The following is a 72,089-nucleotide window of genomic DNA, read 5'->3' on the forward strand; positions in this document are numbered from 1 at the left end:
CAGGGAACCCCATTAGGAGGAGCTTCCCACTATGTGGGAATGCTGATGATGGTGGTGGGGGTGGGGCACTGAAGATCCAAGACCAAACATGATGGAGAGGGGGATTAGGGGGGGGGGGGGGGGGAGGGGGGCACTGAAGCCCCAATACCGGCAATGGTGGGAGGGGAGGCCTTTACTTTCACTTTGAGATTGGAGCACCCTTTCTTCAGATTCAGACAAAGTGTCAGAAGATCTGGAGAAAAAACCTGGCACTTTGCCATTTTGGGGGAAAATTCCACCCCACATCTTTCCTGTAATACAGTGATCAGAAATGTATGCAAGTGTTCCATCTGCGCTGTCACTAGTGTTTAATACAGGTCCAGCATAACTCCCCTACTCTTGTGCTCTAGGCCTTGGCCAATGAAGAAAAACCTCCTATATGCCTTCTTTACCACCTTATCTTTTAGTCCTGCTACCTTTAGGGATCTGTGGACAAGTACTCCAAAGTTCCTCTGTTCCTCTAAACTTCTCAGAATCCTATCCTTTTTGTGTATTCCCTTGTTTCGCCAAGTGCATTATCTTTCACTTCTCTGCGTTAAATTTCATTTACCATTCTTCTGCCCATCTGACCAGCCCATTCATTTCTTTCTGCAGCTTACAGCTTTCTCCCTCACTATTAATCACATGGCCAATTTTCATATCATCTTAAAGTATATGATAATGACCCCATCTTTAAAACGAAGTCATTCATATTTACCCTGATCATCAACGAGCCAGTATTGAGTCCTGGGGAGCTCCACTGGAAAGAGCCTTCCTGTCAGAAAAACACCCATCAACCATAACCACAACCTTCCTGCCACTGAACCAATTTTCCTTGGATCATAGGAATATGTAATTTTATGACCGGTCTACCATGCGGGACCTTGTCAAAAGCCATGTGAAAATCCATATCAAACTCTTATTGACCATCCTTGTTACTTTCTCAAAGAATCCTAACAAGTGTGGCAGACACATCCTTCCCTTAATGGATCTATTCTGACCATTTTTGATTATTCTATACCTCTCCAAATGACAATTCATACTGTCTCTCAGATTTTGTTTCCAAAAATGTGCCCACCATTGAGGTTAGGCAGACTGACCTGTAATTGCTCGTCATATCCTTCCATTATAAACAATGATATAATGCAGGAAGTCCTCCAGTCCTCTGGCACCCGGCTTGTAGCTAGGCAATTTGGAAGAAGATGGTTAGAGCTTCTCTTATTTCTTCCCTTGCTTCCCTGAGCCTGGAATAGATTTAATCTTGGCTTGATAATTTATCCACTTTCAAGGATACTGAACACCTTAATATTTTCTCCCTTGCTATTTTTATTTCATCCAATATTTCACGCACTCTCTCTGTAAATTCAATGGGTGCGATTCAGTGGACTGAAGTTACAGTCCACTGAACGGCATGTTCAGCAGATATTTCCCGGCGGCTGCAGCACCGAGAAACATCCCGCTATCCAATGGCATTTGCCGGTTTACTTGGCCTCGGGAGGTTTCTCCCTACCGAGGCCGCACTTGAAGGGTTATCCAGCTGGCACGTTTCACAGGGTGCCATTTTGTCTAGCAGGCCCGATTTCCCCCCCCCCCCAAACCCCCTTTTAGGCTCCACTGTTTTTTTGACCCCCCACTCACCCCTCCAACCATGGAGAGGCTCCTGGGAACTCCCCCACCCCCCCAATACTTGCCAATGACCTTCGGGCCCAACCCCTGGCAATGCCAAGGTACCCAGGTGCCAGGGAGAGTGCCGGGGGGCCATCCTGCCCTGTCCCCGACCACCCAGAGGTCTTGAATAGCTTCAGAGATCTCCCGCCAGGTGACATTATGCCTGATCCATGTTTGTGTGGACCAGTACTAAACGGCGCCCAGGTGAAGCCTCCCAAGGGTGGCCAGTGATTCCAGACGCTGGCGGGATCTGGCGCGCGGGTATTTAAATGAGCTGTTAGGTCCCACTGGGCAGAATGAGTTGGGTGACTCACAAACGGGCCGGCACCCAGCACAAGTCTGATTTGGGGCTCGCACGCGATTCACTCATTACGCCTGGATCTGCGCTGGGTACAATGGGGGTCACTGAATCGCACCTAATGTCTGCTCCGTTCCTCCTTTTTGCAGAAACAGATGCAAAGTGTTTATTTCGAACCATGCCCATGCCTTCCACCTCCACACACAAATTATATTTTTGCTCTCTAATTGCCCCAACTCTTTTCTTGACTATCTTCTTCCTCCTTATGCATTTGTAAAACATATTTGGATTTTCGTTAACTGCGCTTGCAAATATTTTTCATGCCCTCTCATTGCAATCCTAGTTTTCTTTTCAACTTCCCCCTTGCACTTTCTCTGGCAAACATTATCAGACAAATATCGGTGCTGAACCAAAGATGCAGATATTAGGAGGGGTGATTAAAAGTTTGGTCAAAAGAAGTGACTTTTAAAGAGAGTTTTAAAGGATGAGGGGAGGATGGAAAAGAAAGTTGTTTACGAGGGTGATTACAGAGAGTAGGAGTTCAGGGTAATTTTTCAGTGATTGGAACTGGGTAGTGGTATCCCACAGGGTTCAGTTCTGGGCTCACCTTTACTCGGACATAGGCTTAGAGGGAGCAGTGTGGATGTTTTCAGATGATACTAAAATAGGAGGTATGGCTCAGAGTAAACTGCGATAACATGGGAGAATTTCAGTGTCAATAAGTTTCAGGTGAAACTTTCTGTTCAATCAAAAATGCCAGGGAAATGGTATTCTGAGCGGAAGTAGACTCAGTGCTGTGAAAGAGCAAAACAATCCAAGGATATCAGTTCACAGACTGTAAAATAGATAATTGAATTTGAAGTATTATTTAAAGAATAAAGAGCATAAAAGCCATATGCCAGATTTTGGCCCACTCACCTAACCTCTCTATATCCATCAGTAAATTTCTTATTTCCTCACTGCAACTTACTCTCCCACCCATTTTAGTGTCATCTGCACCTTCGATCCCTTGTTACGCCACCATGGCAAAGTGCACGGTAGATTCCAGCCCCACATGCCCCGGAGTCATAACACAAGTTAATTAACCAGTCAAGTCATACTAAACAACCCAGAATCTTTGGCCCTTGGTTTCCCATTAATTACAGTCACCAGGTTTGTAAGTTTAAATACAATTAATGTTTATTCATAACTAAAACAAATATGAAATATGCACTGAATACAGTTGATTAAATGCCCTTTAACACCTGGCCCCCCTTAACTACTCCACCCTCTATCTACACACACAAGACAGAAAAACACAGAGGGGATGGAAAGGGTGAAAAAATAATAATGACTAGGGTCAAAAGAATAGAGTCCATACTTCAGATGATGAATTCTTCAGTGCACTCTCTTCACTGTATGAGTCTGATTTAAAGTCTCTGCAATACAGCACATAATAATCTTCTTTGCAGCTTAGCAGCACATCGTACCCACTGCATTTCCAGGAGAGTCCTCTGGCTCCAGAACCAAAGTGAAAGTAGAAAACCAGCCTTCTGACTATGAGAAGCATGTAAGTGGGATCAGAACCAACCACCACTGGCGACTGGGCAGGCACAGCATCTGCGCAAATTCATTGGACACTAGCCAAATCAATCTGAGTCATCAATGGTGTCTCCTGCTGCTGCAATCCTCTGCTTGAATATAAAGGCAAAGGTCACCTACAAGCTGCTTTGCCTTACAGATATAGACTGCATTCAAGTCACATGTCCATTACTCATCCATGGATAAAATTGGTAAGAGTAAAAAAAAACGAATAAATTTCCCCTAACCCCATTATGAAAGCTCACAAGACCGAAGAAGGTAAATCAAAACAGTGATTTGTTTTTTGTCAAAAAGCTACAACGCAGCATACAGCACAAAGGTCTTGGCCAGGACTACTGATCCTGCAGGTCCTAATCCCATCCGGCTTTTATGAGGTGATTTCAATGAGCCCCAGCTGATGGGCCTCCGCCCATTAGCAAAAGAGTTTGTATTCCGCGAACCCCAACCAAAGATCAATTAGGTCGTCCCTGTGGGTCTTGTGAGGGTTATTATGCCCATGTGATCTTAACTTGTGTATTAACCTTTTGTGCGGCACTTTGTCAAATGCCTAGAAATCCAGATATACTACATCTGCGGGATCCCCATTATCCACTTGGTTTGTTACAACTTCGAAGAACTCTAGCATTGCTCCCCCTCCCCCTCCAACCTCCTGCCCACCTGCTGACTCCTCGGGCTTTGTAAAAACCAAGAACATAACATTTTTCTTTTGATGCAGGGAACAGGCCAATCCTGTTCCTGTGGACCTCCTTGTGGCTGAGTGGGCTGTGTATTTGCAAAAGCACAGAGCGCTTGCAGGTACTAAAGATGCTCGGGTAGGAGCAAGAGGTTTCTCCATACAGATTCCGAGTCGTTGCCTAAATAAATATGTGCAATTGGCATCCCGGGAAGCCAAAATAAAGGACCTGAGAGAAAAATTACAGAGCAATCCCATAAGATGCCGGACGTCATCCTCCCACCACTTTTATTTTGGCATTTTTTATTCCTAATCTCCACACATACTGATTCTACTTCCAAATATTCTGAACCTAGATCCTTTCTCACTACTATCCTTATGTAATTAGTTACAATGAGGGCTACTCCTCCTTTTCCATTCTGTCCGACTTTGCCTTTCCCCATCACTGTACACTTTCCCAGCCCCCTTCCCTCCATGCTCCCATACTGGCTATTTAAATCCATGCTCCCATACTGGCTATTTAAATCCATGCTCTCATATTGGCTATTTGTCCATTCCCCACTGTTTTCAGCTGCCCTAAACTCCAGAAATCCCTTTGTGGTAAACCACGGTATTGCACTGTATGGCATTGTGTTGTGTTGTACATGCCTGGGCTTGACAGGCTGGCTCCGCCTGTGGCTCCTCCCCTCGGGCGTATGTATAAAGGTGGCAAGTCTCCGCCTCTGACTCAGTTCGGGTCCAGAGGCAGGAGGCTTGCTGTTTAGTGTATTAAAGCCTCAGTTACGTTCATCACTCGTCGTGTGTTTATTGATGGCATATCAATTTGATACACTAAACTTCTAAAGATGAATTCATCACTCAAGCCTGATCACTTGGAACTGGACCCACAGGCAGCCGACGCCACAGAAACGTTTGAGCACTGGCTAAGCTACTTCGAAGCGTACCTCGCATCCTTCACCGAAGACTTCACAGACCTCCAGAAGAAGCAGATCCTCCATGCACGGGTGAGCCCAAGAGTCTTTCTCCTCATCAGGGATGCCCCTCTTGTACGCGGAGGCAATAACGCTGCTGAAGGGACAATACGTGAAATCTGTTAACGAGGTGTATGCTAGGCACCTCCTCTCCACGAGACGGCAACGCCCTGGAAAACCACTTGCAGAATCCCTGTGTGTCTTGCGTATACTCTGCTGGAACTGTGATTGCCGGGCGATATCGGCTATTCAGCACGCGGAGCTGCTGATCAGGGAGGCTTATGTCACAGGCATGAACTCAAACTATATCCGCTAGCGATTACTAGAATGGGGGGACACTAGGACTCCCAGAGACAGTACAACTCTCCAACTCGCTGGAGGTGGCCTTCCAGAACATGGGGCCTATACCTCCGACCGCGTGGCACCCTCGTGGGCCTCGTGGGCGCAGCCATCAACCGACCCGGGTGCGACGCAAGCCTGTGCCGCGCAGTGGCCCGCCAACGCCGGAGGCCCGAGGTGCTACTTTTGCGGCCAGGGTAATCACCCCAGACAATGCTGCCCGGCACGGAACGCAACTTGCAACGGGTGTGGGAGGAAGGGCCTCTTTGCAAAAAGCTGCCAGTCCCAATCTCCCCCTAAAACCTCTAGGCCTAGCAGCGCTGCCTGCTGCCTGTTGGGGCCACCCCCAGCTGCCACGCCACCTGCCATGTGCAACCCGTGGGCACCGCCACCTTCAATTTCGGCCACCACGTGCGACCCATGGGGGCCGCCATCTTGGATGCCATCGCCGATGCCACCAGTGACTCATGGGGCCGCCATCGTGGGACCACTCCACAGCCTCCCGGGAGCCCAGCTCACCCGACCGTAAGCTGGCCGCTGCTACCCCCGACCAGCCTACCAACCGCCTTCCGAAGCTCGCCTCCATCACGCTCGACCAGTCCCGGCCGCACCATCTCGCGAAGTCTATAATGACCATCTAGATCAGCGGGCACGAGACGGCCTGCATTTTCGACTCCGGGAGCACAGACCGCTTCATACACCCAGATACGATAAGGCGCTGCTCCCTCCCAATCCTACCCGCGACCCAGAAAATCTCCCTGACTTTCGGATCACATGCAGTAGAAATCCGGGGGTACTGTGTCGCGACCCTTACTGTACAAAATGTAGAGTATGCTAACTTCAAACTCTACGTCCTTCCCCATCTCTGCGCTGCCCTATTACTGGGGCTCGACTTCCAGTGCCACCTCCAGAGCCTTACTTTAAAGTTCGGCGGACCCTTACCCCCCCCTCACCGTCTGTAGAATTGCGACCCTTAAGGTCGCCCCACCCTCCCTCTTCGCAAATCTCACCCCAGACTGTAAGCCCGTCGCTACCAGAAGCAGACGCTACAGTGCCCAGGACAGGGCCTTCATCAGGTCAGAGGTCCAGCGACTCCTGCGAGAGGGGATCATTGAGGCTAGTAAAAGCCGCTGGAGAGCCCAAGTGGTGGTCGTCAAGACTGGGGAGAAGCACCGGATGGTCATCGATTACAGCCAGACTATCACAGGTACATGCAGCTCGATGCGTACCCCCTTCCCTGCATATCTGACATGGTCAACCAGATTGCGCAGTATCGGGTCTTCTCCACAGTTGACTTGAAGTCCGCGTACTACCAGCTCCTTATCCGCCCAGAGGACCGCCAATACACTGTCTTCGAGGCAGATGTCCGCGTCTGCCACTTCCTCAGGGTCCACTTCGGCGTCACCAACGGGGTCTCGGTCTTCCAAAGAGAAATGGACCGAATGGTTGACCAGTACGGGCTGCGGGCCACGTTCCCGTACTTAGACAATGTAACCATCTGCGGCCATGGCCAGCAGGACCATAACGCGAACCTCCGGCACTTCCTCCACACCGCTAAACTCCTGAACCTCACCTATAATAGAGAAAAATGCGTCTGCCGCACAACCCGCCTAGCCATCCTCGGCTACGTCGTGATGGTGTCCTAGGGCCCGACCCCATACGTCCCCTCCCGTAACTCCCCCTCCCCCACTGCCCCAAGGCCCTGAAGAGATGCCTGGGGTTCTTCTCGTACTATGCCCAGTGGGTCCCCAACTGTGCGGACCACTGATCAAATCCACCATTTTTCTCCTGACGGCTGAGGCCCGACTGGCCTTCAATTGCATCAAGGCAGATATTGCCAAAGCCGCGATGCACGCTGTGGATGAGTCCATCCCATTCTAGGTGGAGAGTGATGCGTCGGACTTTGCTCTGGCCGCTACTCAGCTAGGCGGGCAGGCCCGTGGCTTTCTTCTCCCGTACATTCCATGCCTCTGAAATTCGACACTCCTCCATCGAAAAGGAAGCCCAAGCCATCGTAGAAGCTGTGCGACATTGGAGGCATTACCTGGCGATTCACTCTCCTCACTGACCAACGGTCGGTTGCCTTCATGTTCAATAACACACAGCGGGGCAAGATTAAGAATGACAAGATTCTGAGGTGGAGGATCGAGCTCTCCACCTACAGCTATGATATCTTTTATCGACCCGGGAAGCTCTATGAGCCCCCAGATGCCCTATCCCGTGGTACATGTGCCAGCGCACAGGTAGACCGACTCTGGGCCCTCCAAAATGACCTGGGTCACCCATTTTTATCACTTCATCAAGGCTCGCAACCTGCCTTACTTCATCGAGGAGGTCAGGACCGTGACCAGGGACTGCCAGGTCTGCACAGAGTGCAAACTGCACTTCTATCGGCCAGACAGAGCACACCTGGTAAAGACCTCCCGCCCCTTTGAGCGCCTCAGCAACGACTTCAAAGGGACCCTCCCCTCCACTAACCGTAACGTGTACTTCCTCAACATCGTTGACGAGTACTCAAGATTCCCCTTCGCCATCCCATGCCCTGACATGACCTCTGCCTCCGTCATCAAGGCCCTGCACAGTCGTATCACCCTGTTCGGGTTCCCCGCCTACATCCACAGTGATCGGGGTTCCTCCTTTATGAGCGACGAGTTGCGTCAGTTCCTGCTCAGCAAGCGCATCGCCTCCAGCAGGACGACCAGCTATAACCCCCGGGGAAAAGGACAGGTGGAAAGGGAGAACGCGATGGTCTGGAAAGCCGTCCTTCTGGCCCTTTGGTCTAGAAGTCTCCCAGTCTCCCGCTGGCAGGAGGTCCTCTCCGACGCGCTCCGCTCCATCCAGTCGCTCCTGTGTACAGCCACCAATGAGACTCCTCATGAACATATGTTTGCCTTCCCTAGGAAATCCACCTACAGGGTCTCGCTCCTCCATGCAAATCCACAATATGCCTACGTGGCACACCAGGACAGGTGGCAGACACAGTCTCCCTTCAGGATTTGGCACCTGCAGGTTCCCCAGCAACCATCACCACCACTCCTGACCATACACCGTCTTCCCCCACCCCTGCCGACCTACCTCACGAACTAGCACCCGCAGGCCCACTGGCAACAATCACCACCACCTCCGCCCATACACCGCCCCCCCCTTCACCGACTCAACATTTGGGTGAAGAAGACAACATGCTCTCCCGGACGGGCAGGTCTTGACACCGGTGCCCACACCAAAGCCGGGACTGAGGCAATCACGGCGGAATGTCAAGGCCCCGACAGACTTGTCCTTTAAGACCACTTCACCCCCGCCGGACTTTTTTAAACAGGGGGTGAATATGGTAAACCACGGTATTGCATTGTATGGCATTGTGTTGTGTTGTACATGCCTGGGCTTGTCCAGGCTGGCTTCGCCTGTGGCTCCTCCCCTCGGGCTTATGTATAAAGGTGGCAAGTCTCCACCTCCGACCCAGTTCGGGTCCAGAGGCAGGAGGCTTGCTGTTTAGTGTATTAAAGTCTCAGTTACGTTCATCACTCGTCGTGTGTTTATTGATGGCATATCATCCTTCCCAGCTCATTCTGTATCTCCACCTTCAGGACTCTGAACTAAAAACTTACCTCTTTAAGAAGTCTCACACCATGTTAAAAGTCCAACAGGTTTATTTGAAATTTCTGAGCGCTGCTCCTTCATCTCCTACCTTTTGCTTCCCGTCCTAATATTTATTTCCGTGGACGGAATTCTGCCTGATTAAAAATACTCACCAAAAAAAAAGCTTTCGGGGATATTTCGCTAGATAAATGCATTTTGGGTGGGGGCTCGGGCAATACAGAAAATGCTGAGATCGAAACAGTAAAGGCTGCAAACACTTGGCAGGTCAGACTGCATCTGAGCAGAAAGATCAGTGTCCCAGTTTGTTGACCTTTCGTGAGAACAGAATTGGGTGTTAAATATTGAACTTTAATAAGTATTTCAATGAGTAACTTCAGCTATTGAAGAAAATTTGGTACTCGATGTTGGAAGCATTTAAAAAAAAAAAAAGTTTTCTTTTGTAGAGAGATGCCTACCGGAGGAGGATAATATTTTTAGCCCAAGGCAGAGCCGGTTGCCGTGGAGCTGTACCTGGGTGTCATGGCGACGGCGGGAGCGGGGGACACGGAAAGGATCCAGAGCTTGCACACCCTGCTTACCGCGCTCACTCGGCTTCAGCAGCAGGTCTGTTACCGAATTTCGCTTTGTTTGCTTGATTCGAACCCTTTGTCCTAAAATCTGAGGAGGGCCGGAACCGGAGCCGGGGCCTGCAGTAGGAAGGGCGGCCCCGGTTTTAAGTGACTCCCCCGGGCTGGTTGCGCGGCCAGAAGCTGCCGGTCTCCCGGGCCCTTTTTTGTGCAACCAGCCACCCGGTGAGCGAAGCTGCCCCAAATGCCGAGAGTTAATTTTCGGACGGTGCCAAGTGGGCCGTCAATTCACGATGGCATTTTTTTTTTTGAAGGTGTAATTTTAAAAGCAGAAAATGCTGGAAAAGGAAACTGTGTCGGTGTTTCAGGTGGACGAGCTTTCATTCGAAATGAAAAAAATGCGCTTTACGGTATAACGTCTGCAGCATGTTGTGGGTTCCTTAAATCACCCACATGAAGAACTTTCAACAAAGGTAGTTTATTCCTGAGCTCAACAAAAACCACTTGTGTTCTGCCCCTGCTCCCAAAAGTAACTCCTTTGCTTCCGCCATATGACCTCTTGTAGCTGCGTTCTCACTTGACCACTTACTAAGTCGACATCTTCCCCGTTTAGTTGGGACGCCCGGTGGCGTGAGATGGAACGGTGTGTGCAGTAGGAAACTGTACAGACCGCTCCATACAACAAACAAAATGACAATGTATAACTATTTACATTATATTGATGTGGCACGGATTATGCTGCAGCAACTGGTGCATAGTTCGTCTAATCCCCCCCCCCCCATCCCCATCTCCCCCCCCCCAATCTCCCCCCCCCATCCCCATCTCCCAACCCCCCCCCATCTCCCACCCCCCCCCCATCTCCCACCCCCCCCCCATCCCCCACCCCCCCCCCCATCCCCATCTCCCACCCCCCCCCATCCCCATCTCCCACCCCCCCCCCATCCCCATCTCCCACCCCCCCCATCCCCATCTCCCACCCCCCCCATCCCCATCTCCCACCCCCCCATCTCCCACCCCCCCCCATCTCCCACCCCCCCCCATCCCCATCTCCCACCCCCACCCCCCCCCATCCCCATCTCCCACCCCCCCACCCCCATCCCCATCTCCCACCCCCCCCATCTCCCACCCCCCCCACCCCCATTCCCATCTCCCACCCCCCCACCCCCATCCCCATCTCCCACCCCCCCACCCCCATCCCCATCTCCCACCCCCCCATCCCCATCTCCCCTCCCCCTCCCCCCCCATCCCCATCTCCCCTCCCCCCCCCCATCTCCCCTCCCCCCCCCCATCCCCATCCCCATCCCCATCTCCCCCCCCCCCATCCCCATCTCCCCCCCCCCCCCATCCCCATCTCCCCCCCCCCCCATCCCCATCTCCCCCCCCCCCCATCCCCATCTCCCCCCCATCCCCATCTCCCCCCCATCCCCATCTCCCCCCCCATCCCCATCTCCCCCCCCATCCCCCCCCCCATCTCCCCCCCCCCCATCTCCCCCCCCCCCCCCCCCCCCCATCCCCATCTCCCACCTTCAGGACTCTCCCTTAAAACTTACTCCTTTAAGAAGTCTCACACCATGTTAAAAGTTCAACCAGGTTAAAACTCCAACTCTCTACAAAAGAAAACTTATTTAAAAAAATGCTTCCAACGTCGAGTACCAAATTTTCTTCAATAACTGAAGTTACTCTTTGAAATACTTATTAAAGTTCAATATTTAACACCCAATTCTGTTCTCACGAGACGTCAACAAGCTGGAACACATCTTTCTCTGCAGATGCAGTCTGACCTGCCAAGCGTTTGCAGCCTTTACTGTTTCGATCCCAGCATTTTCTGTATTGCCCAAGCCTCCCGCTACCCACCCCCCCCCCCCCCCCCCCCCCCCCAACTTGCATTTCTCTAGCGAAATATCCCGGAAGGCTTTTTTTTGTGAGTATATTTAATCAGGCAGAATTCCGTCCACGCAAATAAATATTAGGATGGGGGCATCTCTCTTTCCCCCCCCCCCTTTCTGTTGGGAAGAAAATTGAAACTCAAATGTCCTAGTCATAGAACATAGAAAATACAGCACAGAACAGGCCCTTCGGCCCACGATGTTGTGCCGAACCTTTGTCCTAGATTAAATCATAGATTATCATTGAATTTACAGTGCAGAAGGAGGCCATTCGGCCCTTTGAGTCTGCACCGGCTCTTGGAAAGAGCACCATACCCAAACTCAACACCTCCACCCAACACCAAGGGCAATTTGGACATTAAGGGCAATTTATCATTGGCCAATTCACCTAACTCGCACATCTTTGGACTGTGGGAGGAAACCGGAGCACCCGGAGGAAACCCACGCAGACACTGGGAGGACGTGCAGACTCCGCACAGACAATGACCCAAGCCGGAATCGAACCTGGGACCATGGAGCTGTGAAGCAATTGCGCTATCCACAATGCTACCGTGCTGCCCTTAAGAACAAATAAATCTACACTATATCATTTTACCGTCATCCATGTACCTATCCAATAGCTGCTTGAAGGTCCCTAATGTTTCCGACTCAACTACTTCCACAGGCAGTGCATTCCATGCCCCCACTACTCTCTGGGTAAAGAACCTACCTCTGATATCCCTCCTATATCTTCCACCTTTCACCTTAAATTTATGTCCCCTTGTAATGGTGTGTTCCACCCGGGGAAAAAGTCTCTGACTGTCTACTCTATCTATTCCCCTGATCATCTTATAAACCTCTATCAAGTCGCCCCTCATCCTTCTCCGCTCGAATGAGAAAAGGCCTAGCACCCTCAACCTTTCCTCGTAAGACCTACTCTCCATTCCAGGCAACATCCTGGTAAATCTTCTTTGCACCTTTTCCAAAGCTTCCACATCCTTCCTAAAATGAGGCGACCAGAACTGTACACAGTACTCCAAATGTGGCCTTACCAAAGTTTTGTACAGCTGCATCATCACCTCACGGCTCTTAAATTCAATCCCTCTGTTAATGAACGCGAGCACACCATAGGCCTTCTTCACAGCTCTATCCACTTGAGTGGCAACTTTCAAAGATGTATGAACATAGACCCCCAAGATCTCTCTGCTCCTCCACATTGCCAAGAACTCTACCGTTAACCCTATATTCCGCATTCATATTTGTCCTTCCAAAATGGACAACCTCACACTTTTCAGGGTTAAACTCCATCTGCCACTTCTCAGCCCAGCTCTGCATCCTATCTATGTCTCTTTGCAGCCGACAACAGCCCTCCTTACTATCCACAACTCCACCAATCTTCGTATCGTCTGCAAATTTACTGACCCACCCTTCAACTCCCTCATCCAAGTCATTAATGAAAATCACAAACAGCAGAGGACCCAGAACTGATCCCTGCGGTACGCCACTGGTAACTGGGATCCAGGCTGAATATTTGCCATCCACCACCACTCTCTGACTTCTATCGGTTAGCCAGTTCGTTATCCAACTGGCTAAATTTCCCACTATCCCATGCCTCCTTACTTTCTGCATAAGCCTACCATGGGGAACTTTATCAAATGCCTTACTAAAATCCATGTACACTACATCCACTGCTTTACCTTCATCCACATGCTTGGTCACCTCCTCAAAGAATTCAATAAGATTTGTAAGGCAAGACCTACCCCTCACAAATCCGTGCTGACTATCCCTAATCAAGCAGTGTCTTTCCAGATGCTCAGAAATCCTATCCTTCAGTACCCTTTCCATTACTTTGCCTACCACCGAAGTAAGACTAACTGGCCTGTAATTCCCAGGGTTATCCCTAGTTCCTTTTTTGAACAGGGGCACGACATTCGCCACTCTCCAATCCCCTGGTACCACCCCTGTTGACAGTGAGGACGAAAAGATCATTGCCAACGGCTCTGCAATTTCATCTCTTGCTTCCCATAGAATCCTTGGATATATCCCGTCAGGCCCGGGGGACTTGTCTATCCTCAAGTTTTTCAAAATGCCCAACACATCTTCCTTCCTGACAAGTATTTCCTCGAGCTTACCAATCTGTTTCACACTGTCCTCTCCAACAATATCGCCCCTCTCATTTGTAAATACAGAAGAAAAATACTCATTCAAGACCTCTCCTATCTCTTCAGACCCAATACACAATCTCCCGCTACTGTCCTTGATCGGACCTACCCTCGCTCTAGTCATTCTCATATTTCTCACATATGTGTAAAAGGCCTTGGGGTTTTCCTTGATCCTACCCGCCAAAGATTGTTCATGCCCTCTCTTAGCTCTCCTAATCCCTTTCTTCAGTTCCCTCCTGGCTATCTTGTATCCCTCCAATGCCCTGTCTGAACCTTGTTTCCTCAGCCTTACATAAGTCACCTTTTTCCTTTTAACAAGACATTCAACCTCTCTTGTCAACCATGGTTCCCTCACTCGACCATCTGTTCCCTGCCTGACAGGGACATACATATCAAGGACACGTAGCACCTGTTCCTTGAACAAGTTCCACATTTCACTTGTGTCCTTCCCTGCCAGCCTATGTTCCCAACTTATGCACTTCAATTCTTGTCTGACAAGATCGTATTTACCCTTCCCCCAATTGTAAACCTTGCCCTGTTGCACGTACCTATCCCTCTCCATTACTAAAGTGAAAGTCACAGAATTGTGGTCACTATCTCCAAAATGCTCCCCCACTAACAAATCTATCACTTGCCCTGGTTCATTACCCAGTACTAAATCCAATATTGCCCCTCCTCTGGTCGGACAATCTACATACTGTGTTAGAAAAGCTTCCTGGACACACTGCACAAACACCACCCCATCCAAACTATTTGATCTAAATAGTTTCCACTCAATATTTGGGAAGTTAAAGTCGCCCATGACTACTACCCTATGACTTCTGCACCTTTCCAAAATCTGTTTCCCAATCTGTTCCTCCACATCTCTGTTACTATTGGGGGGCCTATAGAAAACTAACAAGGTGACTGCTCCTTTCCTGTTTCTGACTTCAACCCATACTACCTCAATAGGGTGATACTCCTCGAACTGCCTTTCTGCAGCTGTTATACTATCTCTAATTAATAATGCCACCCCCCCCACCTCTTTTACCACCCTCCCTAATCTTATTGAAACATCTATAACCAGGGACCTCCAACAACCAAGTCTGTGGTAATAAAGTCCTGGAATCATGTGTTCGGCCTGCTCAGGTGCCCTTAGCGTGTTATTACACTGGTTGGTGGTGATGTAGTCTTTCCGTGACCAGTGCCCTTACATGAGATGTTTAATCTGTGTGATCATCAGTTGCAGGTTTCGTTGCATTTGCCTCTAGGAGTCTGCACGGGCACTGGTGCAGGGGGCTGGTACTAGAGGCCGGATTACTGTAGTGCTGTATTATTTGTTGGTGCTGGTTCTGCTACTTGCAGAAAGTGACGATGATTGCGTACATAGTGGGAACTATCTGAGGCTACCACATGCTGTTCGGTTGTGGGCCATTACTATGTACCACCGGCAACTGGTCATGGCCACATGTGGTCTGAATCCTGACCACTTGACCAGGTGTTAGAGGGCTGAGTCTATGGACATCTCGATCATAGTGCGTTTTGCTTTTCAATTTGCACTGCAAAAGGGCATCTTTCATGTCTAGGCTGCAGCAGAGCCTTAGCAGTAGAAATCATGGCCCAGGTGTGCAGTTGCCTGCATGTGATGTCTGCCTGTAAGGCCTGTTTGAGTTCCTGAATTCAATGAGAGGACAGCATCTCTATTGCCATAATGTCTATATCTTCCTCAGGGTCTGCTTGATCTGTGGCGGCTTAAAGGCATCCGAGAGGGCATCAGCCAAGTACAGCTCTTTGCTGCATTTGTAGATAGAACATTACAGCGCAGGACAGGCCCTTCGGCCCTCGATGTTGCGCCGACCTTTGAAACCATCTACACTATTCCCATATCATCCATATGTTTATCCAATGACCATTTAAATGCCCTGACTACTCTCTGAGTAAAGAACCTACCTCTGACATCTGTCCTGTATCTATCTCCCCTCAATTTAAAGCTATGTCCCCTCATGCAAGCCATCACCATCCGAGGAAAAAGGCTCTCACTGTCCACCCTATCTAATCCTCTGATCATCTTGTATGCCTCAATTAAGTCACCTCTTAACCTTCTTCTCTCTACTGAAAACAGCCTCAAGTCCCTCAGCCTTCCCTCATAAGATCTTCCCTCCAGACCAGGCAACATCCTGGTAAATCTCCTCTGCACCCTTTCCTATGCTTCCACATCCTTCCTATAATGCGGCGACCAGAACTGCACGCAATACTCCAAATGCAGCCGCACCAGAATTTTGTACAGCTGCAACATGACCTCATGGCTCTGAAACTCAATCCCTCTACCAATAAAAGCTAACACACTGTATGCCTTCTTAACAACCCTCTCAACCTGGGTGGCAACTTTCAGGGTTCTATGTACATGGACACCAAGACCTCTCTGCTCATCCACACGACCAAGAATCTTACCATTAGCCCAGTACTCTGTATTCAGGTTACTCCTTCCAAAATGAAGCACTTCACACTTTTCTGCATTAAACTCCATTTGCCACCTCTCAGCCCAGCTCTGCAGCTCATCTATGTCCCTCTGCAACCTGCAACATCCTTCCGCACTGTCCAAAACTCCACCGACTTTCGTGTCATCTGCAAATTTACTCACCCATCCTTCTACCTCCTCCTCCAGGTCATTTATAAAAATGACAAACAGCAGTGGCCCCAAAACAGATCCTTGTGGTACACCACTAGTAACTGAACTCCAGGCTGAACATTTCCCATCAACCACCACCTTCTTACAGCTAGCCAATTTCTGATCCAAACTGCTAAATCACCCTGAATCCTACGCCTCCGTATTTTCTGCAATAGCCTACTGTGGGGAACCTTATCAAATGCTTTACTGAAATCCATATACACCACGTCAACTACTTTACCCTCGTCCACCTGTTTGGTCACCTTCTCAAAGAACTCAATAAGGTTTGTGAGGCACGACCTACCCTTCACAAAACCATGTTGACTATCCCTAATCAAATTATTCCTTTCTAGATGATTATAAATCCTATCTCTTATAAACCTTGCCAAGACTTTGCCCACAACAGAAGTAAGGCTCACTGGTCTATAGTTACCAGGGTTCTCCCCTTCTTGAACAAGGGGACAACATTTGCTATCCTCCAGTCTTCTGGCACTATTCCTGTAGACAATGATGACATAAAGATCAAAGCCAAAGGCTCAGAAATCTCCTCCCTAGCTTCCCAGAGAATCCTAGGATAAATCCCATCCGGCCCAGGGGACTTATCTATTTTCACACTTTCCAGAATTGCTAACACCTCCTCCTTATGAACCTCCAACCCTTCTACTCTAGTAGCCTGTATCTCAGTGTTCTCCTCGACAACATTGTCTTTTTCCTGTGTGAATACGGATGAAAAATATTCATTTAGCACCTCTTACCCTAGTCATTCTTTTATTCCTGACATACCTATAGAAAGCTTTAGGGTTATCCTTGATCCTACCTGCCAAAGACTTCTCATGTCCCCTCCTGGCTCTTCTTAGCTCTCTCTTTAGGTCCTTCCTAGCTAACTTGTAGCTCTCGAGCGCCCTAACTGAACCTTCACGTCTCATCTTTACATAAGCCTCCTTCTTCCTCTTGACAAGTGATTCAACTACTTTAGTAAACCACGGTTCCCTCGCTCGACCATTTCCTCCCTGCCTGACAGGTACATACTTATCAAGGACACGCAGTAGCTGTTCTTTGGACAAGCTCCACATTTCAATTGTGCCCATCCCCTGCAGTTTCCTTCCCCATCCTATGGCAGGGACTAGTGGCAGGGAGCGACACAGCAGAGACAGCTGATCAATAGCCTCAGTCTTAGCAACATAAAGCCAAAGAGATCCTCGCACTTATTGTGATAGTGGAGGGGACAGTAAATAGGGGTTTAGGAAGATAGTTTGCAGTGGATAAAAGAAGCTGGGGATTATCTTTGCATTCTTAGATGATTGTGGAATAGTAAGCAGTTTTGGCATACAAGAGCACGACTTGAAAATGTTTCAAATTATCCAGCTAGATCTGGCAGTGGATGTTAAAACCAGTAGTCCACTATTTCCTTGAGAATGAGAAGTTTAAGATAGAGGCCTTCTAGGACCAGAAGCCAGTGTAGGCAAGTAAGTATGCAGTAATGTGTAAATAAGACTTCGTATAATTTAATTTAAACTATGAGTAACCAAGATTGTGATGAGCTAAAGTTTATGGAGGGGTAAGATGGGAGACTCTGTTGATTAGTTGTGGCAGATGGTAGATGTGAAAGACACTGTATGAATGCAAGCTCTTTTACAGGCATCCAATAACACTTGAACATCTGTAGAGTTGGGAGATAGTCTTGTAAGATTCTCGGGGGCAGTTGACGGCGATGAGCTGTGTCCCACTTGGATTTTAAGTTCTGTTCTTTTCTTCACTGTATAACACGAACAAAACTCACATTTGTTAGCTATTTAAAAGTAGATGCGCTGTTAACCAGTGTCCAATGGCTGCAACGTATGTAGCATGTGAACTATGTGCTGTTTGCTGTTTTGAATGATTTCAGCCAGCACCAAATGCGGTGTTTGGCTAATTGCATGAGCAAGGGAATAATATCATGTGTGGCTAGCACCAGTTAAAGCTGGCCTGTACTGTTTAAATCTAAACTACTTAAAGAACAGGTGCGTTGTCAGTCCTTTTGAGAGCTTAATCTGACTTGATAAAGACTGAAGAATGGCACAAGAAGAATGTGAGAAAATAGAATGCAATGTCTTCAGAGCACCTAAGGCCTTGGGGGGGGGGGGGGGGGGTTCCAGACACACTCTTGGAAGGGATGTGTTGCAAGACGTTCAGCAACCTCACATGAATGGCCTCATCTCATCTCATCTCTGGAATTCAGCTCTTTGTTTGGACCAAGGCTATGATGAGGTCTGGAGCCAAGTGGCCCTGGCAGAACCAAACTTAGCATTCAGTGAGCAGGTTATTGTTGGGTAAGTGCCACTTGATAGTACAGTCGACAATACCTTGCATCATTTTGCTGATGACTAAGAGTGGACTAATGGTTAGTAATTGGCTGAATTGGATTTGTCCTGCCTTTTGTAGATAGGACTTACTAAGGCAATTTTCTACTTTGTAGATACCAGTGTTGTAAATGTATTGGAACAGGCTTTTTTGGATCTAGTGAGCTGAGCTGTTTCTTGATGTCACAAGGAGTGAATCGAGTTGGTTGAAAATAACATCTGTGATACTGGAGATAGCAGGAGGAGGCTAAGATGGATCAGCCACTCGACACTTACTGGCTGAAGATGCTTGCTAAGGTTTCAACCTTGTCTTTTGCACTAACGGACTGGCTTTGGCATCATTGAGATGACTCTTCCTGTTACTTGTTTAGTTGTCCCCCCCCCCACCATTAATGACTGGATGTGACAGGACTTTGCTCTGATACTTTGGTTGTAGGCTCTCATAGCTCGGTCTATAGTGTGCCTCTTCTGTATAGCATATAGGCAACCCTGTATTACAACTTCACCAAGTTGACACCAGCTTTAGCTATGCCTGGTGCTGCTCTTCGCACACTCTGGTATGCCCCTCATTGAACCAGAATTGGTCCTCTTTTAGATGGTGGAAAGGCTCTGGGAGTTAGGAGGTGAATCACCTGCCACAGAATACCGAATTTCTAACATGCTGTTGTAGACACAGTATTTATATGGTGATCCAATTCGTTTCTGGTCAATTGTAACCACCAGGATGTGGATGGGGGAGTATTAGGCGATGTTAATGATGTTGAATGGCCCAAGGAGGTGGTCAAATTTTGTCTATTGGGTGGAGATTGTTGCCGCAGTGCGGTAGCACAAGTGGCTATCACTGTGGCTTCACAGCGCCAGGGTCTGCACGTTCTCCCCATGTCTGTGTGGGTTTCCTCCGGGTGCTCCGGTTTCCTCCCACAGTCCAAAGATGTGCGGGTTAGGTGGATTGGTCATGCTAAATTGCCCTTAGTGTCCAAAAAGGTTAGGAGGGGTTATTAGGTTGCGGGGTTAGGGTGCAAGTGAGGGCTTGAGTGGGTCGGTGCATACTCGATGGGCCGAATAGTCTCCTTCTGCACTGTGTGTTCTATGGTACTTGTGTAGTAAAAATGTTACTTGCCACATCATCAGCCCAAGCCTGAATATTACCCAGGTCTTGCTGCATGAGGACACTGACTATTTCAGTATCTGAAGAATCGTGAATTGAATCGTTCATGGATATCCCCACTTCTGGCCTTCTGATGATAGGTTATTGATGCAACAGTTGAAGGTGGTTGGGCCTAAGACACTGTCCTAAGGAGCTCATGCAGTGTTGTCCTGGGCTGAGATGATTTGCCTCCAACTACCATAATTATTTTCATTTATGCTAGGTTTGCTTTCTGCCAGTGGAGAATTTTCCACCTCATTCCCATTAACTTCAGTTTTACTGGACTGTTTATTCCCTGTTTGCTCCCACAGCTTTTGTAACTATTCAAGATGTGGAGATGCCGGTGTTGGACTGGGGTGAGCACAGTATGAAGTCTTACAACACCAGGTTAAAGTCCAACAGGTTTGTTTCGATGTCACTAGCTTTCGGAGCGCTGCTCCTTCCTCAGGTGGATGAAGAGGTCTGTTCCAAAAACACATATATAGACAAATTCAAAGATGCCAAACAATGCTAGGAATGCGACCATTAGCAGGTGATTAAATCTTTACAGATCCAGAGATGGGGTAACCCCAGGTTAAAGAGGTGTGAATTGTATCAAGCCAGGACAGTTGGTAGGATTTCGCAGGCCAGATGGTGGGGGATGAATGTAATGCGACATGATTCCCAGGTCCCGGTTGAGGCCGCACTCGTGTGCGGAACTTGGCTATAAGTTTCTGCTCGGCGATTCTGCGTTGTCGCGGGTCCTGAAGGCCGCCTTGGAGAACGCTTACCCGGAGATCAGAGGCTGAATGCCCTTGACTGCTGAAGTGTTCCCCGATTGGAAGGGAACATTCCTGCTTGGTGATTGTTGCAACCCTGTCATGGCAATCTCTGCAAGACGTGCCAGATCATCGACATGGATACCACTATTACATGTGAGAACACCACCCACCAGGTACGCGGTACATACTCGTGCGACTCGGCCAACGTTGTCTACCTCATACGCTGCAGGAAAGGATGTCCCGAAGCGTGGTACATTGGCGAGACCATGCAGACGCTGCGACAACGAATGAACGGACATCGCGCAACAATCACCAGGCAGGAATGTTCCCTTCCAGTCGGGGAACACTTCAGCAGTCAAGGGCATTCAGCCTCTGATCTCCGGGTAAGCGTTCTCCAAGGCGGCCTTCAGGACCCGCGACAACGCAGAATCGCCGAGCAGAAACTTATAGCCAAGTTCCGCACACATGAGTGCGGCCTCAACCGGGACCTGGGATTCATGTCGCATTACATTCATCCCCCACCATCTGGCCTGCAAAATCCTACCAACTGTCCTGGCTTGATACAATTCACACCTCTTTAACCTGGGTTTACCCCATCTCTGGATCTGTAAAGATTTAATCACCTGCTAATGGTCGCATTCCTAGCATTGTTTGGCATCTTTGAATTTGTCTATATATGTGTTTCTGGAACAGACCTCTTCATTCACCTGAGGAAGGAGCAGCGCTCTGAAAGCTAGTGACATCGAAACAAACCTGTTGGACTTTAACCTGGTGTTGTAAGACTTCGTACTGTAACTATTCAAGCTGACTGCTTTCTGCCACAAAGATCTGCGAGGACCATAAATCTCTTCCTTCAGCTTTGAACTAGGCAAATCTTATTTTCCTCTCACAAATTCCAAACTGAGCTTGAGCCCCTACCTGGATTGCATGCAGTGAACAATAACACAGAACCAAATCTGCAACTGCCTCTAACTATTCCCAAATTGACCTCCTTGATTCTGTCAACAAACACACAGATAAATTAAACAAAAAAAAACTTCTCACTAATGCTCCACTTTGAATGACTATCCCTATGATAATGTGGAATGCTTCAAACAGAAATGCAAATAAATGATTTTACCTTCAACAAAGCTCTTTGTTTCTGTAACCCATATGAATAATTTATATTACTAAAGGAGTGTACAACCATTTTTCTATACCTTCTGAATCCCTTACAAGCTTAGAGATGGATGGACCATGCACTGTTCAAGTTTCTTCCACTATCAACTCTGTCTGTATAAAGATAAACACAAAGTTTAATTTTAACTAAGTAACTCTGAGCTTGTTTGAATTGCATTTACTTCAGGATTATCAGTTTCGCAGTTTTTACAAATAAAACTTTTCCTCAAACTAGATGTATATTGTAAAACATATAAATTATGAACCAGATTTTCACAACATAGGCCTCACACCCACATCTCACCATGTGGTGTAGGTGCACCCACATTGCTGTTAGGGAAGGAATTCCAGGATTTTGCTCCAATGACAGTGAAGGAATGGCAATATGGTTTCAAGTAAGGATGCTGTGTGACTTGGAGAGGAGCTTGCAGGTGATGGTGTTTCCATGCATCTGCTGTCCTTGTCCTTCAAAGTGGTAGAGGTCCTATTTTGGAAGGTGCTGTCAAAGGAGGCTTGGTGAATTGCTGCAGTGAATCTTGTAAATTGTATGCATTGCTACCACTGTGCTCCAGTGGTGAAGGGAGTGAATGACAAGGTGATGGATGGTGATCAAGTGAGCTGCTTTGTCCTGGATATTGTGAAGTTTTATGAATGTTGTGGGAGCTAAACTCATTGCTTTCCTGGCGTGCGCCATGCACATGGTGGATAGGCTGGAGAGTCAGGAGGTGAATTATCCACTTCAGAGTTCCCAGCCTCTGACCTCCAATTATGGGCACGGTATTTATATGGCTGGTCGATGGTAACCCCAGGATGTTGAATTGAACACCAGAATGCTGTTGGCTGTGCACAATTAATGCTTGTTCCGTAGTCTAGCTTGCTAGAAAGCCTGAGGCTGCAAAGAGCGTGGAGGAGACATGCAGCAACTAGGCTCAAAGCTTGGTGGCTTCGTTGTAGGCTGGAGCTGGTGGCCAACTCGATCGGTGCACTTGTGGGTCCAGCCATGATGCAGCATCTTGGCATCTGTGCTTCTGTTGCTGCGCAAACAGCTACCACCAGAAGTCTTGAGTGTTGTGGAAGCTCAGCCCGCTGTAATGCAAGGTTAACTTGCAATCATAGCTGTAGATCGCTCTTCTGGTGGCGGCTGTGAGGTGAGCTGTCACTCTGATGACTTGGTTTATGGGCCTTTTTACCCTGTACAGGCGTAGTTGTGGGAAGAAAGGCAAAGTAACTAAGGTTGTGGAGGGGGATATCATGTGGACAGGGCCCACTGCGACAGAAGCCGAGATCCGGGGAACTGTCGTGGGTGGTAGTAGTCCGGCTACATAAATATTTGGACAAGGTGCATCAAAAGAATTTTAAAATGGTAGAATGGGGTAGTTTGTCTCGTTGTTGTGGGTTCGTTCTTCCTGGTATGCATCATTTTGATTGAGGGAGTGGGGCCAGGCCGTGTCTGGTTTTTTTCTGGTTGGGTTCTTTACTTGTTTCCCAAGTGGGGATCACCATGCCAGCAGTTACACTAGTTAACTGGAGTGAAGTGGGGGAGGGGGCTGCGGCTGATTACCTGCGCTGCGGGAGTGGGGGGTTGTCTTCTTCATGGGGTAAGGTAACAAGCTTATTTTGGCTGGGTTTTCTTTGTTTATTGTGGGAGGGGAGTGGGGGAAAGGGTACTTTTCGGAGCTGGGTGGGTGGGTTGGCTGGCTGTTCGGGGGGAGCGGTGGTGAATAGAAGTCGAGGGGGGATGGGGGTGGCGGTTGTTGAATGCTGATGACACGGGTTTCTTTGTTATGGATTTGTGTGAAGGTGGTGGCGGTGGCCATTTTGGGTGGACCTGGAATCAAGGTAGGTTTGGGGTCAGTCGGATTTCTTTGTGAGGGGGATATGGCTGATTCTAATAGGTGGAGGGTGGTGTGTGTGGGGGGGGGGGGGGGGGGGGGCACGCATCCAGTGACCCCTGTCAGGATGGTTATGTGGAATGTTAGGGGGTTAAATGGTCTGGTTAAAAGGTCCCGGGTGTTTGCTTACTTGAAGTGCTTGAAAGCTGATGTAGTTTTCTTGCAGGAGACATATTTGAGGCTTAGGGAACAGAGAGGATCAGGAAGAGAGGGTGGGCCAGGTGTTCCACTCTTTTGATGCAAGGTTGAGAGGGGTGGCAATCTTGTTGAACAGGAGGATGGATTTTACAGCAGCCAGTATTTTGACGGACCCTGCAGGGTGGTATGTAATGATGAATGGGGTGCTGACGGGTTCACTGGTGGTTTAAGTAAATGTGTATATATGCTCCGAATTAGGATGACGCAGACTTTATCAAGAAGGTTTTGGCTTCCATCCCCAATATTGACTCACATCATTGGGGGAGATTTCAATTGTGTATTGGATCTGAGGATAGACCGTTTGAGTCTCGAGTCTTTTGTAACTTTGGGAATGGCGAACAAACTGGCAGTGCGCATGGAACTGATGGGGGTGGGGATGGGAGGGTTGCTGTGGATTTGTGGAGATTTTTTTTTTAATATATTGAAATTTTTTTCCAAACAACAATTTTTCCCCTCTTACAAAGCAAACGTAACAATAAAGAAATTTTTAACAATACACAAATAACAAAACCCCATTATCTTTTGACATAAACTAAACTAAACCCCCTCCCCCCTGGGTTGCTGCTGCTGGTCATCTGTCTTCCCTCTAATGTTCCCCTAGGTAGTCGAGAAATGGCTGCCACCGCCTGGTGAACCCTTGAGCCGACCCTCTCAGGGCAAACTTTATCTGCTCCAATTTAATGAACCCCGCCATATCATTTACCCAAGCCTCCAGTCCAGGGGGTTTCGCCTCCTTCCACATGAGTAGGATCCTGCGCCGGGCTACTAGGGACGCAAAGGCCACAACGTCGGCCTCTTTCGCCTCCTGCACTCCCGGCTCATCCGCAACTCCAAATAGAGCTAACCCCCAGCCTGGTTTGACCCGGGCCTTCACCACCTTCGAAATCACTCCCGTCACTCCCTTCCAATACCCTTCCAGTGCCGGGCACGCCCAAAACATATGTGCGTGGTTTGCCGGGCTCCCGCCACACCTCCCACATCTGTCCTCCACTCCAAAGAATCTGCTCAATCTTGCTCCCGTTATGTGTGCTCTATGTAGCACCTTAAATTGAATCAGGCTAAGCCTGGCGCATGAGGAAGAGGAATTTACCCTGCTTAGGGCATCAGCCCACATACCCTCCTCTATCTCCTCCCCAAGTTCTTTTTCCCACTTTCCTTTTAGTTCGCCCACCGACTCCTCCCCCTCTTCCCTCATCTCTCGGTATATCTCTGACACCTTGCCCTCTCCGACCCACACCCCTGAAAGCACTCTGTCCTGAATCCCCTGTGTCGGGAGCAACGGAAATTCCCTCACCTGTTGTCTAGTAAACGCCCTCACCTGCATATATCTCAAGAAATTTCCCCGGGGCAACCCATACTTTTCCTCCAATGCTCCCAAGCTCGCAAAAGTCCCATCTATAAACCAATCTCCCACCCTCCTAATTCCCAACTGGTGCCAGCTCTGAAATCCTCCATCCATTCTTCCTGGGGCGAACCTATGGTTGTTCCTGATTGGGGACCCCACCAGTGCTCCCCGCACCCCTCTCTGTCGCCTCCACTGTCCCCAGATATTCAATGTTGCCGCCACCACCGGATTCGTGGTAAACTTTTTAGGTGAGAGCGGTAGCGGTGCCGTCACCAGCGCCTCTAAACTCGTCCCTTTACAGGACTTTCTCTCCAGTCTTTTCCACGCTGCTCCCTCACCCTCCATCATCCATTTACGTATCATTGCCACATTGGCGGCCCAATAGTAATCGCCCAAGTTCGGTAGTGCCAATCCTCCTCTGTCCCTACTACGCTGAAGGAACCCCCTCCTTACTCTCGGAACTTTCCCTGCCCACACGAAGCTCGTTATGCTCCTGTCTATTTTATTAAAAAAGGTCTTAGTGATTAGTATAGGGAGACATTGAAATACAAATAAGAACCTCGGGAGGACCATCATCTTGATTGCTTGCACCCTGCCCGCCAGCGACAGAGGCTGCATGTCCCACCTCTTGAAGTCCTCCTCCATTTGTTCTACCAGCCGTGTCAGATTAAGTCTGTGCAAGGTACCCCAGCTCCTAGCGATCTGAATCCCCAGGTATCGGAAGTTTCTTTCCACTTTCCTTAGAGGCAAGCCTTCTATCTCTCTCCTCTGGTCCCCTGGAATCTGTGGAGATTTAGTCACACGATGGAGAGGGAGTTTTCCTCCTTATCGCACGTGCACTGGGTCTACTCTCAAATAGACTTTTTTGTGGTGGGGAAATCATAATTCCCGGGGGTGGTGGGGGCTGAGGACTCGGTGATTGTAATATTGGACCATGCACCCCACTATGTGGGTGTCCGGCTGGAGACAGGCTGAGCCCAGCAAACCCCATGGAGGTGAGACATGGCACGCCTTGCAGACAAGCGTTTTGTGAAGGGGTAGGTTTTAATCAGAATGGGGAGGTTTTACCCTCCACGTTCTGGGAAGTGTTAGGATCAGAGGGAGGTAATTTCATATAAAGCCCACAGGGACAATGTTGGAAGGGTGGAAATGCAGAGGTTGGTTGATTCAATTCTGGAAGTAGACCGACAATACCCCGATAACAGAGTTGTTAGCGGGGACAAAGACGTTACAAATAGCGTCTGAGCTTGTATTGATGGGGAAGTGAACCAGCTTTGCCGCTCGCCAGGGGCGTTTTATGAACGTGGTGATAAGCCCAACCATCTGCTCGTTCAGCAGCTGAGACGGCAGGTGGCCGCACGGGAGATAGTCCAGGTTAAGGACGGGGGGAGGGTTGGTTATTGCTCTGGACAAGATTAATGGAGTTTTTCAGGCTTTTTACCGGGGACTGTATGAATCTCAGCTTCCGGAGGATGGCTCGGGAATGGAGCAGTTTTTCTTTGATTGGATGGAGTGGAGGTACCTCTTTGAGGTCTCGGGATCATTGAAGTTTGGACCAACATTTATCTCCTGGATGAGGTTTTGTATGGTGCCCCCACGGCAAATGTCCGCACTAACGTGGTGAGATCAGGGTATTTCCCGTTGTGTAGGGGCACTAAAGCAGGGATGCCTGCTGTCCCTGTTGTTGATTGCGCTGGCAATCAAGCTTTTGGCTATCCCGCTGTCATCGGGTGGGTGGAGCGGTATTGAGAGGCGGGTGTAAACCAGCTTTGGGTGTCCCTGTATACGGACATTCTGTTTTTGTACATTTCTGACCCTCTCCAGTGTGGGAAGGATAATGGAGCTGCTGAGGAAGTTTGGATCCTTGTCAGGGTACAAATTGAATGTGAGCAAGACTTTCCTGGTGAATCCTCTGGGGAATGGGCAGAGTTGGGGAGGCTGCCGTTCAAGCTGACCAAGACGTAGTTTAGATATTTAGGGATTCGGGTGACTCCTGACTGGGCCTTGTTGCATACATTGAATGTGGCCAGTCTGGTAGAGGGGATGAAGGGAGTCTTGAAGAGGTGGGATGCTCTCACACTATCCTTGGCAGGTGGGCAAGTTAATCTTAGCCTGTGTGGGCAGGTAAGACTCCCAGGATTCGAAGAGCCTTCCTGCAGAGGGGATGGCATTCTGGAGGGCTGGCACTAGAAAATCTATTACTGGACAGTGAACAGCGAGAAAATTGGAGGATGGTTTGAGGAGTCTGGGTGGGTACAGATGGAGGAGGCTTCCTGTGCAGGTTTGTGTCTGCAAGTATTGGCTATGGCCTCTTCCATTCTCTCCAGCCAGGTTCGCAACGGCCCCGGTGGTGGTGGCGGCTCTAAGAATCTGGAACCAGTTTAGCAGCATTTTAGATTGTGGGCCCTGTCATTATTGTCGGCAGTCTGTGGGAACCATGGGTTTGCGGTGTCGGGGATGGATAAAGTGTACAAGATTTGGAAGAGGGAGAGGGTTGCGAGGTTCAGGGATTTGATTGTGGAAGGTAAGTTCGTGGGACTGGAGGAGTTGATGGAGAAATCTCCACTCTCGAGGCGGAGCGAGTTGAAGTATCTGCAGGTGCGCGACTTTGTTCGTGAAAAGCTCTCTTTGTTCCCTCAGTTATCAAGACCTACACTGATGGACAGAATGCTATCTCGAAAAGAGATGGGTGAATGGAAGATACATGATCTATATGGGTGGTTGCTGGAGATGGGGAAGCCTCCGTTAGAAGCAGTAAAGGGGAAGTGGGAAGAGGAACGGCCTGGAGCTGGAGGGAGGGATATGGAGTGAGATTTTGCATAGGGTGAATTCCACCTCTTCTTGCGGCAGGCTGTGCCTGATGCAATTTAAATTGGTCCATAGGTGCACTTGACTAGAGTGCTCATGAGTGCGTTCTTCCCTGGAGTAGAGGATGGGTGTGAATGTTGCTTAAGGGGGCCGGCAAACTATTTGCATATGTTCTGGTCCCGTCCTACATTGTTAGAGTTTTGAGTTTTGTTTTTTGGGACTGTGGCCAGAGATCATGGGAGTCAGGCTGGAACCGTGTACATTGGTGGCGGTTTCTGGGGTGTTGGACTTGCCGGAGCTTCTTGAGGGGAGGAAGGCTGATGTTTTAGCTGCCTCTCTGATCGCCCGGCGACGAATCCTGCTTGGATGAAGGTTGGCGATGCCATCTGGGGCCTCAGCATGGTTGAGGGACTTGGCCGAGTTTCTGAAATTGGAAAGATTAAGTATGCATTAGAGGGTCAGAGGAAGGGTTCTATTACAGGTGGAAGCCGTTCATCGCCTTCTTCAAGGATCTATTCGTGGCCAGCAGGGGAGCAGTGACGATGGGGGCGGGTGGGGGGGGGGGGGGGGGGTGCGAGTTGTGGCCAGCGAGTTTTGGGGTTATTATTTTTAGTTTGCCAAAACAAAAACTACATTGTGAATTTTTTGGCAATATTAGGAATCAAAATATCTTTAAAAAAGAAAATCATTGCTGTAGATTATAATTTGCAAGCTTCCCAGCAGTCCAGCAATTGTCCCCCAATTGTTTGCTAGGATTGCTGAGATGCTGTCCCCAGGGACCAACATGGCTCTGTGAAGCCATGAGCCTGGAGAAAGCATTTGTCGTTCCACCTCTACCACTCCCATCAGTGCCCTTGCTATTGCCTGCTCATCCTTCCAGCTGCCACCCTTGCAGAGATGATACAGTCTGGCCAAGAGCTGATCGAGGTCATCCTCCAAGGCAATCTGTGCCCTTCTCCACTGAAAGTCAGCAGCCTTTCAGCAGCCAGCTGCTGGGATTGCACTACGTGGAAACATTAGGATAGGCTAAGGCACGTGGAAGACAGGTCGTAAGGGAATGCACAAGGGCGAGTAGTTGACATTTGTATGCAATTTGGAATGATTGGATTTCTAATTTTATTTTGTGGGGGATTATATTTTAGCAATGTGGACAAGTGGGGACTGAGATTAGTGTCAGAGGACTGTTGGAATTGTATTATATTGGCTTTGCATTCTGTTTATCTCTTCATCGGTAGCTGGGCATGAAAGGCTATGCATGCTGCTTCCTATTCCTTTTCCTCGTCAAGAGCAGCCCAGCATATAGCTGGTGACAAAGGCTAGCTCCTCATGATTGCCAGGATGTGCAGCAAGCAGTAGATTGCAGCCTATCTTGAACCTGCTCTGTCGAGTACTGTTGGGCTCCTCCAGAGTGGTCTGGGCATCACTGCTGTTTCATTATTTGCATGCTGCACCTGTTTGTGTGTGTGTCTGGGCATCACTGCTGTTTCATTATTTGCATGCTGCACCTGTTTGTGTGTGTGTGTGTGTGTGTGTGTGTTGTGCATCAAAGTCATCAGCCATGTGATTAGTTAGTGGTCACCCAGTAGCCACCCTTTGGTTTGCTGAAGTGGCTGATGCCAGTGGGCTGCTGCAGAATGAAGGCATTATGACTACTACTAGGCGTTGACCTCCATGAGTCTCTGCATGTGGTGGCACATCAGCTTTGTATGGAGGGAGTGGAATTCCCTCAGAGTTGGCATGCGGTACCTACAAAGAGGTACATGCACGGCCAATGGCACCCTGCACTTTGGGGGAGCCTATTAAATCTGAGAAATGTTCTGTTTCCCTCTGGCGAGAGAAAATGAAATGCCATAGTTCTGAATGAATAGAGTATCAGTGAACTCCTTTATGCAAGAGTACACGGAAAACTACAAGATGTTGTAAATATCTTCAGCTTCAGCCTGGGAGGAGCCTGATGCATAAAACTTAATCACCACAGCCATCTTTGCAGCCACTGACAATGCCTCCTTGTCCTGTTCTGAGGTTGCAATTTTGACAGAGCAGGTGGGAAGTTTCAATGAGGACATCTCTGCTGAAGTGCAAATGTCACACACACTGTTCCTAACTGAGATTCAGGTTGGAGAATTCCTCCCTGAACATCCTAGGTGATATGGCTTTTTGCTGTGAGTCTCTCTCCCTCTCTCTGTCCCTCTCTCTCTCCAGACAACGTGCCTCAATGACTACCGTCCGGTGGCCCTGACTTCAGTCATAATGAGGTGCTTCGAGAGGTTGGTCATTAAGCACGTCACCTGCAGACTCCCAGAACGTCTTGATCCACTGCAATTCACATACCGCCGCAACCGTTCCATACAATCATCCCTTGAGCATCTCAACAACAAGGACCCTACATCAGACTCCTATTTATTGACTCCAGCTCTGCCTACAGCACCATAATCCCAGCCAAGCTCATTTCAAAGCTCCAAAACCTGGGACTCGGCTCCTCACTCTGCAACTGGATCCTCGACTTTCTGACTCACAGACCGCAATCAGTGAGAATAAACAACAACATCTCCTCCACAATAGTCCTCAATACCGGGCCCCGTAAGGCTGTGTACTTAGCCCCCGACTATACTCCCTGTACACAGGCGACTGTGTGGCAAAATTGGGTTCCAACTCCATCTCCAAGTTTGCTGACGATACGACCAGAGTGGGCCGGATCTCGAAAAACGACGAGTCAGAATACAGAAGGGAGATAGAGAACCTAGTGGAGTAGTGCAGCGACAACAATCTATCCCTCAATGCCAGCAAAACTAAAGTACTGTACACACCCCTGTCCGCATCAACATGGCCAAGGTGGAGATGGTTAGCAGCTTCAAATTCCTAGGGCTACACAACTCCAAAAATCTGTCCTGGTCCACCCAGGTAGACGCTACCACCAAGAAGGCACAACAGCGCCTATACTTCCTCAGGAAACTAAGGAAATTTGGCATGTCCACATGAACTCTTACCAACTTTTACAGATGCACCATAGAAAGCATCCTATCTGGCTGCATCACAGCCTGGTATGGCAACTACTCGGTCCAAGACCGCAAGAAACTTCAGAGAGTCGTGAACACTGCCCAGTCCACGACACAAACCTGCCTCCCATCCGCTGACTCCATCTACACCTCCCGCTGCCTGGGGAAAGCGGGCAGCAAAATCAAAGACACCTCCCGCCCGGCTTACTCACTCTTCCAACTTCTTCCATCGGGCAGGAGGTACAAAAGTCTGAGAACACGCATGAACAGACTCAAAAACAGCTTCTTCCTGCTGTTCCCGGACTCTTAAATGACCCTCTTATGGACTGACCTGATTAACACAACACCACTGTCGGCTTCACCCCATGCCAGTGTTTATGTAGTTACATTGTGTACCTTGTGTTGCCCTATTATGTATTTTTATTTTCTTTTATTTTCTGTACTTAATGATCTGTTGAGCTGCTCGCAGAAAAATACTTTTCACTGTACCTCGGTACACGTGACAATAAACAAAATTCAAATCCAAATTTCTCTCTCTCTTCCTCCTCCTCTCTTTCCCTCCCTCCCCCCCCCCCCCCCCCCCCCCACCCCTTTCCACTGGCGGGATCTTTGGGTCCACCCAAAGTCAGTAGACATTTGGGTGGCACGCCAGGACTGGAAAATTCCAGCCTAAAAATTGTGAGTATTCAGTTGGGCCTGTTCCTGCTATTAGCAGAGAAAAAGATAACTGGGCCTGTTGTCACCCGGTGTTAAGTGATGAGAGCTATCAGATGGATTAGTTAATAATGTGATTCTGCCATTGCATTTAAGCTGCAAGCAGTGCAGAATTAAGGCATATATTTAAAAGGTGAAAATATAACACCTAAAAATGGACTTGTTTTGCATCAAACATGCATACCACATGAGGCTAACCTACCAATTGATACTGCCACAAGTAAGTCATTTACAAAGAAATATTAATGTAACCTGCAGTGTTTGTAATATTCCCCAGTGTACGTCATGTAAGAAAGGCATTGTGTATATAAACAACTAACCACAGTACCATGAGCACCACCATCTCTCCTGCAGAAAAAAAAGGGGAAGGAATTGTTGAAATTTTGTGAAATGCTGCAGTAAACACAATTTGTTATGGATGGGAGATGCAAAAGTAATCATTGAGTCCTGTATGGAAATTCAGTACAATACTTTAACTCCAGACAATTGTAGCAACATCACCATTTATAGTGCTGTCAATGCTGGCAAATTGAAATGTAGAATGATTGCTTTCACATACTGAAATGATCACAATTCTGTCGGCACCAATTAATGCTCTGGTTAGTTAGCTCAATTTATACAACTTACAATTCAGTTGCAGTCTGATGTTGGAAACAGTGATTTTAAGGTTTAATTACTTATTTTTTCTTAAAGCTTAATGTTGGAGATGATGTTCTGAACATTACTATTGATCTGTGCAAGCTTCAGAGTCTGCCAGAACACCTTAATCCAGCACACTTTAGCAGCTTGCTCCAACAGCATATTCTTGATTTGCAGGTAAGTCTAAATATTTTTTGAAAGAAAAGTGTTCTATATAATTAAATGAAGTGAAACTGAGCACTGCAGGTTACATGACTAAACCACAATAATGAAGAGAAAGAACTATATTGCTGCCATAGAACTGGAAATAAATAAATCGGCAGTACTCATGCACAGTGTGTGACACAGGCCAGAGCAGGTGGTGGTTTTTGACGATGGGATGGTCATAAGGCCCCATTGGAATTGGAGATGGGGTGGTATTATTGATGATGGGCAGAAGCAAAATGTAAAACCTGAGAGCGAGTGCAGAGATCTTCCTGAGTTGAGGCTGGGAGCAGAGGCTTGTGACGGTAGCATGGCGGCACAGTAGCACAGTGGTTAGTACTGTTGCTTCACAGTCCCAGGGTCCCAGGTTTGATTCCCGGCTTGGGTCACTGTCTGTGCGAAGTCTCCACATTTCCCCTGTGTCTGCGTGGGTTTCCTCTGGGTGCTCCGGTTGTTAAGTAATGGGTTAAGAGACATTGCAATTAGTTGGTATTCCTGTCCCTGAGCCAATTGGATCCGCACTATTGTGGGGCATTGTTACTGATTTAAATAGCTAATCTGGCTCACTAATGAGTCTTGGAGGAACAAACCCATTACCAGGGTTGGTATACTTCACACACTGCTCCAGATAATCCTGCACAAAACGGTGTCCTTTGGGCGGGGAGATCTGGCTACTGAAGCAGTAGAAAGTATATTGGTGATTTCAGCTGTGAAGCTGTCTCGTTCTGGCTGGTTAAACTGTAGCACTATCCTGGAATTCTTAAGTTCTTGTCGGGCAAGAATGTGTACAGTCCGTATTGGGCAACAGGAATTCAGTGCATTTCTCAGATTATTGTGAAGACCCTTCTAGGTAGTGGTGAACTTCTAACATGTCAAGACATCCCAGCTGAACAAAAAAACTTTACATTTATCTGCTGAAATTTAAACTGTAACTAATTTTCATTAATCAAGTTACAACTGCTTAATTCAAATAGTTTAGTAATATTTTACTGTTAGTGTGTTTCAGACAAGTTGAAATTATCGATGAGAACTGACACATCGGGGAACAGAAACACAGGAGAGATGAAACTACCTACAAAACTTGATAATTGTTCAAATTCAACAAATACTGATGGTCAGAAACAAATTTCAAATCAAACAATTAATCTAAAATCAGAAATATTCCTAAATGATGCACAAAACAAGCCTGAAGGACAAGATGAATCCCATATCCAAACTGAAACCGAATTGGTTCAGATAAAGGCAAGCAGAGATGAAGTAAGAGTTAATTACGTTTTCCACGAAGTCCATTGATATAATTTTGTGGCGATTGTTTTATTTTAACCTGAATAGGTGAAACTATTTTCCATTGTTCGTGTCTCAGATTGAAAGAAGAATTTTAGCATTCATGGAGAGAAAACAGGCAGAGATCAATGAAAACAACATCCGTGAATTCTGCAATGTTATTAATTGTAACCAAGGTTAGTTTCAATGAAAGCTACATTGATGTTGCACTTTTTAAAACGCACAGGGAGACAGATGTGGCATGGGTTAAATGTTAATTTATGTGTAAAGTTAATCTGTTTGCTCGATTCTCTCTTGCCATGCAGTAGGTTTGAATTAGTGGATTTTGTTTTTGTGTCAATTTTGCTACCTATTTCATTTACTTTGAAAAGTATTTTTTTGCCATTTTGACTTTTTATGATTGATCTCAGTCAAATAAATCTCTGTTTAACCAGAAAACAGCTGTGCGAGAACAGATGCAGTCTTCACGCCACACCCTGGTTTCAAAAGTCATATAAAAGGTACGTCTACAGCTTCACATCTACATTTAACAGTGAAATCAAGCAGTACGACCCGCACTGCTCCGGGTTCTTGTCTTTCTTTTAAAATAAATGATATCGAGGCCTGAGACAGCTTTGGGGGGAGCTGCGGAACTCTCCATCGACTCATAATACATCTCAACTAACAGGGGCCCTAGCTCCGACCCAAACCTTTTGTAGAACTCTGCTGGGAACCAATCTGGACCTGGGGCCTTCCCCGTCTGCATCGACCCGAAGCAATCAATTACTTCCCTCAGCCCAATCGGGGTCCCTGCACCTTCGCATCCGCCACCCTCACCATACTCCAGCCCATCCAAGAACTACCTCATGTCCTCAACACCCACTGGAGGCTCCAAGCTGTACGATTTCCAGTAAAAAGCCTCAAATACCCCATTTGCTTCCTCTGGCTCCGTTACCACCAAACTCCAGTCATCTCTCATCCGACCAATTTCCCTAGTCGCCGACAGCCACCTCACCTGATGCGCAAGCACCCTGCTGGCTTTCTCCCCATATTCATATGCTGCCCGCTGGCCCTGTGCAGTTGCCCCACCACCTTTCCCGTGGACATAAGTCCACATGTTGAATTTCTACAACTGGGTTGCTAGCCCCATACCATAACCATACCAGATGACCATGTATTCAAAGAATCCTTTCATTTCAGTCTGGCACTTTCTCCACTGATTGTTAGATTAACATGTGTTTTTGTTTCGATATCAGAATTAAACAATTCTTTTCAGTAATTGAGCATCCAAAATAAATATTGACCAGACCTTTTTTTTTTTTTAATCCTTCCCTTATTTCTTTTAAGGATATATCCCATTTGGCCCAATAACATTACAGATACTAAAGCAAATACCATCCTAAAAATTGCAATGAGGCTACTGAACCAATAATTCTGCATTATTTTTCCATGAGTGGCCTACAGGCCTAAAATGTAAGGATAAGCAGTTAGCTGTGCTTCTGAGGATTCAGAAAGAACATTACTTCACAAATAATGATGTAACATTGCAGTCTGAGGATGATTACTATTGCGTTTTGAATGCATTTTGAAGTGCTCCTCGTGGATTATTTAAGTATTTGCTGCATTGTAAAACTCACCCTTTTATAGTAATCGAGGAAAAAGATCTGTACACATTACTTATATTTTCCTAAACCATTTTTATTGCAGTTTCAAGAGTTGTGAATACATACGGGCCTCAGACAAGGACTGAAGGTGCAGTGGCACATCTACAGAAACCCAAAGCTATGACACAAAGTTGTGGTAACCCTGCTATCGAAGAGAGGCTTCAAAATATGGAAAGCCACTTGAAGTTTCCAACAGGTATAGATTCCCTTTCAAACAGCACTGTAGGTGTACCTCCACTACATGGACTGCGGTAATTCATGCAGATGGCTCACCAGCATCTTCTGAAGTGCAATTGGAGATGGGCAATATATGCTGGCCGAGCTAGTGACAATCAATAGCTGTGACAATCAATCACAATTCTACTGTGCAGAAGAAGGCCTTTCGGCCCATCGGGCCGTCATGAGTCGTCTGAAAGAGCACCCTACCTAGGCCCACTCCTCAGCTCCAGCCCCGTAACCCACCTAACCTACAGATCTTTGGACTGTGGGAGGAAACCGGAGCACCCAGAGGAAACACTCGCTCCCCAGGGAGAATGTGCAAACTCCACAATCACCTGAGGCCGGAATGGAACCAGGGTCACTAGCGCTGTGAGGCAACAGTGCTAACCATTGTGTTGCTCACGTCCATGAAGGATTAATTTCTACAAAGTTCACTTTAAAATCTTAAATTCATATGGTGCGTAAATTGCAAGGGTAATATTTAATTGGTCATTTTAGCACTGTTATCTGAACTCTAATTTTAGAGTAGTGGTAGAATCAATTCCAGCTTTTTTTAATATGTTTTATTGCCAGTAGCTCTACCCTGTGTTGGTTAGCTTAATTGGCTGGGCGGCTGGTTTGTGATGTGGAGCGGTGCCAGCAGTGCGGGTTCAATTGCCATACCAGCTGAGGGTTTGGATTGGATTTGTTTATTGTCACGTGTACCGAGGTACAGTGAAAAGTATTTTTCTGCGAGCAGCTCAACAGATCATTAAGTACATGGGAAGAAAAGGGAATAAAAGAAAATACATAAATAGGGCAACACAAGGTATACAATATAACTACATAAGCACCGGCATCGGATGAAGCATACAGGGGTGTAGTGTTAATGATGTCAGTCCATAAGAGGGTGATTTAAGAGTCTGGTAACAGCGGGGAAGAAGCCGTTTTTGAGTCTGTTCATGCGTGTCCTCAGACTTCTGTATCTCCTGCCCAATGGAAGTTGGAAGAGTGAGTAAGCTGGGTGGGAGGGGTCTTTGATTATGCTGCCCGCTTTCCCGAGGCAGCACGAGGTGTAGATGGAGTCCGTGGATGGGAGGCAGGTTTGTGTGATGGACTGGGCGGTGTTCACGACTCTTTGAAGTTTCTTGCGGTCCTGGGCCGAGCAGTTGCCATACCAGGCTGTGATGCAGCCAGATAGGATGCTTTCTGTGGTGCATCTGTAAGAGCTAATGTGGACCATGAAGGGTTACCATGAAGGCCCTGCCTTCTCAGCCTTGCCCCTCGCCTGAGATGTGGTGACCCTCAGGGTAAATCACTACCAGTCTCAAAGGAGAGAGCAACCTATAGTCCTCTGGGACTTGAATCATAGAATCCCTACAGTGCAGAAGGTGGCCATTCGGCCCATTGAGTCTGCACCAAACCTTTAAAATAGCACCCTACAAAGGCCCAATCAATCCCCTGCCCTATCCCCATAACTCTACATAACCGTTGGGCACTTAGGAACAACTTAGCGTGATCAATCCACATAACCGCCACACCTTTGGACTGTGGGAGGAAACTGGAGCATCCGGAGGAAACCGATGCAGAAGAATGTGGAAATTCTACACAGAGTCACCTGATGTCAGAATTGAACCCAGGTCACTGACATTGTGAGACAGCAATGAGACAGCACAACAACCATTGTGCGACTGTGCCTACTATGACATCTTTCATTCATTTTCACCCTGCAATGTAATAGTTCTTCTTTAATTTAAATAATTTAATATTGTCTTATTCACATGGTAACTATACTAGCACAAAATGTATGTTTTTGTTGAGCATTCAAATATAATTAGACAAAGATTATCACAACTTGAAGATAACATTTCCTGTATTGATAAATTAGAGATATGGGTATTCACTGCCCATGTTCTAAGCCGACTGCTGCACCACTTTATCTCTTGAGTTTTCCCTGCAGTAAAATTGCACATATTTCCCATATATTCCACTGGCAAAAGAGCCTCCTGTTCAAACAGGGTATCGTGGCCAGGTTGCTGCACTGATGAGTGCAGGAAAGTAAATTACGGAACAATCTTTTTAAAAATAAATTTAGAGTACCCAATTATTTTTTTTCCAATCAAGGGGCAATTTAGCGTGGCCAATTCACCTGCCCTGTACATCTTTGGTTGTGGGGGTGAAGCCCACGCAGACAAATTACTGAACAATCTGACGTATCTCGGTGACCATTTCTCAGGACATCCTTGGATGTCTCTGGCATTGCATATCTGGCATCTGGAGGTTTGTTCTTGGCCTCTGGCTGCTGTGCAGGGTTAGACCTGGGATGGAATTTAATGAGGGCACGGAGTGGCCCCACTGTCCACCAGCAAAACTGGTAGCATCCCTGCTGACCTGATCCCCAGAAGCCCAGAGGGAATAGCATCCCTAATTAGCAGCGGGGACCCTGCCACCAGGGCTCCTGGCTCAACAGAAATCATTCATTTCAGGACTTTCCCCAGAAGGATAAAAATCCTGCCGCTCCGAAGTGCTGGCTAATCGGAGGCTCTCCATTACTGCAGCACCACATGGAGAGTTTGCTGCTGCTGATAATACACTTGGGCCTTCACTAGTTCAGGGAGGGGTCAGAAGAAAGAGCATGGGTTGTTTCTCAGCAGACGCACCCCTTCCCAATTTTGGATCCCCCAATCAGGCCCCGGGTCTACTTGTTGATCGCCTCCTCAACATGGCGTTAACCCCGCCCATCACTGGTTGAATATCAGTTCGGCAGGATGAGGCCCTTAAGTTATGCATTAATTACCGTGTCCAGGAAGAAAGCCCGTTGTTGAGCCTTCCCACACCAGACTTAATCACAGGAGGTGGCAGGGTTCCATATCTACACCCTCCCACCCGAACAAACGGTCCTCCCTCAACCAAACGCGCCTCCGGCAGGGGGGTCATTAAACTGCCCCGTCATTCCATATTTTCCAGCAGGAATATCCATTTTGGCAACTCATGAAGTATTTGTGGCTGTTTTGACAGTTGAAGGCCCAATGAAGAAGGTCACCACAGTTTTTTGGCATGGTGTATGATCACAGGGACTGCCACATGTGATTTCATACTACATCCTTCTGTTGTGTGAAGTAGTCCAGTGCAATTACTTGAATGACCTTTGATGAACTTACTGGCATTTAGAGTAGACAATTTTTTGTCACCTGTGGTTATCAAGACCATACAAATTGGACAATATATGATAATGGACTCAGCCAAATCAAGCTGGATTCCGTCCCATTCTCGGTCTTTAAGTAGTGAATTGATTCCTTTATAAAGAAAAACTGAAGATTCACGTCGTTCAGACCATCTTCAGGAGTATAGCTGGCCACAGTCAACTTGAGGGAGGCCTGTTTTTGCGTCACCAGTTAGTGTGCTCTCAGGAATAGCTCCAGTTCTATTTGCAGAGTAGCAGCCACCTCGATATAGCACTGCAGCCTGACCGTAACTCCGAAGATGTTAACTAAATGCTTGACCATCATCACTGCATATCTTTAAATGCAGTGCTTGCACATGTATCTGACTTGGCTGATTGGCTTATAAGAACTTCCTGTTGAGAGAAGTGCACACAGGCAGTTGTCGGTTAGGTTCTCAACACATTCCCATGAATTTTAATTTAATTTTCCACTTTGAGAAGTTTTATTTAGAACCAAAGCAGAATATGACCATTGCACTCACTGTTTTACATTATCATCTGGGGGAACAACTTGTTTCCAAACCGGCTTGCAGTTTCCCTGGCACTCGTGGGCCTTATTCAGTAGATGCCAAGAATTGTAGAAGAACATCATCTTTGTCATCCAGAATGCGAAACTATTTTTGTGATCAGCATAGTTCCCATCTGTCCCATTTAGCAGCTGTCTGGGTCTCAGATGATGGTCCCATCAGTAAGTGCTATCTAGCACAATCAACCATCAGTGCTTTTTTATTCATTTACAGGATGTGGGCTTCGCTTGTTAGGCCAGCATTTATTGCCCATCCCTAGTTGCCCTTCAGAAGGTGGTGGTGAGTTGCCTTCTTGAACCGCTGCAGTCCTTGAGTTGTAGGTACACCCACTGTGCAGTTAGGGAGGAGTTCCAGGATGTTGCACCAGTGACTGAAGGAATGGCGATATATTTTGAAGTCCGGGTGTTGCGTGACTGATGATTCCCTGTAGGAGTGGGCAGTGTATTTGCAGGGCAGTTTTACAGGCTACTGGGTAGCACACATGTCCACCAGGCTGCCGGTGCTTCTAATTTTGCATATTTTCAGGTGCTGGTGTAGGCTTGCATTAACACTGCAATGAAGATACCGTGAAAAGCCCCTAGTCGCCACATTCCGGCGCCTGTTCGGGTACACAGAGGGAGAATTCAGAATGTCCAAATTACCTAACAGCAAGTCTTTCGGGACTTGTGGGGGGAAACTGCAGCACCCGGAGGAAACCCATGTAGTACCGGGGAGAACGTGCAGACTCCACACAGACAGTGACCCAAGCCAGGAATCGAACCTGGGACCCTGGTGCTGTGAATCAACAGTGCTAACCATTGTGCTACCATTTCAAATATGGACCACTTTCTAATAGATGCATAAGGAAATGGAACCAGATACTGTAATTCTGCAGGATGCACATCAGCTTGCCCACTTGTAGACTCTCGCAGTAGGTGCGAGGCATCATACTATCAAATGAGCAGCAGAGTTGATTTCATCTTCATTTGCTAAAAAGAAAATAAATGTTCTTCCTTCCCCAAACCAAAAAAAAACATTAAATTAATTTTGTGGTTCGTAAACAGAATCGATCGTCTATAGGTTTAATATAGTAATATAGCACTGTGTTTTTACTATGACAGAAAGATAGAAAATATACTAGCTTTAAAACAGCTATCCAGTTTAATCCAGCTGTTGGTTCATGGCCTTGTAGGTTATAATACTTCAAATGCGTATCCAATTTTTAAAAAAAAGTGATAATTGTTTCTTCCTTTACCATCCGTTCAGGCAGTGAGTTCCAGACTTCCACCACCCTCTGTTTGAGGAGAAAAAAATCTCCTCAACAACTTTTCTAATCCTTCTGTAAAATATTGAATAACACAACTTATATCAGTACATTTCTTTTTTATACCTAAATCTATTTAGCACACTTGAAGTATTTGTAGTAACAATTCTGCATGTGAAAGATATGCAATCTTCATAGGATTGCACAGGATAGACATATGGCACGGAAACAGCCCTTTCAACCCAACTAGTCAATGCCAGTACTTATCCTCCACTTGAGCCTTCTTCTGTCTTTACTCATTTAAACCTAACGCAATAACTTTACATTCCCTTCTCCTTAAACTGCCAGTTTAGCTTCCCTTTAAATATCTCCACACTCTTTGCTTCAACCACACCCTATGGTAGCGGGTTCCACATTTTCACCACTCTTTGGATGAAAAGCTTATTCTGAAATCAATATTAGGTTCCTTGATGACTATGTTACATGAATGACCTCCAGTTATGCTCTTCCCTACAAGAGGAAATATTCACTCTGTATCCACCCTCTGTGTGAGGGTGGATACACTGTGGGGGCACGGTGGCACAGTGGTTAGCACTGCTGCCTCACAGCGCCAGGGACCCAGGTTCAATTCCAGTCTTGGGTGACTGTCTGCATGGAGTTTGTATATCCTCCCATTGTCTGCGTGGGTTTCCTCCGGGTGCTCCGGTTTCCTCCCACAGTCCAAAGATGTGAGAGTTAGGTGGATTGGCAGTGATAAATTGCCCCTAGGTGGGTTTACAGGGATAGGGCAGTGGTTTGATCCCAGGTGGGGTGCTCTTTCAGAGGGTCGGTGCAGACTCGATGGGCAAAATGGCCACCTTATGCACTGTAGGGATTCTATAACTCCATCAATTCTTTTCATGACTTATCTGCATTGAAATTCATTTGCCAATTATTTCTCCATTTTTCATGTTTATTAATGTTCTCCTGTAACTCATTGCAGTCTTCCTCATATTGATTAGCACCCACCCAATTTGGTGTCTGCAAATGTATAAATTGTCTTTTTGATTCCAAAATCAAAATTTCTGTTGTAAGTTATGAACAGCAGTGCTGCCAGCACTAATACTTGTGGGACACCACATCTCACTTCTGGAACTGTGAATAACTACACACATTTAATAATTGATTGGAAAAAGATGTAGTGGCAGAGGACTAGCAGATACTTAATGTCATTCCTATGTTTAAGAAGGAGAACAGAACATGCCCAGGGAATGATAGACCAGTCAGCTTAGCACTGGTCATAGGAAAAATGATAAAGACACCTAGAAACAAAAAATACACCAATGAAAAGTCAGCGTAAATTTCAAAAGGGAAAATCTTTTCTCGACTAACTATTTTTTAGATGTTTCCCTACTTGTCTCTTATCTGTTTTGGTTTATTCCCCATTACTAGATCTAACGGAGAATCTTCCACTGTTGGGCTTTTTATATATTGGGTTAGGAGGGCAATTCGGGATGAGCAAGAATTGCTGGCCTTGCCAGCAATACTCACATTCTGTGGAAGAAGAAAAAAGTAAAGGAGTCCTCTGTACACATTGTAGGAACTCCATTCCCTTTTCCTCCTTACTGATCCCTTCTGTCCAATTTAGATCAGGATAGTTGAAATCCCCCATGATTTTATTATATGTTTGTTACTCCGTTCCCTCATTTGTCTCCATTTTTGTCTGTGTATTTTGTCCTCCACGTTGCATCCCTTTATTTTTTGGCCATTATATTATCCAGAATAATACAGCTAGTCCAGCTCTCCTTTTTCCCACTCTATCTTTTCTAAATATGATATACCCTGAAATATTTAATCCCCAGCCCTAATTTTTCTATAATAGTATCTCAGTAATCCCTACTATGACTGGGTCCACCCAACCTATCAGTCTCTAGCTCTCCTGTTTTATTATAGACACTATACATTGCTGTACAAACATTTTAACTTTTTTTTAATGGAGTTTTCTTTTGCTTTATGTTCAATCATCTTTTTAGACTCCTGTTCTATAATATTTTCTTGCCATCAATCTCCTTACGTTATTCCTTCCTATGCTCTCCTGCCATGTTTGGTTCCCATTTGGACTTCTTATGTTTCTTGTCTATCCCTTCCCCCATCTTTCTAGTTTAAGGCCCTGCTACCTCCCTATTTACCCCTTATGCTAGAATAGGAGTCTATCCCATTTGTGCAGCACTTCCCTGTCCCAGAAATGGTGCCAGTGTACCATGTGATGAATGTAGGAACTTGCTATATTTTATGTTTATTACAGTAATGTTATTGGAAAAAAAGGATTTTAAGATGTAAACAGCCAGTATATCTGCTAAATCTGTGATTAAGGGGTTGTCATAGTGAGGTAACCCTTGATTTTTGCAAGGGAAGTGTTCTGCTAAAAGATTTGAGAAGCATTTACCTGTTTACAGATAGGTGGCTATTCGAATATTGTTTTGGTTTGGAGGTCCCTGGGGTGTAGATAATTTATGAGAGATATTGTATTTGGTCCTGGCTAACCAGATCATGGGACATCTGGTGGAAGGAAACCAAAGAATATCTTCTGCTTTGGGTACAGATGATTTAATTAAAAAGGGGGATCCAGGTCAGTCTGTAGTTTCAGTTTTCCATAGGATTTTAGTCTGCTAATAAATGCCTTTCAGTTTGCTCCTGAAAGGTTCTCTCCAAGGGCTCTGCACAGAAAAAAGCAAATAAATCTGATTTTTAACTTCATTTATAACTGGTATTTTATTTATAACTGGAATTTTAACTATATTGGTTTTCTTAATTGACAGGTGTAGGGAAAAAGTTAAAGTTTTTCCTTTTACTTAAAAACTGTTGTAACTTTGCTGTAAAGCTATTTCTTTTTTGCTAATGTGGTTAATTCTGTTAAATTAAAATTTGTTTTCATCACAAAATATACCTATTAGTCAGTGTTCCTCATCCGGTGGTTTGGATTGCCATCCAGGATCCTAACACATGGAAAATCCCTGTTTCCCACACCAGCCCTTTAGCCATGTCTATTTTTCCTGACCTGTTTGCTCCTACGACAATTTGCACATTGCTTGGGCAATAATCAAGAGATTATTAGCCTTGATATCCTGCTTTCTAATACACTCTTCTGCCTGTTCCTACTTCTGCCGTTTATTCCAACATGGAGCAAGGCAACTAGATTTAGCCCCTCTCCAGTCACTATGAAATATTCCTTACTATCATCATTGGTCCAAGCTTGAAAGATTGTATGAAACATTTTTAGTATTTGTTAAGTACCTATCAAACATGGAAAATCATTTTTTTGCATACATTATTTATAGGTGGTCCAGTTCCAGTTGCCATTTATCAAAGGATTAAGAGGCTAGAGGATAGAATTCTTCACTTGGAAGGCCTTTCTCCAGAATATTTTCAACATGTGGTAGGTTTATTAACCTCATTACCTAAGATACCTTTTGTTAAATCGGATTGTAAGCTTATAGAATTTTGCAGCAGTGAAAGACATGGGGTCCATGACACTTGTGCGGGCTCTCTGAAAGAGATATCCACTTAATTCCCGTGTCCCTGGTCATTCCCAGTTCTCTTTTTAAAGAAAATACAAATTCTTCTAAAAATGACAAAACTTCCCTTTCAAATGTTCCTATGGATTTGGCTTCCACCAGTATTTCTGCCATGGTGCCCTATATCCTAATAAAAGGGAAGAAAACCTAACCTCTCCCTTTTCTGTTTTGTCACTATATATAGGAACTTAAGTGCAGGAGTAGGCCATTCAGCCCTTTGAACCTGCTCTGCCGTTTGATAAGATAATAGCTGTTATAGCTGAGATCTCAATTCCACCTTCCTGTCAGGCCCCCAAATCTATCTAGCCTTGAATACATTCAACGACAGCCTCCATTGCTCTCTGGGGAAGAGAGTTCCACAGACCAACAATCCTCTGATGTCTCCTCATCTCCATCTTACTTTTCAACTGTATCTCCTCGTTCCAGTCGAGGCCCAATCTGTTCAATCTTTCTTCATAGGATAAGCCCTTTGTCCCAAGGACGAACCAAGTGCACCTTCTCTGAACTGCTTCTAATGCAATTTTTTCCTTTTTTCAAATAATGAGAACAAAACTGTACAGAGTACAATAGATGTGCTTTTACCAAGGCGCTGCATTGCAGTAAAACGTCCAAACATTTATTTTTCATTCCCTTTACAAATGGAATGTTGGTGTATATTGCCTTCTGAATCACTTGCTATACCTGCATAATAACTTTTGGTATTCATGTACCAGGCCACCCAGATTTATTTGTACCACCGAGTTCTGTAATGTTTCTTCATGTAAATAACATACTGCTTTCCTAATCTTTCTGCCAAGGCTGACAAGTTTACATTTTCCTACTTGCTAGTCCATCTGCCAAATTTTACCCACTCACAATCTATTTGTATCCCTTGACAACTTACTTCTCTAACTAACTTGGTGTCACTGACAAATTTAGCAAATATACATTTGGTCACTCCAAGTCATTGATATAAATTGTAAATAGTTGAGGCTCCAGCACTGAACCTGTGGCACTCCACCAGTTACAGCTTGCCAATCCAAAAAACCCTATATTTCTATTAATTTTTATTTGCATTTATTCTGCCAGTCCAAAATTAAAGCAAGTAAAATATAGATGAATGTGAAAAGCACTTTATTTTTCAACTCAAAGTTAGTCCTTGTCAAATTAAATATCTTTATGCTTGATTTTTCTTTGTCCTTATAAATTATTATTATAAAGCTGATAATATTTTGACCACTGTTCCACAAATGCTCTGCCATTGAAACATATTCTATTTTATTCCGAGAACTAGATTCAGCACTGCTTCCTGCCTCGTTGAGCTGGAGACATATTGATCACAAAAGTTCGTTTGTACATATTTCAGAAATTCCATGTCCTCTTTGCCCTATATTAAATTTTTAAAAAAAATTTAGAGTACCCAATTATTTTTTTCCAATTAAGGGGCAATTTAGCGTGGCTAATTCACCTACTTTGTACATCTTTGGATTGTGGGAGTGACACCCATGCTGACGAAATGAGAATGTGCAAACTCCACATGGACAGTGACTTGGGGCTGGGATCGAACCCGGGTCCTCAGCGTTGTGAGGCAGCAGTGCTAACCACTGCACCACCGTGCCGCCCAGCCCTCTATTAAATTTGTAAAGAAACAACATAGCCACTCCAAGACCAGCATAAAATTAAACAGGCAATTTGGTCAGTTTTATTCTGCTTCCTGATTTCCAAACGGTAACTTGAAAAGTAAAATGATAACTTAGATTAGTTTAGTGATGTTTACTGAATACTTTTTCCCTGATCAGCTAGTGAATGATGAGATTTTTGACTGGTTCAGATATTCCATTAATTAGTTAGCTTTCCACCCTGCATGTACTTTAAATATCATGCTACGAGTATGCACTCCATGAAAGACATTTAATTATATTGATTTTACACAAATATAATTTTGGTCGGGATCTTTGGAATTGTGAAACCCTCTTTATTGTATGATGGGGATGGAAAGTATCATCCATATTAATTTTACTGGCAAGTTGTGAGGGTTTTTTTAGAATTGAAAATTTAAGTCCTGATGTTCGTTTGGAGAGCCGGTGCAGAATTGATGGGCCAAATGGCCTCTTCTGCACCATAACAATTCTGTGATTTCATATCATTTCACTTCTTTTAATGGAGTTAAGAATTTTAGCTGCTATAGTGTTTTAACTACTATGCTTCAGATTTTGAAACTTCTTGATCGTTGATCCTAGATTGTCACAAACTAAAATTGTGTCTTATGTGAAATAGAACTTAAAGCAAAAAAACTTTCTCTTCTTCTCTTCAGAGTTTTCCAAGCAAAAGGCGTAAAGTTCAGGAAACAATGCAGGTATTTTACTTTTTGCTTCTTCCATATTTTATAAAGATATACTTGGTTATCTAATTATATCTGCAGTACGACCAGGTTAAGGTGGCAAGGGGATTTCTGTCAGTTTCTATTCTCTCCAACCCCTTTCTCTTTGATTTCTGAACAAGCAAACGGGGATACAAATCTGGGGTGGGGGGTTTTGACAGGATATACCAGTGCGAGTTTACCTTGAGCCCCAGTCTGCAAAATATAGAAAACTTAGAAATCCAATGGATCAGCAAGAGATCTCATTCTTGCATGGTGTCGTTAGGTATTTGTGTAGGTGATATCTGTGCCTTGCACTATAGGTGGCTTGTACACAATCATGTGAGAAAAATGCTTTTAAGGTTTAAAATAAAAAGTCAATTACAATCTATTTTAGAGTACCCAATTATTTTCTTCCAATTAAGGGGCAATTTAGCGTGGCCAATCCACCGAACCTGCACATCTTTTGGGTTGTGGGGTGAAACCCACGAGACACTGGGAGAATATGCAAACTCCACACAAACAATGACTCGGGGCCGGGATCGAACCCTGGTCCTCAGCGTGTAGGCAGCAGTGCTAACCATTGTGCCACCGTGGTGCCCGCCAATTACAATCTAATGATTAAAAACTGCTAACTGTTTTCTTCCCTCTTTTCAACAATTACAATTCACAGTGAAGCAGTTGAACAGTTTGGTGCTACGTTTTGTATATGCACACTTGGACCTCTGCATTCCTCAATTTCATAAATGTCAGCAAACTGAAAGTATGGTTCCCTACAGTGAATGTAGAGCAGATACTGCAAACCTCAGTGACTATAAAAGTGAAATGAATCCTTTCTTACCCCTGTCTTTTAAACTTGTTTAATCCTTTTCTTTAAACCCCCCCCCGCCTTCTCCCACATCATCTCATTTGATTACTGGAGAACTAGAAAAGGAATTGACTGAATGACAGCATTATCCACTTCACCACTGTATTACAAACATAGGAATTAGCAGCAGGAGTAGGCTCTTGAGCCCCTCAAATTTTATCCGCCATTCAATAAAATCATGGCTGATCTGATTGTATCCCCAACTCCACATTCCTGCCTAACCTTTCCCCCTTTGATTATTGAAAATCAATCTATTTCTGCCTTAAAGATATTGAAAGGCCCTGCTTCCACTGTCTTTTGAGGAAGTGAGTTCCGAAGACTCTCAACCCTCTGAGAACAAAATGGCCGACCTCTTATTTTTAAACAGTGACTCCCCTAGTTCTAGATTCTCCCACAAGAGGAAACATCCTTTCCTTATCCACCATGTCAAAACCCCTCAGGATCTTGGTTTCAATCAAGTCGCCTCCTTACTCTTCTAAACGCCAGTGGATACAAGCCTAGCCTGTCCAACCTTTCCTCATAAGACAACTCACCCATTCCTGTATTAGCCTAGTAAACCACCTCAGGATTTCTGCCAACAGTTCATCCCTCCTTAAGTAAGGGGACTAATACTGTACTCCCAGATGTCTCACCAACGCCCTGTGTAACATAAGCATAACGTCTCTACTTTTGTATTCAATTCCCCTTGCAATAAACAGAAACATTCTATTAGCTTTCCTAATAACTTGCTGTACCTGCATACTAGCCTGCACTAGGACATCCGAATCCCTCCGCATCGCAGAGCTCTGTAATCTCTCACGATTTAGATAATTTGCTTGCCTTTTATTCTTCCTGCCAAAATGGACAACTTTTCATTTTCCCACTTTGTGCACCAATGCCAGATCTTTGTCCGCTTACTTAGCCTATCTATATCCATTTGTAGCCTCTTTGTGTCTTCACAGCATACTTTCCGATCTATTTTTGAGTCATCAGCAAATTTAGCAACCACATTTTCAGTCCCTTTATTCAAGTCATTTAATTGAGGCCCCACCACTGATTTACCATGGCACACTACTTATTACATCTTGCCAACCAGAAAATGACCCATTTATGCCTATTCTGTTTCCTGTTAGCTAGCCAATCTTCCACCCATTCCAATATGTTACCCACTGCACCATGAGCTTTCATTTTCTGTAATAATCTTTGATGTGGCGCCTTACCAAATGTGTTCTGGACATCCACCAGTTCCAATTTATCCACAGAACTTGCAACTCCTTCAATGAACTCCAATAAATTGGTCAAACATGATTTTCCTCTCTCAAAACTATGTTGACTCTTCCTAATTACCTTGAATTTATCTAAGTATCTTGATATAACCTCCCTAAGAGAGATCTTAAACTAAATGGCCTGTAGTTTCCTGCTTTGTCGAGTAAAGGAGTTGCATTTGCTATTTTCCAATCAAATGGAACCTTCCCCGAATATAGTGAATTTTGGAAAATTGAAACCGCAGCACCAGTAGTCTCACTAGCCACTTTTTTACGATCCTAGGATGAAGCCCATTGAAACCCAGGGACCTGTCAGTCAATTTTCTCAGTACCACTTCTCTGGTGCTTGTAATTTTCTTAAGTTCTTCTCTCCCTTCCATTTCCTGGTTTACAGCATTTTCAGGGATGTTACTTTTATCCTTTTCTAGTGAAGACCGATGCAAAATAATTGTTCAATTCATCTGCCATCTCCTTATTTTCCATTATTAATTTCCCAGACACTCTTCCTATAAGACCAATGTTCAGTTTGTTAACTTTAAAAAAAATTTGTATCAAAACTCTTACTATCTTTTTATATTTCTAGCTCGCTTTCCCTTGTACTCTAATTTTTGCCTCCTTATTAATCTTTTAGTCGTTCTTTGCTGGTTTTATATTCTGTCCAATCTTCTGACCTGCCCTCATTGTGCAATTATATGCTTTTTCTTTAAGATTGATACTATCTAGGGCAGCACGGTGGCGCAGTGGTTAGCACTGCTGCCTCACGGCGTCCGAGGTCCCAGGTTCGATCCCGGCTCTGGTCACTGTCCGTGTGGAGTTTGTACATTCTCCCCGTGTTTGTGTGGGTTTCGCCCTCACAACCCAAAGATGTGCAGGGTAGGTGGACTGGCCACGCTAAATTGCCCCTTAATTGGAAAAAAATGAATTGGGGTCCATTTTTAACTTTCTAAATTAACAACAGTTGATGGGTCCTCCCCTGGGAATGTATCTCTTCTTTATATTGTGAAATATGGCTTTAAATATCTGCCACTACATCTCTATTGACCTATCTCTTAACCTAATTTTGCAGTTCACTTTAATCAGCTCGGCTTCCATGCCCTCATAATTGCCCTTATTTAAGTTTAAGTGCTAAAGACTAGTCACTCTTCTGTCCCTCAAACTGGATATACAATTCAATGATATTATGACCGTTGCTACTTGGGGCGCCTTCAGTGTGAGGTCATGAATTAATCCTATCTCGTTACACAATACCAGGCCTAGTATAGCCTGAGCTCTAGTTTTCCCCATACCGTGCTGTTCTAAGAAACCATTTCGAAAACATTTCATAAACTCCTCATCGAGGCTACGTTTGCCCATCTGATTTTCTCAATCTATACCAAGACTATATTTGAGTCTGTTTGTCAGCACTGGATCATCCAGGACCTTCTGCAAGGTGTGGCAAATTTTCTCTGTTCCCTTCTCTCCCTTTTGTAATATGTCCCCAAAATGTGCCCTTTTTTACCGATCACTTGAAGTGTCAGTGGGAATGCTTTTTTAACATGGTGTAGTGTCACCACTATAATAATAATCTTTATTCGTGTGACAAGTCGGCGTACATTAACACTGCAATGGAGTTACTGTGAAAATCCCCTAGACACCACACTGATCAATACTAACCTTGCTTGTTGAATTAAGTGCATATAGCTTGTTATAATTTTCAGAAGAGCAGTAAGTGACAAAAGGTAAAGTTTTACCCAGGTTCAATGCCAGCCTTGGGTGACTGTGGAGTTTGCACCTTCGCTTTGTGTCTGCGTGGGTTTCCTCCCACAGCCCAGAGGTGTCAGTTTAGGTGGATTGGCCATGATAAATTGCCCCTTAGTGTCCAAAAGGTTAGGTGTGGTTACTGTGTTAAGGGGCTAGGGCATGGGAGAGGGCCTAGGTAGGGGGCTCCTTTAGAGGGTCAGTGCAGACACGATGGGCAGAATGGCCGCCTCCTGCACTGAAGGGATTCAATGAATCTGGGCTATCCAATTAAAATAAGCTAAGTGATTTACTGCATAAATGCTCTCATATTGCTGTTATCAAGTTAGGTTTGGTACTTAGATGCCAAAACATATACTTGGGAGTTCAAATTATGTAAAAAGTCTGCTTTAAACATAGCTGCTGTTTTTTTCCATTGAAATGTTTGTGCTGCATCATGCTGCTCCTAAATGCAAGCATAACAAGTTACTTATTCTAGTGTATTACAAATTTAAATACTTCAAATTATTTGTGTTTCAGGGCTACAGTCTGATAGAAATTGATGACAAGATTAGTGCATTGAAGGCAGTGCTGCTGCAGAAAGCAAATGACCAGACTCTGCCAATGGAAGCTGACAAGATGGCAGTATAAGGTCAATTTTTACTGAGCATCGTAGCTTGAATTTCTAACCAGCCAAATTAGTCAATGAAATTTTTCTTACATTTTTCAAAAAACGAAACCTTGCTGGTGTGGTGTCAGTAACACATTCTTTAATGCTTCTGAACCAGGCATTCAGATACTACTTCCTGAAATATGCAATCTGGATTGAATCTGTCAGTTTAGCTAAAATACAGTTGTTTCCTAATACTAATGGTCAGATAAATAGGAAATGGTTTATTTTTAAATAAAGCAACCATTGCTATCCAGCAGTTGTCAGATCAAGTGCACTCTTCGTAAACCTTTGTATCACAGAGAAATCTGTACTGTGATAGCATCTGTATTAAATACATTTTGTACAAAATATTGGCATTTGCCACTAGGTCACTTTAATGTTTAAAAACATCAAATGCTGACCAAATGGACGTCTTGAGTAAACCACATTTTAGGTGTTCACTGTTCATGTAACTATTATGTGTTAATTCTTATGTGCAACATCGGTGCAATAAAAGTTTTGATACTGTTCACACTGATTTTTTAATTTGCTTTGTAAATCCTCTTTTACCACACCAACTTCTGAAGGTATAAAATGCCACTATTGAGAAATACTTGATACGGGCAGCCTAAATAAGAAATTGTGAACGTCTACATATACTGAAGCAAATCCTTGTTCCCACTTTACTGACAGAAGTGCAGCAGAGCAGGTGCTGGTAACCTCCTCTCCTGTCCCTGTCGCAATGTCTGAGATCACAGAAAGTTATCTTGTTAGAATGAGTGCATGTTGGGAGCTAGCCAGAGTGTAGTGATGGCAGTGGGGTGTTGGAAAACTTGCACTGACCAGGTATTAATGTTTCTGCCAAGGAAGGACATTGGTGCCAACCTTAGGCTGATCCTTTTATAACCACCAACAAGGACAGGGAGAGAATGACCTGCCATTATCAATTTAAGCAAGGTAAGGTTCAGGTGCCAGATCAACATGGTTGTATTTTGATAAATAGGTATATTTATCAAATTAAGTTATACCTATGGATGGCACAGTGGTGCAGTCATTAGCACTGCTGCCTAAGGCGCTGCGGTCCCGGTTCGATCCCAGCCCTGGTCACTGTGTGGAGTTTGCACATTCTCCCCGTGTCTGCATAGGTCTCACACCCTCCCCCCCCCAACCCAAAGATGTGCAGGTTAGGTGGATTGGCCACGCTAAATTGCCCCTTAATTGGAAAAAAAAAAATTATTGGGTACTCTAAATTTTTTTATTTTTTTTAAAGAGTTATATACCTGAATATCTAGCCAGCGTGGGTGGGCGAGCGGGCCAGCATGGACATGTATTGAATATAATACATTTGAAAACTATGTAGCTGGAAATCTTAGCAAAATTATGTGTCTTTAACGTGGCCACAAAATAAAAAATTTAGTCAAACAAATTATTATATCTGCAATCATGTTTTCAAGTGGCTACCTGACTACCTTTTTTTTTAGAAGCTTGAAACTTGAGTTTCTGGACTTCCTTAATAGGTGAGGCTTCATAGAACTATTTCTTTCAGCTCAAAGGATGTGCTAACATAGTATACTAGTAACATAGTAACTCCCTGTATGCAGCAACATCCTGGAAAGAAGATTCTCAGCATTCACTGAGGTTGCCTCCCTCACTAGGTCTAATAAACACAATCACAGAGTGGGGCATGCAGGAGAGATTTTTTTTTTTTTGAATGATAAAGTAAAAGTGGGCACTCGCAATGTTTTAGGGTCATATGGTTGTAAGTCCAATTGGTTACGCTCGCTGCTGCTGAACCCAGAATAAAGAGATATCAACCAGACTTCTTACAATAAACTCAAACTAATTTATTATAAAGCGAACCTTTTTAAAAAAACGGTTAACATACATGTAACAATTTACCCCTTCGTACAATCTCAACACACATACACATAAAACAAAGGACAAGACATATACGGACTCTGCAGAGATTGGCCTAAGGGAAAACTTTATGCATAAGGATAAAGTTGAACGGTCTTGATGTGTTTGATTTGGTATTCCTGCATGCGAAGATGAAGCGTGGGTCACAATAGCTGTCTAGAAGTCCTTTTCATAGAATCATTTGTGATAACACTGGGCAGGATTTTCTGAAAAAATGGCAAGAGTGAAATTCTGACTGAACACCAGCATGTTTCTCACCAGAAACATGGCCAGGTTTTCTGTCCAGATCTTCTGACACTTTGTCAGAAAGAAATTGGTGGATGTGGTTAGTGCCGTCGCTCTGGCGGGTGGGGGCGGCCTCATAGAGCCGGCAAGCCCGGCTCCACAACGATCAGGGTGCCATCTTTAAAGGGCGCCCTAACCTGCGCTAAAAATATACATCAACCACGGGGCACTGCCCAGCTTCGGCCCTCAACCTTGGGGCCCACAGACACCTCCGGCGTGGTCATCACGGCTGGTTCCCACTTTCAAGAATCAGTAGTGAATCGCGCCCGTGTGACACCACGCTTTTGGGCAGGAAGATTTAGTGAAGTCAAAAGAATCGACTATAACCTTGCTAGTGATATTGAAATTGATTGAATTTGTTGCAAATCAGGTTCTCTCTCTTCCTGGCCATGCGTCATTGGGGAGGGCATCACGATGGGAAGTCCCGTGGGCTCAAATCCTGTTTTTGGCTTCTTGTGAGAGTTTGTGGCCATTACGGGATTTGGGCCTAGGTCTAATGGCCCTGCAGAATCGCACCCACTGTCTTTGTTAATCCTGTGGGAGAATGTCGGTATGAGTCTTTACAATATTTACCCTTAGGTTAGGAGAGCTTTTAATTCTTCTGACTTTAACTGTGTAATTATTTGTGTAACTATAGGAACCATCCCAAGTTTTTGATTTCACACGTTTTTGGATAGTTCACAGCGCAGGTCAATTGGCCAGAGGAGGTTTGCACTCCTGGGCAATTGCCATGCAAATGCTTACCTGTGTAGATCCAAGAGGGATTCCATAGCACACCTCTGGGTTACCCCCTTAATCTGGCACTAGGGAGCTCAGATGTTATTGCCCATTGTTTGCTTGCTTAATTTATTGCTGTACGTACTTGATAACTTTTTGTGATTCATGCACAAGGATAGTCAGGTCCCTGCAGCTTACTTTCCCATCTGAAGGGTCCAAGTGTAATGTATTGCATGGTAGCACAGTGGTTAGCATAGTTGCTTCACAGCTCCAGAGGCCCAGGTTCAATTCCCAACTTCGGTCACTGTCCGTGCGGAGTCTGTACGTTCTCCCCATGTGTGCGTGGGTTTCCTCCGGATACTCCGGTTTCCTCCCATAGTCCAAAGGTATGCAGGTTAGGTGGATTGGCCATGATAAATTGCCCTTAGTGTCCAAAAAGGTTGATGGGGTTACTGGGATAGGGTGGAGGCATGGGCTTAAGTAGGGTGCTCTTCCCAAGGGCCGGTGCAGACTCGATGGGCCAAATGCCCTCCTTATGCACTGTAAATTCTATAATTCTATTCAAATCGTGATGCAGATTGTGAATAGTCGTAGTCGTATCTGAGGATGGGCTGTACAGGTTGGGGGAGGGTAGGAAAAGGTCATTTGTGGGCGGGGCGTGCTCATCTGCTGCTGCAAGCGAGATGTGGTGTGAATGGTTGTTCTGCGAGCCAGAAGCCTTAAGCTGGTTGATGTGGAACCACGCAGACTTGCCATTCGGATAGGTGATCTTATACACAGAGGGGCTGACTTTATCAGAGATGGAGTACGGTCCGGCAAATTTGGGGGAAAGGAATGAACTGGGGTTGTATAGGGATAGCATAACTTGCTGCCCTACTACAAACTCGGTGGCGTGTACTGTTTTATCGAAGCTTCTTGCGGGTCCCAAGCCTAACGGCTGCTGCAAGCTGGGCTGCTTTCACATTTTCAGTAACCTGTTGTACTGCTTTCTCATGCATGAGGGTGGTGACTGCGGGGCTGGCCAAACCCAGTCCCAATATTCTGTCCCTTTCATGGGGCATCCGGTCATGAGGGTGTGGGGGAGTGTATCCTGTGGATGTGGATACTGTGTTTCGAATGAACATTAATGAAAATGGGAGAAGTGTGTCCCAGGTGCAGTTGTGTTGTTGCACCATTTTTCTGAGGGTCGCTTTTAACGTTCTGTTCATCCTTTCTATTATGCCGCTTGATTGGGGGTGGTATGCAATATGGAACTTTTGTTTGATGCCGAAAATTGTAAGGACGTTTTTCATCACTCGTCCTGTAAAATGGGAACCTTGGTCGGACTCTGTGCTGCGTGGGAGTCCCCCATCTTGTAAAGATGTGCTGAGTGAGGATTTTAGCTGTCGTTTGGCAGTGTTTGTTCTGGATGGAAAGGCTTCCACCCATTTTGTGAAGGTGTCGATGACCACCAACACATACTTCAAACCATTTCTGCAGGGGGGTAGGGATCCTATATAGTCAATTTGCAAATTCGTCCAGGGGCCATTAACGGGGCGGGTGTGGCTTAGCTGAGCTTTTCTTGCTTATCTGTCCGGATTGTTTTGGGCACAGATTAAGCAATTCTCGATGTAATGTGTAACATTGACTTTTAAATCAGGCCACCAGCAGAGAGGTCTGAGGTGGGCCAGGGTGGCTTCTATGCCTTGGTGTCCATGGTTGTCATGGATCTGACAAATATTTTGATTCCTGTCCTGGCTGGGGACTACATAAATTCCGTCTTTTAAAATCACACCGTCATGTGTGGTTAACGCGTTTTTAAACTTGTCATAAAGGGCAGGAAAGTTGCCTTTTAAAACATCCCTGAGCTTCTCATCATCTTTTTGAGCCTTCGCTAAATCTTGAAGGTTGGTCTGTGAGACCTGAACTGCGTGTACTGGGGCGCTTTCGGGGGGGGTTCCAAAGTGGGCAGGGGTTTTCCGTCTGCGGAAACTAATCCTCTGGATTCCCACAGGGGTAGGAATTTGGTCAAATTATTGCAAACATATAAACTGTCAATATATGTCGGCTGGGGTCGGAAACGAGTCGGGGTGTTCGACAACGTACGCTATGGCCGCCAGTTCTGCTGCCTGCGAGCCTAAGTGTTCTGGCAATTTTAACGAAATCTCTTCCACGGCACGTCCCTGCGCGTCCTCTACATAAATACCGCAACCGGTAATCCTTTTCCCGTTTAAAACTGTGGAGGAGCCATCCACATAGATCCTAAGGGGTGTGCATGTGTCTGTGGGCTGGGGTCTCTGGGGTGTAGTACCTGCTTTCGGGGGAGCTGACTTCGGTACAAAGGGTCCTGTATTGTGCTTGGTGGATATTATTTCGCATTCATGGGGTGCCTGCATAGTGTAAATTATCGGCGAGGAAAGTGTGTGTCTTTGTCCTCTTAACTGTTATGTCCCGTCCCTGTAAAAGAACGGTCCAACGGGCTGCGCGGATCTGGCTGACTGTGCCATCCTTAAGTCTACCATCAAGTAGGAGCTGTGTTGGGGTGTGTTCAGTTAGAATGGTGATGGGGTTGAGTCCTGTAATGTAGGCGAAGTATTGTACTGCCCAAAAAACTGCGAGCAGGTGCCTTTCGCAGGCAGAAAATCTTTGCTCGACTGGATCTAATACACGTGAGGCGTATGCCACGGGGCCTAATTGATCATGTCGTTCTTGGAGGAACACGGCCGAAAGGGTTCGGTCGGTAGTTGCAACCTCAATTGTGTACGGGGAAAGTGGATTTGGGACCTGTAATGCGGGGGCTGTGCTGAGGGCTCTTTTTAAAGCATCCACGGCATCCGTGTGCTGTGGAAGCCATTCCCAAGGCGCCTGCTTCTTGAGAAGTTCGGATAGGGGCGCTGCATTTGTGGCGAAACAGTCGATATGGTTTCTACAGTTGCCAACCAGTCCTAGGAATGACTGGAGGGCTGTGACATTATGGGGCAGGGGTAATTTGACGATCGAGTCGATCCTTTTCTGCTCTATCTCCTATTTGCCATGCGTGATTACTGTATCTAAGTAAATCACTTTTTCCTGTAAAATCTGGGCCTTCTTGGGGTTCACTTTACAGCCAATTTGTTGTAGGAGTCCTAAAAGTTCGGCGAGAAGCGAAATGTGCTCTCCCTTTGTGTCCGTCTGTAGTAGCAGATCATCTACATATTGGACCAGACAATCGGGTCAGGAAAATTTAACTAATCCATTTGCCAGCTGTCGGTGGAAAATGGAGGGGGAATTGTGGAAGGCACGTCCACATATATTGCTGTCCCTGGAATGCGAAAGCAAATTTGTATTGGCAGGCTTTATCCAATGGAATGGACCAAAAGCCGTTGCTAATGTCCAAAACTGAAAAATGTTTTGACTGTTGTCCCTTTTTGAGCATGGTCTCAGGACTCGTGGCTACGGTGGGGGCTGCTACTGGGGTTACTTTGTTCCGTTCCCGGTAATCCATGGTCAGTCGCCATGATCCATCGGGTTTCCTGATGGGCCAAATTGGGGCATTATTCGTGGAGGCTACTGATCGGAGTACGCCTTGATCAAGCAAACTCTGTATCACTTTTGAGATTTCACCCTCTGCTTCATGGGGAAAACCGTACTGCTTTTGGGGTCTGGGGTCGGGACCTGTAATATTCACCAAGCCAGTGATTTTGCCACAGTCGTGCTTGTGCTGTGCAAATACTGCTTTGTGTCGCTGCAGGACTGCCCTAACTTGTTCGTCCCGAGTAATGGCTCGGGAGTCGAACCAGAAGTCTCCTACTGATCCTATTTTCATACACCCTAACTGTGAGTGTGGCGGGGGCTCGTGCTGCCTTTGCCATTCTCCACACACATTTATTTACCGGATCGAATGAGAGGTTGTGGGAGCTCATAAAATCAATGCCTGGGGTAGATCGAACAGAACTACAGGGTGTTTTGTTTTAATGTTCCCTATTTGGATTTCTACAGGAGCTGTGATGTGTCCCTGCTGTAAATGCTCTGTGAAACCGCTGAGTGTAATGGTGTCTGTCGTGGGCCACGTGTCACACTGAAACATCGTGGAGGAGTTTAGCGTGGTGCGGGACCCTCCTGTGTCTCAAAGGAATTCTACGGGGTGTCCCCGGACTGTGCCTGCCACTGCCGGTCTACCGGATATGTCCCAAAGGGTGAGACTTGGTGTCCTCCAAGTTGGGGAGCCCGAACACCGTCAGTCGGTGCCGTTCATATCTGTGCTGTCCGCACGGGAGCTAATACCGTGGATTGGCTTTGCACTATTATTTAGGGTGCCTGTCTGCTGGTTTCTCTGCTGCTTTTGGGGCGCATTGCATTCTCGTGCATAGTGTCCTAATTGGCCGCAATTATAACACTCCTGGGATTTGGTTTGCTGTGGGCTGTTCCTTCCCTCATTTACCCATGCGGGGTTCTGGTGCGTCCTAACTGGATGCATATCGGCCTGTTCGTCCTCTGTTCTAACAAACGCTGGTTTGCCATGAATGGACTTTTCCCAAGCACGGGACAATCTTTTCAAAACCCATTTCTCGTTGTGGGCCTCGTCTGAGCGGTCGAAATTTGCGCAAGCTCTCTGTTATGCCTCTGTCGCATGAGACTAGGATGCGGGTCCATTTGGCCATATTATCTGGAGACAAATGGGTGCGGGCTAACTCTCCAAACACTGCAGTAAAATGTATCCACAAGCATCCAGCAAATGCGGTGGGGTGCTCTGTCTTCTTTTGCCTACACTTGTTTAGGCCTTCTACGGGGTCTCCTTTGTTATAGCCGATCGCATCTAGGATCACTGTGTGCATTTCTTGGAGTGTGCCTCCTCCTACATTTTGTGGGTCGGGAAGGGCTGCCACGACTGAAGGGTCGAGGCTCAAAACTGTGAGCTTCACTTGCTCCTTTTCATCCAGGCAGTACATGGTTGCCTGCTGTTTTACCCTTGCAAAGAACTGGTGGGGGTCCGATGTGGGTAGGAACGGTGTTATTTTATCACACGCGTCCCTTAATTGGGTGTCGGTTAATGGGGTGGTGTATTAGGAAATCTAGGTCTCCTTCTGTTGTGGCCCTGCGCTGTGTGGTTACAGGGTTCATAGGGGTGTGTTGTGCCTGTGCAGTCGGGGTGCTTTTCGTTTCTGGGGTTTTTCCTGTGTACATGTCCCATGTACATATCTGTGGGTAGTCTCATTTAACTCCTGCCAGTCGGGGCCATTTTGCTGGTCTAACTGGGGTCCAAACGTGCTCTGAAACCCATTCTGAACAGAAAGCAGAGATTGCAAATCTGCGATTTGCTTCCGGCACTTTGCGTGATCTACCGAGCTCTGCCTTTGTTCCATTGTGGAAGTGTGGAGTGCTCGTTGGGCTGCTTTTAAGTGATTACACTGTTTCTGCAACTGCTCAACCTGTTCGGTTTCCTGTCTTACCAACACCGCGCTTGGCGTGTCTTGGTAGGCTTTGTCATATTGGGACTGAAAGCTGCTCAAATGGGCGAGACAGGATTGGTGTGCCCGCTTGGCATCAGCCATCTCCTTGTCCCTCGCCGCTAACTGCTCTCTGTTCCTTGTTCTCTCTCTCATATCCACTCACACCTCCTTCGTTACTCTTGTCTCTCCCTCACAACCTCCTCTGTGCCTCGCAATTGTGCCAAGCTGGACACGATTGCCATCGGCTTGCAAGCTTTCCCTGAGCTCTTCCTATGGATCTCTGTCACGTTCTCCCACCAAGTATGCCCTATACTTCTGGGACCTGTTTCATCGTTCGCGCAGAATTCACTCCAAAGGGGCCATCCTTTCCCTTTGAGATATTTTCTGATCTCCTCGTCCCATACGGGACACTGTCCTACTCTACTGGTCGCTGCGACCTCAAATTCTTGGCGGTTCATAAGGCATTCCATTGCCTTCACTGCCATTTTTCTTGCTATCTCTGCGGTCTCTAACGAATTTGGAACAGGGGGTGATAAAGTGGTGATGTAAACACGGGTACGGCTTACGCTAATTTCCGGCCTACAAAACTCCCGACAGTTTTACGCAACAAAATCTTTCTGGTTTACCTTGTATCCTTGTTAGTACGCATGCAAATAACACACTTCCGAATCTTGGGAGGTTTGATCAGTATCGTTCTTATACTTGTGGTTTTTCTGTTTCCAATTGGATTCGAATTCAAATTTTGGGTTCTCCTGGAGTGACTAGGCCACATCTAGGTCGAGTCCCGTCAGATGTCACCAGTAAATGTTGCTCTCTTTATTTGGTTCTAAATATGGCGGTCAATGTGGTCGCCTTCCTTAATCCTAATTACGTTTGCTCTAGAGTCGCCAGGTATCTTTCGATACCGCCACAAGCTTCAAACCCGGATGCTGTTCAAAGAGCCGATACACCAGTTAGTTAGTTCAAAGTCAATACTATTTATTTACACAAACAGTAATATCTACTCATGCACAAAATACTACAAACTAAACTATCTCTAACGCCAATACTTAGCTTTGGGTGCCCACTCAGAGGAACAATGGCCGTTGTTCAGATCTGAGGCTGCTGGGGTCGAAGTGGTACAAGGGAACAGCTAAGGTCATCCGTCTGGTAGCGAGCGTTAACCTTGGACTTACTTGCTTCTGGTGTAACTGGTGGTAGGGTCTCTCCGCTGTGAGAGCCGATTCCAAGAGAGCGATTCTCTCTCTGGGCCTTCTTATACCCGAAGGGGTTTCGTGCACTTTTGGGCGGGCCTTGAACTTGGCCCCAATCAATTGGGCCATATCTTGATCACTCGTATTGATCTTTGACCAATAAAGGGGTGGGTGCCCTGATGGTTGGGTGTGTCCTAGGTAGCCGTTGACCTTGCTTTGTTTATGCTTTCGGTTCGGGGAACTGGCGGCGCGAGGTCTGGTGCTAGATTGGTTGCTCGAGTGTCTTTCCTTTGTTCCCGCGGATGGCCTATCAATATGCTAATAGACCTACAGTTTCAGTCTTGTCTGGGAGCTGCGGTTCCAATATGCATACAGGCTCTGTGCCTGCTTGCTTCTTAGCATTGTCCATAGTTCCCTACAGTCTTTGCAAACATCCATTTTGTATTGTGGAAGTGGCCATCCCAGATGGCTACAAGAGCACTGGGCATTGCTGAGATTGTTGGACTCTCACAAATGCAGGAGCCATCAACTGCACTCATGTGGCTATAGGCACTGCATGGCAACGCACTGCAATACATAAACCAGAAAAGCTACCATTTGCACAATGTACAGCTGGTCTGTGACCACAAGAAACTGATTGTGCATGTTTGCACCAGATTACAGGAAGTACTCATGACTCAGGCTCACGTCATCCTGGTCCTTTGAAGGATGAGGAAGCCTCGGGGGCGGGTGTCTTTGCTGAGGTGAGGTGCTATCTAGGGGAGGGCATCCCAGCATCATACGTCAGAAGGTCCTGCCTCTTCAGCATCCCAGTTGCAACAACATCGTACAAGAGGCAGGAGCTGTTGCATGATTCTCAGTGGGCCCACAGCTATATCTGACAAGGCTCTGCAATGAGATCCATCTCGAGTAATGGAACAATGCATTTTGTCTAAAATTGATGGTGAATCAGATATTTCACATTTGGGAGAAAAGCAGTCAAGGATGTTCCATTGCTGTGAATCCATTTAGATATGACTCGGTTGTGGTGAATTCTTCCAAATTACACTGAAATCTGGCACTCTCAGTTAGTGACCATGGGTTGTATTGATCCTCTGCCTGATGTGCATGCAGATCACCCGGGTGTGATGACATTGAGAGTTTGGCTCAAGATGGATTGGAACTTTATGGGAAAAACAAAATGTTAGATAAATGTCAAGACAGGCTTTTGGTAGCAAGCTGTAATCACTTGTTTTCGTACCAGACAAATTGCAGTAACGGCCTTGGGAAGGGTTGCGCTAGGCTTGAAAATAATCATAATTAAGCTGAAGGCACAGATGGAATGCGAGGGGGGCTGCCCTCAGCAAAATGGAATGAGAGGGGGCTGCCCTCAGAAATGAACCAAAAGCTGTATAAGAACTGCTGTTAGATGTATTGATTTTGGCTTACTGTTGTAACTCTCAAGAGATACAGTGGTCTTAGCACGGCCGAGAAATAATCATATGTTAAAGTAACAACGTGTTCGACTGATCATTTCATCCGGACTGGCTGCAAAAGAATCCTCATTTGGTGTCAGAGGTGGGATTTCAAGGAGCCTCCCTGGAACCTGACGGCGTAACAGACTGATCGCATTCGGACGCTGAGGAGGGAATTGGCCACCAAACGTGAGTACCCTTGTTACCACTTTGGTTTGCCCCTCTGCTGTCCCGAGTGTGGCCACGCCCTGCTGTTCGGTTTCGGTGGAGACTCTGACGAAATCAAAGCAGTCCGGCGAATCAGTTACGAAGAAGGGTTGAAAGGGTTGGAGTCCCAGGAAGGTTGGACCTTCCTAAAGTCCCGGGTTGGAGTCCCTGGGAGGTTAGAGTCCTCCCTACAGTCCCGGGTTGGAGTCCCTGGGAGGTTAAAGTCCTCCCTAAAGTCCCAGGTTGGAAACCTTGGGAGGTTAGAGTCCTCGTTAAATCTCTGGGTAGATGAATGACGATGATCCTTAGGGTTGTCTAATACCTTTGCAATAAAAGGTGGTTTTCGATAAATAAGTATATCAACCGGTGTCTAGACTTGTTCGACACTTCGGGTTGATCAGATTGAATATTACAGAGAACGGATAACTCTGTCCAAATTATATATTATAAAATTTAAATGGTGGTGCGGATAACACCTAAAGGAAACATAATGAACAGGGTTTCACCGTTGCGTACCCTGTCGGAACACTCAAACAATTTCTTAAATCTGTTAGTCTTTGATTCCCTGAGTCTGTCAGTCTGTTTAAATCAGTCCTTTCTCTCTTTTCATGGGCGAAATTCTCCGGAAATGGCGCGATGTCTGCCGACTGGCGCCCAAAACGGCGCAAATCAGACGGGCATCGCGCCGCCCCAAAGGTGCGGAATGCTCCGCATCTTTGGGGGCCGAGCCCCAACCTTGAGGGGCTTGGTCGGCGCCGGACGAATTTCCGCCCCGCCAGCTGGCGGAAAAGGCCTTTGGTGCCCCGCCAGCTGGCGCGGAAATGTTATCTCCGGGCGGCGCGGGAGTGTCAGCGGCCGCTGATGGCATTCCCGCGCATGCGCAGTGGAGGGAGTCTCTTCTGCCTCCGCCATGGTGGAGACCGTGGCGGAGGCGGAAGGGAAAGAGTGCCCCCACGGCACAGGCCCGCCCGCGGATCGGTGGGCCCCGATCGTGGGCCAGGCCACCGTGGGGGCAACCCCCGGGGCCAGATCGCCCCGCGCCCCCCCAGGACCCCGGAGCCTGCCCGCGCCGCCTTGTCCCGCCGGTAAGGTAGGTGGTTTAATTTACGCTGGCGGGACAGGCATCTTAGTGGCGGGTCTTCGGCCCATCCGGGCCGGAGAATCGCACGGGGGGGCCCGCCAACCGGCGCGGCGCGATTCCCGCCCCCGCCGAATCTCTGGTGCCGGAGACTTCGGCAACCGGCGGGGGCGGGATTCACGCCAGCCCCCGGCGATTCTCCGACCCGGCGGGGGGTTGGAGAATCTCGCCCCTTGTTTCATTTCCAGACTTTGACCTTCAAAAGTCGCTTTCAAACAATTTGATTTAGCCTTTTGATTGGGCAACGGGGCAGGATAACCCCGTTTAAATTCTTGATTGAATAAGAGATTTAGGATCGCTATCAAAAATAAGCAGGTAACCACAAGGATCATCTGAGGATAGGAGACAATGGGTAATACTTTAGATAGCACCTCTGATAGTGGGAGCGCGCTTCAAACTTTTTGTGAATAGTATCCGGAACATTCTCAGCAGCTGCAGCAGTTATCGGGAGAATTGCATAAGAAATTGTGAAAGGGGAAATGGCCCCTGGGAGGATCAAAAGATTTGCCTACGGTTATAGAGGCACAGCAGATTATTTGGCAACATAACCGTAGCTCCACGGCTAAGAAATTGATTGAGTTATGGCGGGAGTACTGCCAAAAATTTTAAAAATACATCTTTATTGGCTAATTGGCAGGCTAACGCTTTAAAATTGGGTATTGAATTAACAGAAAGGGGAATTGTTAAGACTGCGGAGGTTTTGAAAAAGGAATGTACCCACCATAGAAAAAGACCTAAGTCTGTAAAAACCCCCATTTCTAAATCAGGGCCGTACGGTCAAATGGCCGGCCTTGCCTTGACCGAGGGAGACGATGAGGATGACCCTGAAAATTGGCTATATAGGGGACGACCGACCGTTACACCGCCACTATGACAGCCTCCACCTTACATTCCCAGGGACCTGGTGTCGTTTAAACTGTTCTAAAACAAATGATGTTTCAGACAAAAAAAAACTCTTTATTCCTCTGGTGTGACCATGTTAGAAATTACATTAAAGATGTGTACATTCAAGCCTTTTATCCACCGCTCCCCCCGCCACTATCACCACCTCCACCGTCGCAAGGAGGTCCGGCGACTCGCACTCGTTCTAAAACCCATGCTAATCAATTCCCACAGATGAATCATGAGTTAGTCCTGAGAAAAGAGGGGGCACTAGAGGTGGATTTCCCTGATTACCCAGGCGATTATCAACTGCAGTGTCAGTTTCCCGTCCGGCAAGTTCCCAATATAGCATACAACCCTGCCAACCCCCGGGGCTCAACAACCAGGCATTTCAAAATAATTATTATAATTAATAAATTAATCAAATTTAATACTACTGATTCAGTATTAATAAATTATACAATATAATACAGTCAAACAGTTGATTGATCAGTAACATTTCAATAATAGTATTTCAGCTCAAATTCACCGATTGGGGGTACAGTTGGAAGATAAATTGGGGTGGATCAAGGTTTTTGATTTCTTTTTGGATATGTAATGCCAAATCTTTAACTTCTTTAGAGTTATTGGGAATGAAAGTACAACATTCTGCACTGACATCTTCTGGATTATACACAAAAGCTTGTTGAAAGGGTTAATTTTCTTGCAGAGACAAAAAGAGGCGTATAGCTTGGAATGATGCCATTCGCATCTCCAAACTTTTTTTTTTAATTTGTCACTCAAATGGACTGGGAGTAAAAGTTGGATTGCTGCCAAATTCCCGTTATCAAATGTCCTTGAACGATCTGTCCTTTTTAATCTGAGTTGTTTTGGTTTTGTAAAACCAGCTTCCATTGTTTGAAGTTTTAATTTCCAGGCTAATCCTAAACATTTATTTTAAAATATCAAACACAATAACTTATTAAACATATAGGTTTTCTGTAGATGAATTCGTCGATTCTATTAAAGAAGGCACCACTAGCAAGATATGTTGGTTTCTTAAAATTAATAAAGCAATATTCAGAATAATGACAGTTCTCTTAAGTTGACAGTTCTTGACTATCCCTGTAGAATTCACTAGAGGCACTTATACAGAATCTTATTCGGCAACAAGTTTTGGTTCCGTGTCACTCTCCTTGTAATACTCCAATACTAGCAGTCCCGAAGCCCGGCAAGCAAGATCAATATCGCCTCGTCCAAGATCTGCGCTCAATTAATGCCATTGTGCAACCCTTTCACGCATTGGTCCCAAATCAGCCCACATTTTAGCCCAAGACCCAGCGGACGCTACAACATTTTCCCTGGTGGATCTCCAGCATGCCTTTTTCGCCCTCCCCTTGCACCCGGATTCACAGTATCTCTTTGCCTTTACATATCAAAATCAACAATACACATGGACTAGGTTGCCTCAAGGATTTATACATTCGCCTACTCTTTTCTCCCGCTGTCTCCAACAACAATTACAGCCCCTGGAATTAAAAGGGGGATCCACCCTCGTACAGTATGTTGACGATTTACTGATCGCAAGCCCGTCAGAACAAAGTTGTAAAGAAGATACGGCTCAATTATTAAATTACCTTTCAATTTTAGGATACGTTGTGTCACCCGCCAAAGTAGTAGTAGCCCAACCAACAGTCCGGTTTCTGGGTATCCTTTTATCCGCCGATGCACGGGCGCTATCACCAAGTCGAGTTCAGCCCATTTGTCAGTACCCTGCACCCACAACGGCTAAGGATGTCCGTAAATGGCTCGGGATGGTTAATTATTGTCGGCAATGGATTCCGAATATCGCCCTAGATACCCGGCTATTGACCCCATACACCAATAACGCTGGAGAGTTCCAGTTAAGTACGGAAGCCCAAGAGGCCTTCCATCGGCTAAAAGATGCCTTAACGAGGGCGCCGGCACTAGGACGCCCCCTTTATGATCGACCTTTCCAACTTTATTGTACTGTTTTAGCCGGTTGTGCCACCGCGGTACTTACCCAGAAACATGGGGATCGCCACCGTCCTATAGCTTATTACTCGGCTAAACATGATCCAGTTGCACTCGGCTATCCTGGATGTACTCAGATTTTAGCCTCTATTTACAACAGTCTCCAGTCAGCGGCTAATCTCACTCTTCAGCAGGATATTGTTATTTATAGTTCACATTCAGTCACGGCCCTGCTCGGTCAACTTCAGACTCAGCACCTAACTATGGCGGGTCAAAATAAATATGAGATTTATCTCCTCAATAACCCGAAACTTCAGTTCCGGCACTGCACTACTATTAACCCCGCTAGTTTCCTTTCCGACCCGCCTAACGCCACTGAGTCCCCGACTCATGACTGTCTTTCTCTCTTACAAGACGATGCGTCATTACACGATGATCTCACTGATTCTCCAATACCAAATGCTGATCTGAACCTATTCACCGATGGTAGTTCATCCATCGGTGAAAGGGGGGATAGATTATCAGGGTATGCAATTGTTAACCAACAAGGAGAAACACTTGAAGCAGCAGCATTCGGAACTCCCTTTTCCGCCCAACAGGCTGAACTTTTTGCACTTATTCGAGCCTGTGTATTAGGGAAAGATAAAATTGTAAATATCTACACTGATTCCCGATATGCCTTTTGGGTCACACACGATTTTGGTCAATTATGGAAGAACAGGGGATTTCTTACATGTACAGGCACTCAGATATCCCACAAACAGTTAGTTACACAATTACTACAGGCTTTAATGCTCCCTAAACAAATAGCCGCAATAAAGTGCGCTGCCCATACGACAGGCAAAACACTGGTGGACGCGGGTAATCGGCAGGCGACCACCAAGCCAAAGAGGCTTCTCGCTTAAAAGACATGGTGGTACCAAAAATGATGAGCCAGACTAAAAGCTCTAAGGGTCAGTCTCCCTCTGACAAGCCAATGCCGACCATCACTGACGTCATTCAGTTACAGGAGGACGCTCCTGCTTGTGTAAAAAGACTATGGGACGAATTGGGATGTTATGATCCTGTAAACAAATTGTGGGTCACCCCAGCAGGGCAAACTTGTATGCCCGATGCATTGGCAGCCTGGGTTACCGAATCTGTTCACTTTGCAACTCATTGTGGTGCGCGGGCTACGGGTGATGTATTGCTCAAAACTTGGTGGCATCCAAGACCTGCAAGATATAGCGCAAAACATTAGCAGTCGTTGCCTAGTATGTCAGCAGTATAATCCTGGTAAAGCAGTACCCTGTGAAATGGGTAAAACCCTGCTACCGGAAGGTCCCTTTGAGGCACTCCAGATGGATTACATTGAGTTGGAAAGATGCCAGTGTTATAAACATGTATTAGTTATTGTTGATGTCTTTAGTGAATGGATAGAAGCTTACCCCACTGTAGAAAACAAAGCTTCCACGGTAGTAAAAGTTTTGATGCAAGAAATTGTTCCTAGATTTGGGATTCCATATCGATTAAGCCCTGATAATGGACTTCATTTTGTGGGACAGATTAACAAACAATTTTGTGCTCAGCTGGGCATAAAACAACAGTTGCACTGTGCATATAGGCCACAAGCAGCAGGAATGGTGGAGTGCGCCAACCAGACATTGAAAACCAAACTAGCCAAATTACAGGCTGAGACAGGCGCTACCTGGCTCAAAGTATTACCCATTGCCCTTTTTCAAATGCGCGCTCCACCCGCAGGAAAAACTTGATTAAGCCCTGCTGAGATATTGTACGGAAGGCCTTTTCACACTCCATGGGATCAGGACAAGCCAAAAGATGTCAACTTTCACCACATGACCACGGAAATGGCCAATTACGTTATAGCTCTAACAAAGGTTTTAAAAGGCCTCCACTCGCGTGTCCGAGCAGCCCGTGGGGAAGTACCCCCCTTATCCAGTACTGTCATCATTAACCCAGGCGAGTACGTTATGATCCGGAACTGGGTTCGGAAAAGGCTGGAGCCGCGATGGGAAGGACCGTTTCAGGTTCTCCTAACTACCCCCACAGCCGTGAAAGTGGAAGGCCGAAATGCTTGGATTCACATTCACCATTGTAAGAGTGTAGCAATGCAATAGAAACTAACTCTTTTTCTTAAGTTCTAGGGGGACGATAAAGTTGAATTGTAGTCATGAATATCGTTCTCGTCGCTCTGACCTTGGTCGGTCTCATAATCCTGGAAGGAGAAACTATACGAAAGGTCTGTCAGCCCCAGCGAAGGAGCCCTCACCATCTTTGCCAAGGGGACACCCTGCATTGCGCTAACCGAAGCCCGCAAAGGAGATCATGGACCATGATGCCCGTTGACCGATGTGCAGCTCAGTTCCTGCGGAAGGGTCAAAACCGGCCCTTGGATACGACACACCGGCATCGCCTATCCTGTGACCAACATGCCTGCAAATGGGATTATGGATGCAGGCACAAAAACAGAACAATGCCGCTACAATGTGACTTGCAGAAGCAACTATCCTGGGCTAAACGAGAACTGCATGTCAACACTTATTTGTATATGCCATATGCGTACGCAAAGGATATGAATGTTTCTGGTTGCTGGGTATGTACACATATCCCGACCCATGCTAAGGGAGGGATCCCCCTCAGACCTGTTCCCCTTAACCTGTCAGAAACAGTAGAATGGTAAATTTACCAGAATGGTACTCGTCAATCCCCCAGGACTATAAGAATTGCATCTGGTAAGACACCCAGACGGCGGGGCAGCCTCTAGTTTATCGTTTCTCCCCATATCCCCAAGACCTTGGAAAGAGGGAGGCTACCCAATGAACTCCTTCGAGAACTGGTACCAACCAAGTTATAACAAATCCCACCAGCCTCCATTTCTTACCCTCACTAATACCACCAACATGGGAAGACCACTGGGAATAATATGTTTGGTAAGGAATGTGGTTAAAGGGATATTTGTAGGTGCGAGTCAATGCGAGCACAGATTTGTGGTGGCCAACATATCTGAGGTCTAACCCGTATATACGTCTCCTCAGTTTTATGGGTGTACACTGGACGTCCCATACGCTAACGGGACAGGTACCTTCAAGTACTCCCTGATGGCCCAAGGGTTTGATGTGGACAAACTCACTTCATACAATGGGACGTATTTTATTTGTGGCCACAAGGCATATCCCTGGCTGCCAGAGAATTGGACGGGATCCTGTTATCTGGGGTATGTAGTCCCCTTTATACACCATCTCACCAATTTAGGCGACCATTACCAAATGATGAAGCGACAAAAGAGAGCAATAACTGAAACGCAACGATACTTTGGGATCCTGCTTCCCCCCTATCGGGGTAGCTCTTGCAATGAAGGAAATAAGTAAGATAGCAAAAATCCTGGAAGAGGTAGCAAACGACACCACTGAAGCATTGACTGAGATAAATAATGAAATGGTGGCAATAAGAACCGTAGCCCTACAAAACCGAATGGCCCTCGATTACCTCCTTGCAAACAAAGGTGGGACTTGTGCCATGATCGGTTCGGAATGTTGCACCTACATCCCCGATAGTTCGGAGAACATCACCCACCTCATGGATCATATCCGCAAAGAGGTTAAGAAACTGCATGAAATATCAATGATGTGGAGATGCCGGTGTTGGACTGGGGTGAGCACAGTAAGAAGTTTTACAACACCAGGTTAAAGTCCAACAGGTTTGTTTCGATGTCACTAGCTTTCGGAGCGCTGCTCCTTCCTCAGGTGAATGAAGAGGTATGTTCCAGAAACATATATATAGACAGATTCAAAGATGCCAGACAATGCTTGGAATGCGAGCATTAGCAGGTGATTAAATCTTCACAGATCCAGAGATGGGGTAACCCCAGGTTAAAGTGGTGTGAATTGTGTCAAGCCAGGACAGTTGGTAGGATTTTGCAGGCCAGATGGTGGGGGATGAATGTAATGCGACATGAATCCCAGGTCCCGGTTGAGGCCGCACTCATGTGTGCGGAACTTGGCTATAAGCTTCTGCTCGGCGATTCTGCGTTGTCACGCGTCCTGAAGGCCGCTTTGGAGAACGCATACCCGGAGATCAGAGGCTGAATGCCCTTGACTGCTGAAGTGTTCCCCGACTGGAAGGGAACATTCCTGCCTGGTGATTGTCGCACGATGTCCGTTCATTCGTTGTCGCAGCGTCTGCATGGTCTCGCCAATGTACCATGCTTCGGGACATCCTTTCCTGCAGCGTATGAGGTAGACAACGTTGGCCGAGTCGCACGAGTATGTACCGCGTACCTGGTGGGTGGTGTTCTCACGTGTAATGGTGGTATCCATGTCAATGATCTGGCACGTCTGGCAGAGATTGCCATGGCAGGGCTGTGTGGTGTCGTGGTCACTGTTCTGAAGGCTGGGTAGTTTGCTGCAAACAATGGTTTGTTTGATGTTGCACGGTTGTTTGAAGGCAAGTAGTGGGGTGTGGGGATGACCTTGGCAAGAAGTTCACCTTCATCGATGACGTGTTGAAGGCTGTGATGAAGATGTCGTAGTTTCTCCGCTCCGGGAAAGTACTGGACGACGAAGGGTATTCTGTTGGTTGTGTCCCATGTTTGTCTTCTGAGGATCTGTGAAGATTTAATCACCTGCTAATGGTCGCATTCCAAGCATTGTCTGGCATCTTTGAATCTGTCTATATATGTGTTTCTGGAACATACCTCTTCATTCACCTGAGGAAGGAGCAGCGCTCCGAAAGCTAGTGACATCGAAACAAACCTGTTGGACTTTAACCTGGCGTTGTAAAACTTCTTACTATGAAATATCAAGAGATGGGTGGTTAGATTGGGTGTTCATGGGGGTCTTACCTAGTGCATGGATTGATAATCCTGGTAGTTGTAATACTTGTAATAATTTTGCTTAGCTTCCTAATGAAATGCTTGTGTAGAAGTGTCAGAGCAGCAGTAATTTCTCAACAGTTAATGCAGCAACATGAAGTGCGCCTTGAAGAGTTAATGGATATGAAAGAAAGTGCAGAGGAATATGAGGAAATGATAGAAATGCAAATAGAATGGGAGAGACTGAGACGATTGACTATCGATTAGAAGTTATCATGAAATGATAAAAGGGGGGAATGAGAGTTTAGCTCAAGATGGATTGGTACTTTATGGGAAAAACAAAATGTTAGATAAAGCTTTGTGTGAAGAAATGTCAAGACAGGCTTTTGGTAGCAAGCTGTAATCACTTGTTTTCGTACCAGACAAATTGCAGTAACGGCCTTGGGAAGGGTTGCGCTAGGCTTGAAAATAATCATAATTCAGATAAAAGGCACAGATGGAATGCGAGGGGGCTGCCCTCAGAAATGAACCAAAAACTGTATAAGAACTGCTGTTAGATGTATTGATTTGGCTTGCTGTTGTAACTCTCAAGAGATACAGTGGCCTTAGCCCCGGCCGAGAAATAAACATATGTTAAAGTAACGAGGTGTTCGACTGATCATTTCATCCGGACTGGCTGCAAAAGAATCCTCAACGTCAAACACTTGCCTGCCAGATATTAAAATGCCTCTTTAAGACAGACATTGTGCCCTCATGGTCAGACCTGGCCCTTGCCAAGTCTACAATGCTCAGTCATCATGAAGCCCTCAAGGGCACACGTCATTGCTAATGAAGAGCACACGTCAGCTTCAGTACATCCTCGCTCTAATCCCCTTGCTGTCCTCCACATTGTCTAAAGAGTATACTCAAAAGCTCTATAGCCTACCAGAAATCACCACTAAGAATGGCATCAGTCACTTCTGCATGTGTGTGCATGTGCTCAGGTGAGGAAACACATAGTGCAGCATCCCAACTTTATGACAAAAGTC

General features: G+C 46.2%; 1 protein-coding gene across 1 annotated transcript; it reads left to right on the top strand.

Moving 5' to 3' along the window:
- The first annotated feature begins 9,477 nt into the window (after nucleotides 1-9,477).
- mbip (MAP3K12 binding inhibitory protein 1) lies at nucleotides 9,478-51,606 on the top strand. The gene is made up of 9 exons (XM_072488969.1): nucleotides 9,478-9,748; nucleotides 32,437-32,559; nucleotides 33,583-33,843; nucleotides 33,950-34,046; nucleotides 34,305-34,370; nucleotides 35,557-35,709; nucleotides 44,022-44,119; nucleotides 46,552-46,593; nucleotides 50,965-51,606. The coding sequence occupies exons 1-9, from the start codon at nucleotides 9,665-9,667 to the stop codon at nucleotides 51,073-51,075; spliced, it is 1,035 nt and encodes a 344-aa protein (XP_072345070.1). The 5' UTR covers nucleotides 9,478-9,664; the 3' UTR covers nucleotides 51,076-51,606.
- Nucleotides 51,607-72,089: the final 20,483 nt, after the last annotated feature.

The sequence above is a fragment of the Scyliorhinus torazame genome, chromosome 2 (assembly GCF_047496885.1).
Source record: "Scyliorhinus torazame isolate Kashiwa2021f chromosome 2, sScyTor2.1, whole genome shotgun sequence".
Lineage (NCBI taxonomy): Eukaryota > Metazoa > Chordata > Chondrichthyes > Carcharhiniformes > Scyliorhinidae > Scyliorhinus > Scyliorhinus torazame.

Bases quoted from the DNA above. Each gene is read 5' to 3' on its own strand.
- mbip (XM_072488969.1), top strand. From the start codon at position 9,665: ATGGCGACGGCGGGAGCGGGGGACACGGAAAGGATCCAGAGCTTGCAC. The intron at 34,047-34,304 runs GTTAGTTTCAAT...CTGTTTAACCAG, and splicing joins TGTTATTAATTGTAACCAAG to AAAACAGCTGTGCGAGAACA. The intron at 46,594-50,964 runs GTATTTTACTTT...TTTGTGTTTCAG, and splicing joins AAGTTCAGGAAACAATGCAG to GGCTACAGTCTGATAGAAAT.